At 37.5% G+C, this 72,089-nt stretch overlaps 2 protein-coding genes and 1 pseudogene across 5 annotated transcripts; 2 read left to right on the top strand and 1 right to left on the bottom strand.

Moving 5' to 3' along the window:
- Positions 1-50,585: 50,585 nt before the first annotated feature.
- On the bottom strand, positions 50,586-55,641 carry LOC145012545 (histidine kinase CKI1-like). Its single transcript, XM_078971345.1, has 10 exons — positions 55,494-55,641; positions 55,418-55,432; positions 55,122-55,183; positions 54,958-55,068; positions 53,958-54,104; positions 53,016-53,867; positions 52,567-52,942; positions 51,950-52,500; positions 50,881-51,873; positions 50,586-50,798 (listed from the first exon to the last, which is right to left on the bottom strand). Exons 1-10 carry the CDS (start codon positions 55,639-55,641, stop codon positions 50,586-50,588), a joined length of 3,468 nt encoding a protein of 1,155 aa, XP_078827471.1.
- A 4,873-nt stretch (positions 55,642-60,514) lies between these two features.
- LOC145045379 (uncharacterized) lies at positions 60,515-64,036 on the top strand (annotated as a pseudogene). Its single transcript, XR_013681812.1, has 3 exons — positions 60,515-60,885; positions 61,018-61,078; positions 61,330-64,036. The product of XR_013681812.1 is annotated as an uncharacterized LOC145045379 (transcript).
- Positions 64,037-65,913: 1,877 nt separating this feature from the next.
- LOC145045362 (uncharacterized) lies at positions 65,914-70,839 on the top strand. 3 transcript variants are annotated; one of them, XM_078993708.1, is made up of 7 exons: positions 65,914-66,087; positions 66,188-66,294; positions 66,525-66,580; positions 66,661-66,780; positions 67,596-67,650; positions 67,781-67,864; positions 67,960-70,839. In XM_078993708.1, exon 7 carries the CDS (start codon positions 68,384-68,386, stop codon positions 70,667-70,669), a length of 2,286 nt encoding a protein of 761 aa, XP_078849834.1. In that variant the 5' UTR covers positions 65,914-66,087; positions 66,188-66,294; positions 66,525-66,580; positions 66,661-66,780; positions 67,596-67,650; positions 67,781-67,864; positions 67,960-68,383; the 3' UTR covers positions 70,670-70,839. The 3 variants fall into 3 exon arrangements, with proteins under 3 accessions (XP_078849834.1, XP_078849830.1, XP_078849842.1); XM_078993704.1 differs by having other exon boundaries at positions 66,182-66,294; XM_078993716.1 differs by lacking the exon at positions 66,188-66,294.
- The last annotated feature ends 1,250 nt before the right edge of the window (positions 70,840-72,089 follow it).

Genomic DNA, 72,089 nt, shown 5'->3' with positions numbered 1-72,089 from the left:
TACATGAACGCATTACATGAGTACCTTTACGTAGATACACTTAATTGTGTACATTAACATGAATACTTGTATCTCGAATTGCGAGGATGATTTATTAGTACCTTCTGTGTAAATCTTCCTGCATATCCCTAGTACCTCGGGATATCTAGACAGGACCCTATCCCTAGTACCTCGGGATACCAAGATGGGCCCCTATCCCTAGTACCTCGGGATATACGGATGGGACTAACCATTCCGGAACCCATCTGTTAGCAACAGTGGGTGATGAACATCTACGGATGCCTACGGTTATTACTTATACTAGGAGTACCTTTACGGGACTAACCCTTCCTCCGCCCTGCTGCTGCTACAGAGGACAAATGGGACAATCTTCGGATGCTCATTAGGTTATAAATGTCGTGTTAGCCCTAGTACCTCAGGTTAACAGTTACATACATCGTGTTAGCCCTAGTACCTCGGGATAATATTTACTTTAGTATACATTTCCTATTTACTTTATTTTGTGATATTTTCACATAAATGATGAGTAGACTAAGTACTTTAGTACTAGTCAATAGAAGGAAAAACTATCATTTTACTTACAAAACATTCAGGCCTTGGTAGAAGACTACATCTCAAACTGATATAAAATAAGGGATTTTTTAGGGTTTTTCATACTTACATCAACATTTTCATTTAACAATTTACATGGCCTTCATAACAGATTTTCACAAACAAGACAATGACACTTAAATACTTATGAATTCACCATCTTTAAAGCTGATACTCGCTTTCAAAATAACTTGTATTCTCAGGTCATCAGTAGACAGGTACGGAGGCCAGGTTTTGAGAAGACGGAGCTGACAAGTCTCGTCTTTTATTTTGATTGTATATTTTTGGTGCCTTACTACAATGAAAGAACACACATGTATTAAAACTTTACTTATAATGCAATGGATGATGTTGTTGCTTGTTTATTATATTACACTGTTGTGATACTGTACATGACGTCCTCCACCCCTGAACGTTTCCGCCATTCGTGGTTTTGGGGTGTGACAGATTGGTATCAGAGCATTGTTTATAGTGAATATAGTATATCAACCCATAAAAGATATACTAACTATAAATACACAGGGATTAAAACACTCTGTCTAAGAATTATACTTATAAATAATAAAATATTTAAGTAAGTATACGTGCCTGCATTCATACTAAAATCAGTGTCACAATGACAAGAACAAAAGTATTACGATTGTTGAATATCACAAGTAAGCCTGGGGATATATGGTCAGTCTTGGGAATGGCATAGCTTGATCAACTATGCTGGTCCGAGGAGTGATTAGCATATGCCCAAGAATGGTTGTGATGTGGCAACAAGTCTAAAAACTTACCAACACAACCATAAAGAAATACCATACTGGTATTTGATCTTACTGAAATTATCTTAGTTAGTTCGTCTGTGTTAGCTATTTCTTCGCGTAGATTAAAATGGTTGGATTTCACCATGGCGATCCGTACTTCCCAAACCAAGGCAATGATGGTTGGCTAGAGGCAGAACCAGAAGATGATCACCCAATCCCTTTGGATGATCACCATGCTGAGGGTTTTTCTGATAGTTCTGACTCGGAGCCAGAAGTTAACAACCTACCCCCAAATGCTCAAAACCCAAACCTTAACCCCCATCCTGTGTTTCAAGGACCCACACCCTTGTGGGCCATTAACTTGACTGAATGGAGTCAGGATCAAGGTCAGCCTATTCCCTACAATGGAGACCGAAGTTTCTACAACCTCACTGAAGGAGGTTCTGCTGATAGAGTCCTACCAATCATGGTGTGTAGGATTTCTCGGAACACGATCATGGCTCAGGCGACTATCAATCAAGTTTTGGAAGTTGACGCCAACTCTGGTGTTAACACTATCCACATTCGCCAACTAGAGTCTGCTCATGAAAGGACTCTGGTCCGCAATGCAAATCTGCAGAGGGAACTTGCTGAAACCCGAGCTGAAGTTAGAGAACTTCGAGCTCAGCAAGCAAGGTCGGACAGGCGTATAAGGGACATTGAACGTCTACTGTTGGGATTGAGGACTCATGCAAGCAGCTCTCTTCGCCGATAGAAGCTCGTCGACTCATCTTTTGGATATAACCTAGTTTATGTAGAACTCTGGTCTAATTTCCTATCTATATAAATCTTAGACCTGTTAGGTCTTGATCTAGTCTTAATTCTGTCAAAAAATTTCATCTTGGTTGATGTAAGGCCTACTTCTAGGCCATTTTTCCCGAACTTGTTACATCTGTAATTCCAGTATTATTGACAGATATCTAATCTTATGGAAATTATTATCCAACTACTATCATTTTCAGTTAGTCATTCTATTCGTTATGTTGTTGGACTATGGGGAGTTAGTCCATGAGACACATTCATAAATCATGTATTCTTATCCATGTCGTCATCTTTTAAACGTATAGTTAAAGATGCCGCCATGCAGAAGTACAAGGCGTAACCCAAACAACGAAACACCGATACCACCACCTCCACCACCACCACAACCTCAACCTCCTCTACCACCTAACCCCTTTGATGCCAACATGTTCCAGGCAGCTTTCATAGCAGCAGTTTCAGCTGCTGTGTTAGCAATCAACACTCCTGTCCCTAGTGGATCGGGAACAGGTGCACCTCCCTCGAACCACGGCGAAAGCCATGGACACCATTGGGAATGCACCTACAAGGACTTCACAAACGCCAAACCCCACAGCTTCAATGGTACTGGTGGGGTTATGGTGTTAAGGCAGTGGATTGAAAAGATGGAATCTGTCTTTGAAATTTGCGCTTGCCAATATAGCAACAAGGTCAAGTTTGCAGCTTGTACCTTCTCTGATATGGCACTAACATGGTGGAACGGCCATGTTAAGTACCTGACTTTGGTGGTAGCATATTCTATCAGCTGGAAACACTTGAAGGACATGCTGATGAGAGAGTACTGTCCCCGGGGAGAAATATAAAAACTCGAGTAGGAACCCTAGAGCCTGCAAATGGTTGGATCCGACATAGGAACCTACACGAATAGGTTCTGTGATCTGGCAATCCTGTGCCCTGATATGGTTGCTCTGGAGAGCAAAAAGATAGAGAGATATATCTGGGGGCTATCGCCCCAGATCCAGTCAAGTGTTATAGCTTCCAGGCCAATTACTTTTGATAGTGCCAAGGAACTGGCACAATCTCTCATAGATCACCGGAAACCTCAGAACCCAACAAACGCTACACATGTACCACAAAAGTCCAACCCCGACTACAACAAGAAGGGGTGGAATAAGAGGAAAAGAGGGGCTTCGTAAGGATCCTCCAATAAACAACAACTTGTGGCGATCAATGCTGCCACAGTGACTCCTGTTGTTCCTGCGAACCCCTTACCAGCAAAAACTTATGCTGGAACCCTTCCGAAGTGCAACAAATGCAGCTTCCACCACCACGGACCTTGCAAGGAGATGTTCTGCTCTAATTGCAACAGGAAAGGGCACACCACCCGTTACTACAAGGCTCCAACAGCTCAAGCCGCCCAGGTTCCTAATGCCGGTATGGGCCAAGCCTGCTACAGTTGTGGTGAAGTGGGCCATTACAAGAGGAACTGCCCTAAAGCGGGGATGGCTGGCGGAGTAGGAAGAGTTATGGCCCTAGGCCACGAGGAAGCAGTAGCTGATCCTACGATAGTTATTGGTACGTTCCTCCTCGATAACTCATATGCTTGCATACTTTTCGATAGTGGAGCCGAGAAACGTTTTGTAAGTCACAAATTTGCACACCTGCTTAAACAAAAACCATGTGCATTAGATAATTCATTCACGATAGAAATGGCTAATGGGAAAACAGAGAGTATAGACTGCATATACGTAGGTTGTACCTTAACTTTAGATGGCCATACTTTCAAGATAGATCTGATGCCAGTCATAATTAAATGTTTCGACGTTATCATCGGTATGGATTGGTTGAGTCTTCTTTGCGCCGACATTTTGTGCTTTGAAAAAGCAGTTCGTCTTAACCTTCCTAACAACGAAACCTTAATTATCTACAGCGACAAACCTAGTATGAGCCTTCGTATCATTTCGTGCATTCAAGCCCAGAAGTGCTTGCGAAAGGAATATCATGCATTCCTAGCACACGTCGTCGATACCAGTCAAGAACTGAAGGACATCCAGAAAATCCCAGAAGTACGCGACTTTCCCGACATATTCCCAGAACAACTTCTCGGTTTACCACCACAATGCCAAGTCGAGTTCAGAATCGACTTAGTGCCAGGGGCTACCCCTGTAGCCAAATCTCCTTATCGTCTGACACCGACTGAGATGCAAGAACTTTCCAGTCAACTTAACGAACTTCTCAAGAAGGGATTCATTCGACCAAGCTTCTCACCATGGGGAGCACCGGTCTTGTTCGTCAAGAAGAAAGATGGATCGTTTCGCATGTGCATCGACTATAGAGAACTCAACAAACTTACCATTAAAAATCGTTATCCCTTGCCCCGCATTGACTATTTGTTTGATCAACTTCAAGGATCCAACTACTTCTCGAAGATAGATCTGCAATCCGGATATCACCAATTACGAGTGTTAGAGGAGGATGTTCCAAAGACAGCCTTCCGAACTCGTTATGGGCACTACGAATTTGTAGTGATACCGTTCGGATTAACTAACGCGCCTGCAGTATTCATGGATCTGATGAATAGGGTGTGTCGTCCTTACTTGGATCAGTTCGTCATTGTCTTCATTGATGACATACTCATCTACTCTTCAAGTAAGGAGGAGCATAGTCAACATCTCCGTAAAATCTTAGAAACGTTGCGATCGGAGAAGCTCTACGCGAAGTTGTCAAAGTGTGAATTTTGGATTCGGCGAGTCAAATTTTTGGGCCACGTTGTTAGCGAAGAGGGAATACACGTGGACCCCTCCAAGATCAAAGCCATTGAGAACTGGTCAGCACCGAAGACACCTACCGAAATTCGTCAATTTCTAGGTCTCGCTGGCTACTATCGCAGGTTCATTCAAAACTTCTCCAGCATAGCGAAACCTCTTACAACCCTGACCCAGAAAGGCGTGGCCTTTGACTGGGAAGAGAAACAGGAAAGAGCATTCCAAACGCTCAAATGAGCCTTGTGCACCACCCCGATACTATCCCTCCCCGAAGGGATAGAAGACTTCATTGTCTATTGCGATGCATCCAATCAAGGACTCAGATGTGTTCTAATGCAGCGAGGTAAAGTCATCGCCTATGCCTCGAGACAGCTGAAGACACATGAGGTTAACTACACAACCCATGATCTTGAACTAGGAGCAGTTGTGTTTGCTCTGAAGATCTGGCGACATTAACTGTGCGGTACAAAAAGCATGATCTTTACAGACCACAAGAGTCTACAACACATTTTCGACCAGAAAGAGCTCAACATGAGACAACAACGGTGGGTCGAGCTACTTAGCGATTACGAATGTGAAATTCATTATCATCCAGGTAAAGCCAATGTAGTAGCCGACGCCCTGAGTCGGAAAGAATATACTGGTCGTAGAGTCAAATCTTTGACTCTAACTATCCATTCACACTTGTCCATGCAAATTAAGGAGGTTCAGCTCGACGCTTTGAAACCTGAAAATGTGGCAGCCGAATCCCTTAGAGGAATGGACAAGAACTTAGAAGTCAAGGGTGGCGGAGCCTTATACCTCATGGATCGGATCTGGACACAAAAACACGGTGGCTTCAGAGACTTGGTCACGACGGAAGCTCACAACACTCGTTATTCCGTCCACCCGGGTTCAGATAAGATGTATCTGGATCTTAAAAAGTTATACTGGTGGCCTAACATGAAAGCAGAGGTCAAGGTCGAATACCAGAAACCCTCCAGCCTCCTACAGCAACCGGAGATACCAGAATGGAAGTGGAAGCGGATCACTATGGACTTCATAACCAAGTTTCCCAAGACGACGGGTGGACTTGATTCCATATGGGTCATCGTCGATAGACTGACCAAGTCTGCACACTTCCTACCGATCAAAGAAACAGACAAGATGGAGAAACTTACCAGGACTTACATTAGGGAGATTGTAAGGTTGCACGGTGTTCCTTTATCTATCATCTCAGACAGAGATAGTAGATTCACTTCGAGGTTCTAGCAGTCATTACAAAGTTCCCTAGGAACTAGGCTGGACATGAGTACGGCCTACCATCCACAGACCAACGGGAAAAGTGAGAGAACTATCCAAACCTTATAAGATATGTTGCGTGCCTGTGTGATTGACTTTGGAAAAGCTTGGGATACTCATTTACCCCTTGTCAAATTTTCCTACAACAACAGTTATCATACGAGCATAAAGGGAGCTCCATTCGAGGCCCTCTATGGCCGAAAGTGCAGATCCCCTCTGTGCTGGGCTAAAGTGGGTGATACCCAGTTAGCTAAGGGACGAGTTCCCGAAAACACTCTCACAAATCCGGAGATCATTTAGGAAACGACAGAGAAGATCGTTCAAATTCGTGAACGATTGAAATCCTCTAGAGACCGATAGAAAAGCTACGCTGACAAGCGTAGGAAACCATTGGAGTTCCAGGTGGGCGACCGAGTCCTACTGAAGGTCTCACCCTGGAAAGGCTTGAAACGCTTTGGGAAGCATGGGAAGCTCAATCCAAGATACATAGGGTCTTTCGAGATTCTCGCGAGAATCGGCCCTATAGCTTACAAACTCAATCTACTGCACGAACTCAGTAACGTACATCCTACCTTCCACGTCTCGAACTTGAAAAAGTGTCTATCCCACGAGACTCTTGTTATTCCACTCAAGGAGATCGAGATCAACGAGAGCCTCAACTTCGTGTAGGAACCAGTAGAGATCATGGACCGAGAGGTCAAACAAGCAAAGCAAGGCCGTATCCCGATAGTGAAGGTGCGCTGGGATGCAAAGCGTGGACCGGAATTCACTTGGGAACGTGAGGATCAGATGAAACTGAAATACCCTCAACTTTTCGCTTAGTTATTTGTAACTTCTTATTTGTTTAAATTCTAATTTCAGGACGAAATTCCTTCTAACGGGGGGAGGATGTGACAACCCGAAATTTCCATTCTGTACAAACTATATCACTTCAATAGAAGTTATAGCAGTCACAATTAATTTTCAGACTTTTCGTGTAAGTTTGAGTAATTCAGGGTTTACACTTCAGGAAATATCAGGAGAGTGGGTGCACTAGGTTTTTGTGCAACACTGTTATTCCAACACTCTATTATATTAGAGATCATTTAGGAATAAAAATATTTTCTGCCAAAATATCTCAGGACTATAAATAGAATTCTGAACCAAATTCATTCATTATTCGCATTTCCAACTAGAGAAAAGTCATTTTCTCTCTCACGGATCTTCGGGTTTTTATACCAAAACGTGAGTAACTCTTTCTACTAGTGTTAGAAGGCTTATTATGTGCTTATAACATGATTTAGATGGCTAAATCATTAGATCTAGGAGTTTACTCCCAAAGGTGTTCTTGGGCGGTAAACTCCCGAAACCGAGCCTAGACCGACCCTTGTGTTATGCAACTGCCTTAGACTCATGTGTATGTGTGTTAGGGACAAGAAAACAACCAAGAATCACCCAAGTTTGGGAGTTCAGAACCCAAGAGTTCCTTAGGCCGTAAACTCCCTTTTCAAACTCAAAATGGTGTTTTAAGGTACACAAAGCTTTAAGACTATTATCAAGACTTGCCCCCATTTAATCTAAGGCCTTAAGCACATCAAAATCACTTATCAAAGTGAGTTTACGGCCAAGGTTTTGCTCTTGGGCCGTAAACATGAAAGAATGGCACCAAAGTGTGCCTAATGTCTTCATATGCTTGGAATAAAAGCCTAGAACTTATACCACCTATGCTTGAGGCTTGAAAACAAAAAGAACACCATTCCAATGGAGTTTGCGGCCCTAAACTCCAAAGGAAATGGCCTTAGGGCCATAAACTCCTAATTGGAGTACTTCAAGACCTTAAACCCTTCCAAGGACTTAACCACCAAGTTGGAATAATTCTAGGAATCATTTGGGACTTCAAACCACACAATACCCCCATGGTTGGGAGTTTACGGCCGTAAAATCAAGAGTTTACAATCGTAGACTTCATGTGTGGTGGTATATGGGGAGTAAACTCACATATAGGGTCCTTTGGAACCCTAAACATAAGTGCCTTGTCCCACAATAGCTTAGATGCAATCCTTAGGGCTTAAAACACTTATATAAAGTGTTTATTATGTCTAGGATGTCTTAACATTATCAATTAGTGATTTGAGACTAATTGAGTGCATATATGTGTGATTATATGTTCATTAGGATTGTAGTGTGTGTACAAGTCCTCGCTTGACACCTAGGAATCCTATACCGTTCAGTTCATCCCGATCACCAACTACAGGTGAGTTCATACCCCTAATCAATGTTTTAAATGATTTTAAATGCTTTAAAGGTGGGGAATACAAGTAGAAACAAACATGTTATTAAATCATTGTTATGTAATTTATAACTGTGTTTGTCATTTAATAGATTTCACATACTACAAAATGTGATGCATGAAATGGTTTTAAATCTTAAAAACACATTGTTATCAAATGTTTTACCTTTGAAATGTATATTAAAAATGACATCAAGTCATTGTTAATTATTGTTCAAAACCCATAAGATGTCTTATAAAACCATATTACATTCTTGAACTAAACTATGCATGTACACTTATATTCTTATATATGTATTGATGTTATAGTTTACAACTTTCATTTAGTTTCTCACACCCTTGAGTAGTAAGAGTGTATAAACCTACTTGAACAACCAATTACCTTCCAGTAAATTATCATAGGGATAATTTGGAGATATCAAACATAATTCCTATTACAAGGAATCACACAAGAGTCAGTTCATTCATGAGTCTATACCAGTACATTACCTGATACATGAGTACATTTACATTTGATTACATGATACATGAGTACGTTTACATATACTTACATGATACATGAACACGCTTACATGAACGCATTACATGAGTACCTTTACGTAGATACACTTAATTGTGTACAGTAACATGAATACTTGTATCTCGAATTGCGAGGATGATTTATTAGTACCTTCTGTGTAAATCTTCCTGCATATCCCTAGTACCTCGGGATATCTAGACAGGACCCTATCCCTAGTACGTCGGGATACCTAGATGGGCCCCTATCCCTAGTACCTCGGGATATACGGATGGGACTAACCATTCCGGAACCCATCTGTTAGCAACAGTGGGTGATGAACATCTACGGATGCCTACGGTTATTACTTATACTAGGAGTACCTTTACGGGACTAACCCTTCCTCCGCCCTACTGCTGCTACAGAGGACAAATGGGACAATCTTCGGATGCTCATTAGGTTATAAATTCCGTGTTAGCCCTAGTACCTCAGGTTAACAGTTTCATACGTCGTGTTAGCCCTAGTACCTCGGGATAATATTTACTTTAGTATACATTTCCTATTTACATTATTTTGCGATACTTTCACATAAACGATGAGTAGACTAAGTACTTTAGTACTAGTCAATAGAAGGAAAAACTATCATTTTACTTACAAAACATTCAGGCCTTGGTAGAAGACTACATCTCAAACTGATAGAAAATAAGGGATTTTCTAGGGTTTTTCATACTTACATCAACATTTTCATTTAACAATTTACATGGCCTTCATAACAGATTTTCACAAACAAGACAATGACACTTAAATACTTATGAATTCACCATCTTTAAAGCTGATACTCGCTTTCAAAATAACTTGTATTCTCAGGTCATCAGTAGACAGGTACGGAGGCTAGGTTTTGAGAAGACGGAGCTGACAAGTCTCGTCTTTTATTTTGATTGTATATTTTTGGTGCCTTACTACAATGAAAGAACACACATGTATTAAAACTTTACTTATAATGCAATGGATGATGTTGTTGCTTGTTTATTATATTACATTGTTGTGATACTGTACATGGCGTCCTCCACCCATGAACGTTTCCGCCGTTCGTGGTTTTGTGGTGTGACAAACACTCGTGTGACTCCTGTCTCAAATCGAGGAGGATTTTCAAAAGATAATTTAAAATGGTTTTCAAATTAAGTAAAAGGAGGATGCGGAGGTACGATCAGCCGGAGCCAGTAAGTAACCCCAAAATACCATACATGATATTTGTTTTTATTGAGCTTTGATAGAACAGCATGATAGTGCTAGGCTAGGGATCTTCAGGATTTCATGATGTGTTGTCTGATTTATGATGCCTGTTAGCCTAGGGTTTCCTTGTGAAAGATTTCCAGTGTTCCTCTAGGAGTGAGGATTGAGCGCTTGCTATGTATATTTGTCACTAGGGTGTTGTGGTAGTACTTCATACAAATATGGGTAGGTGTGGAAGGTAGTATGGGCCCGTACTACTGAAAGCACCGGACCCATACACGTATCAGGGAAACCATGACCTCTATGGTTGGGTTGAGAGTTGGTTCCCGGGATAGTGGGAAGTGTCTGAGATTTTGTGGCTTATTTTCAGTATGGAGATTTCGAGGCATGCTGGGAGTGGATTCGGGTCAGGATCGGGAGCAGGAGAGGGAGTTCCGGGCAGGTCAGTACCATCCGAGGTTATCGATCAGATGAGCACGTGCGAGTTGGATGCGAGGATTCGTGAGATCCTGCATGATGAGGTTGTTGCGTTGTTTCGGGCCGAGCTGCCGGAACTGTTTGGGTCGATCAAGACCGCCATGGTGGAGTATTTTGATGAGCGCTATGCGGCTCTCACTGAGACGGCTACCGCGGCAGCTAGAGTGGCTGTAGCAACGGCAGGGGGAGGAGCTGGTAGAGGTTTCCAGTATCGGGACTTTGATAATATGAAGCCTCCCACCTTTGATTGAGTTCAGGACCCAATCGTTGCTATGAGATGGTTATCGGACGTGGAGGGGTGTTTCTTCACGTGTTCATGCCCTGCTGATCAGAGGGTGAGGTGTGATCTGAACCTGTTAAGGCTCGGGGCAAAAGATTGCTGGAGATTGACCACGGGGTCATACTCGGATGCGCAAAGGGCTGCGGTTTCATGGGATCAGTTCAGAGAGATGTTCAGCACTCGTTATGTTCTGCAAGTCGAGAGGGAGAGGTTGGCTCAGGAGTTCCTTGAGCTAAAGCAGGATTCGGAGTCGGTGACGGAGATCACCAGGATGTTTACTGAGAGGGAGATGTTTTGCCCTGAGTTCGCTTCGGAGCAGGCTCAGATGTCCTGATATCTGAGTATGCTGAAGAGAGATATCAGACAGTTTGTGTCCGCACAGAGGTGCGTGACTTTGTTGGAGTTGCAGGAGGCCTCCAGGCGGCGTGAGTCAGAGATTGAGTTGCAATTGTGTGAGCAGAGGCAGGCTCCGATGCAGTCGCAGCCGGTGCCGAAACGGTCTAAGACCGTTGATTCTAGATTGGGAGATCAGAGCAGCCACACTTGTGGGAAGTGTGGAAGGGGTCACACCGGAGTTTGTCGATCCGGTGGGGCATGCCGCAAGTGCGGAAAGGAGGGGCACTATGCGAGGGATTGTCGTCAGGCAGTTCTGAGTCGAGATTTGAGGATCTGTTATCATTGTCATCAGGTTGGGCACTTGAGGATCAACTGTCCACAACTTACAGCAGGACCGGTGCAGGCTCCAGCACCGGCCGCGTTGAGGATCACGGGTGGAGGTCAGGGTGGAGCGGAGCCCCCAAGGGCTCAGGGTCGTGCAGCTGCGGGTATGTTCTTCTTGATGACATTTTATTTTATGAATATTGTAGAGTATTGTTTATCTGCTAGTCTCGTTGCGTGGTTTTTGGTATTTGTCACACCCCCAAACCAGAACGGCGGAAACGTTCAGGGGCGGAGGACGTCATATTCAGTATCATAACAGTTCATAGAAAGGAAAGTACACACCACCATATATATTAAAGTTTCCAAGATGTTTACATAATTGTATTCGTTACATGTTCAAAAGATAAATACATAAACATCATCCAAAAGAAGTAATTAACGCCAGCGCGTTAATCCCAAAAGTTGATTCCCAAACCTGCTTAGCGGTTCCCTGAGAATACAAGTTATTTCAAAGAAAAAGTGTCAACAATTAAGTTGGTGAGTTCATAAGTAGTTTAGAAAAATTGGATGCCATTCCAAAATGGGTGTATATTTTCCAGAAAACGCAGCATTTCAAATGTAAAGAGTTGTGATTTGTTGTGTTGAAAGTGAATGCATTAGATCCAGAAAATCCCATATTTTCCCTAATGGTTGAGATACGAGTTGTTGTGTTTTCTAAGAAAACCCTTATTTTCTTATAAAAGTATGAAATGCATATAAATGTTTATGTTATAAGTTGTAAATAATTGCACCAGGAAAATCCCTTATTTTCCTATTAGTTGTTTGGTTTGTATGCAGGAGAAACCCTTATTTTCCTAATATAATTGGCAGTCTCTAAGACCGAAAATCGCAAGAAACCGACGTTCTCAAAAGTTGTGTCATAGTTTTATATAGTAAAACTATACGAAGATCGCATTTATTAGATGAAGAATAGTTTTAATAGCTACTCGTTCATAAAAGCATAATACCATAATAATTGTATATTCGATGAGTTTTATAACCATACTAAACATAATATGCCTGTAACGACGTTCTTCAGGCGTCGCAGCGTTATGACAACTGTCACCCCAAAAGACGGACTGTAGCTAACAGTCAGGGCGCGGGATCATGACTTCCCGTATAGATCTATACACATTTGACACGTTCTCCGAACGGGAGACTCTGGTTATAGACAGGACTTGCAGCATTACTTTCTAATAAAGAAAAGTAACGTTTGAAGATATACACGTCTCATGGATTCTCAATTAAGCCCGTATTAAAGTGATAGTTTTCTATGCAAAGTTTATCCCTTTTTCACAATGTTTGACAAAGCAAAATTATAAGTTTTTAGAATGTATAAAACGACTTAACAACGAAAGTTACTTTGAAATCATTATATACTTTGTATAATGTCTGATGCACGCAAAGTATGACAAGAGTTTTCCATAATAGTAATGAGTTCCAAGTGATTTATTCAATAAAACAAGTGAAGTGAAACTTTATAAAATACACGATAATAACCGTATGTTTACTTGCATTCCCCCCTAAAAGAGTATAAAAGCATTTAAAATGTATTTAAAGTGTGTTTGAAAGGGGTATGAACTCACTTGAAAGTTTGAAGATAGCAAGATGGAAAACCGGGCAGAGTTTCGTCTTGGGAAATGAATTTTCCTCGGAAATCTCGGGATTCCTCTGGAGAAAAATCGACCTTCGGGACTTGCACAAAATGACCAGGGCTTCGGGGTAGTGCGAGCACGGAAAACGAGGTAAAACGCAAGAAAAAGGAGAGAGAATGGGCCATTTTCCCGGGAACCCTCGCATGCTATTTATAGGGGGGCCTGAGGGCCACGTACGCGGGGCGTACGCTCGTACGCAGCGCGTACGCTTACGTCATGCGTGACCGAAGCCTCGACTGCCTCGGCCTCGGATGGGACGGCTCAGGCAGTCGGGTCGGATGGGACGGGTCGGGTCGGGTGCCTCGTATAGGGCGACGTGGACGGTTTGAGGCCAAGTTCCTCGGGTACGCGGGGCGTACAGGAGTACGCAGCGCGTACCTCGGATGAGGACGCTGACTCCCCTTCGGATAATACCGAAGTTTTATAAAAAAATATATATAAATTAATTATCAAACTTCGAAAATTCATATCTCCTTCATACGAACTCCGTTTTTGACGTTCTTTATATCCCCGTGAAGGTGAGACTACGATCTACAACTTTCATTTAGATTTCGTTGGCAAATTCCGGAATTATTTTTATTATTTATTTATTAAAATGACGTGATTAAGGAATTTCTTTAAAAATTCATAACTTATTCATACGATGTCCGATTTGAGTGTTCTTTTTATGCATGTTTGTAGTTTAACGATATCTACGACTTTCATTTAGACACCTAAGGTCGGAAAGTGTTTTATTGAAACTTTGCGTTTTTACGCAACTTCGCATTGCTGGTTTTTGTCGAAAACTTAGAATGAGCATAACTTCTTCGTTATAACTCAGATTTTTGTGTTATTTATATGTTTGGAAACCTTAAGATGATAACTACCACATAGTGTACTCCAAATAGAGTTTTTGAATACTTCATTTTTCGATGATATTCTATTTCCTTTCTCAAAGAGGTTACAGGACTCGATTTTTACTGACTTGAAATAACGGGTTGTTACATCATCCCCCCGTTAGAGGGAATTTCGTCCCGAAATTTTAATACAAAAGAAGAGTCTTAGGGGCTGGGGAAGAGATGTGGATACTTCTGTTGCATTTGATCTTCTCGTTCCCACGTGAACTCAGGTCCCCTCTTAGCATTCCATCGGACCTTTACTATTGGAATGCGACTCTGTTTAGTTCGTTTAACTTCCCTATCCATGATCTCGACGGGTTCTTCCACAAAGTTAAGATTTTCATTTAGTTCGATCTCATCGAGTGGAATTACAAGTGTTTCGTCGGACAGACACTTCTTCAGGTTTGATACGTGGAATACTGGATGTACTTTGTTAAGCTCAATTGGAAGTCGGAGTTTGTAGGCTACTGGACCAATCCTTGAAATGATTTCGAAGGGTCCAATGTACCTAGGATTTAGCTTCCCACGCTTTCCAAAGCGTATCATTCCCTTCCAGGGTGAGACCTTCAGTAGTACCCGATCGCCAATCTGAAATTCCAAGGGTTTACGTCTTTTGTCGGCATAGCTCTTTTGCCTATCCCTCGAGGATTTCAGTCGTTCTTGTATTTGCACGATCTTTTCAGTAGTTTCCCTGATGATCTCTGGACCAGTGAGGGTGCTATCAGGGACTAGACCTTTTGCTAGTTGTGTGTCGCCCACTTCCGTCCAGTACAGAGGTGATCTGCACTTACGGTCGTAAAGGGCTTCAAATGGAGCAGTATTGATACTAGTATGATAACTATTGTTATAAGAGAACTCAACCAAAGGTAAGTGAACATCCCATGCTTTACCAAAGTCGATTACACATGCTCGCAACATGTCTTCCAAGGTTTGGATCGTTTTTTTGCTCTGTCCGTCAGTTTGGGGGTGATAGGCAGTACTCATGTCCAATCTTGTTCCCATGGATTTTTGCAATGATTGCCAGAATCTAGACGTGAATCTACTGTCTCTATCCGAGATGATAGACATTGGCACTCCATGAAGTCGTACGATCTCTCGGATGTAGATTCTCGATAGCTTTTCCATTTTATCAGTTTCCTTGATCAGTAGGAAATGAGCGGACTTGGTTAATCTATCGACGATTACCCAAATAGTATCTTGGCCACCCTGAGTTTTGGGCAGTTTCGTTATAAAGTCCATGGAAATCTGCTCCCATTTCCACTCAGGAATTTCAGGTTGTTGGAGTAGTCCTGAGGGTTTCTGGTGTTCTATTTTGATCTTGGCGCAAGTCAAACACCTGCTCACATATGTAGCGATCTCTGCTTTCATGTTTGGCCACCAGTAGAGTTGTTTGAGATCTTGATACATCTTGTCTGACCCGGGGTGTACGGAGTATGGAGTCTTGTGTGCCTCGCTCATAACTACCTCTCTAAGTCCACCAAACTTGGGCGTCCATATTCGGTTCATGAGGTAGCGTGCTCCGTCACTCTTGATTTCTAAATTCTTGTCCATTCCCCTAAGGGTCTCACCTGTCACGTTTTCGGGTTTCAGGGCCTCTATTTAATCTTCCTTGACTTGTGTCGACAGGTGCGAATGGATTGACATGGCTAATGACTTCACTCTTCGGCCAGAGTACTCCTTACGACTAAGGGCATCTGCCACGACGTTAGCCTTTCCTGGATGATAGTGAATCTCGCATTCGTAGTCGTTGAGCAATTCGACCCAACATCGCTGTCTCATGTTCAACTTCTTCTGGTCGAAGATGTGTTGTAGGCTCTTGTGGTCTGTAAAGATAGTGCATTTGGTACCATATAGGTAGTGTCTCTAGATTTTAAGAGCGAAGACCACCGCCCCAAGTTCTAAATCATGAGTGGTGTAATTGACCTCATGCGTTTTCAGTTGTCGTGAGGCATATGCAATAACCTTTCCCCTCTGCATTAGTACACAGCCCAGCCCTTGCTTCGAAGCGTCGCAATACACCACAAAATCTTCGGTCCCTTCTGGGAGAGAAAGGATGGGCGCGCTACAAAGGGCCTGTTTCAAAGTCTGAAATGCAGCATCTTGCTTTTCTCCCCAATTGTAGGTCACACCTTTCTGGGTTAAGGCGGTAAGAGGCTTTGCGATGCTGGAGAAATTCTGGATGAACCTTCGGTAATAACCAGCAAGACCTAGAAATTGGCGAATTTCTGTTGGTGTAGTTGGCGCAGACCAGTTCTTGATAGCCTTGATTTTTTATGGATCCACGTGGATTCCTTCCTTGCTGATCACGTGACCGAGGAAGTCCACCTTTCTAATCCAAAATTCACATTTTGAGAATTTTGCATATAGTCTCTCAGTCCGTAACGTCTCTAAAACTTGCCTCAGATGTTGACCATGCTCTTCTTTATTCTTTGAATAAATGAGTATGTCGTCTATGAATACTATCACGAATTTATCCAAGAATGGACGACATACCCGATTCATTAGATCCATGAACACGGCCGGGGCATTGGTTAGTCCGAACGGCATCACTACGAACTCGTAATGTCTGTATTGTGTTCGGAAGGCCGTCTTGGGAATATCACTCTCCAGGACTCGCAGCTGGTGATATCCCGACCTCAGATCGATCTTGGAGAAGTAGTTGGCTCCTTGGAGTTGGTTGAATAAGTCATCGATTCGGGGTAGGGGGTATCGGTTCTTGATGGTAAGTTTGTTGAGTTCTCGGTAGTCAATGCACATTCTGAATGATCCATCCTTCTTTTTCACGAATAGTACGGGTGCTCCCCATGGCGAGAAGCTCGGCCTGATGAATCCTTTTCCAAGTAGTTCATTCAGTTAGCTGGATAGCTCTTGCATCTCTGCCGGGGCTAATCGATAGGGTGCTTTGGCTACTGGGGTAGCTCCGGGAACTAGATCGATTCGGAACTCAACTTGTCTCGCGGGTGGTATTCTCGGAAGGTCCTCGGGAAAAACATCGGGAAAATCGCGCACGTCGGGCACACTCTTGATGTCTTAGACTTCGCGTTTCACATCTACAACATGTGCCAAGAATGCGTGACACTCCTTGCGTAGGCATTTCCGAGCTTGGATACTTGAGATGATACGAAGAGTGGTACTTGGTTTGTCGCCCAAGACAATGAAAGTTTCGTCGGTTGGCAGATTAAGGTGAACGGCCTTATCGTAACATAGAATGACCGCATGATGAGAACTCAGCCAATCCATGCCAATGATGACATCGAAACTCTTAATCGAGACTGGCATGAGGTTGATTGAAAAGGGATTATCGTTTAAAGTTAGGGTGCAGTTTAAGTATATCTCCTTAGTGCCTTCGGTTTTCCCGTTGGCCATTTCTACTATGAATGGTTCACTTAATGATTGTGGTATTGATTTTAGCAGGCCTTTAAATTCGTGACTCACAAAACTCCTTTCCGCTCCACTATCAAACAAAATGCATGCATACGAGTTATCGAGAAGAAACGTACCCGTAACAACAGTAGGGTCCGCAATGGCTTCATCTTGTCCCATTGCGAAAACTCGCCCCCTTCCGCCGGTATTCCGGTTGTTTGCCTTTGGGCAGTCCCTGCGGTAGTGCCCCGTGTCTCCGCACTCAAAGCAGGCGCGGCTTACCCCGGTATTAGTAATGGGGACGGATGGTTGGGTTGGCCCTTTGCAATAGCGGGATGTATGTCCCTTCTTATTACACTTGGTGCATTGAAGATCAGGGCAAGGACCGTGGTGGTGGAAGCTGCATCGGTTGCATTTAGGAAGTTTCCCATTATATGAGCTTGTGGGGGCAGGGTTCACAGGTACAGTCATAGCGTGGGTCACTATTACTTGTTGTTTCTTGGGGTTTTCCTGGAGAGTTTGTCCCCTCCTTTTGTTCCAAGGCCTACTCTGGCCCTGAGCCTCCCTAGGTGGATTTGTGGTTGTTGAAATGATACTGGGTTTTACTCCGTGGTCGATGAGTCGCTGAGCCAGGCGTTTAGCGCTGTTGTAGGTAACAGGGCCGGAAGCTAGGACATGCCCTTGAATCTGGGGTGACAACCCCCAAATGTACCTTTCAACCTTCTTTGATTCTGGGTTGACCATGGTAGGGCACAGTGCAGCGAGGTCGTTGAACCTAGCTGTGTAGGTGACTAGGTCAGACCCAGTCATTTTCAGATTCCATAGCTCCTGCTCAAGCTTTTGCACTTCGCCCCTTGGGCAATATTCTTCCAGTAGTAGAACCTTTAGATCGTCCCAACTCATGGCATTGGCGACAGTGAGCGTCACTGAATTCACATGGCTTTTCCACCAAGTGAGGGCTCGATCTACGAAAGTGCAAGCAGCGAACTTGACTTTGCTTGCTTCTAGGCATGAGCAGATCTCGAAGACCGTTTCGGTCTTCTCGAACCATTGCATTAGTGCAATGACTCCCCCAGTTCCATTAAAATTTTTTGGCTTAGCGTTAGAGAACTCCTTGTAAGTACATTCTCTTCCTTGGCCATGACCAGTGCCATGATTTGGATGATTTGTGCTGCTTCCGGCCCCTCCATTTCCGTGGGAGTTTATTTGTGAGAGGGCTGCAGTTACAGCTGCTGTGATAGCAGCCTGAACCATGGCTGGATCATAAGCTGGTGGTGGAGGTGGTGGTGGTACCGTGCCCGGCCTGTGTTGGAATAGTGTCTAAGGCTATAACTATATTCGGTGGTGCATGGTCCTTTTGGGTTGCCTTCACCATAGCAACTTGAAGGATGATTTGTTAAGAAGAGAGTAAATATTATAAGGAATAATATTTAGCTATTTGATTAATATAAGTCATAAATTAATTGGTATTAATTTGGTGACTTAAAGAGATTAATTAAATAAGAAGGTATAGACTGTCAATTGTTTGATAGTTAGACTTTGGACTATAAATCCATTAGGATACACCTTGGATGGATTCTAAGAGCTTTAGGATAGCTCAAAATCGTCCATAGGGTTATCTATGGAATGGATTTGGATAGCCTTAAGAGAAGATTATCCAATTAGGGTTTAGGGTGAAACCCTTAAGGAGTCTGATAGTATAAATAAACCCTATGGATGTGGGAATTCGACACACAACCTTAAGCAAGGAACCTCTGGTCGAAATTCCTCCCCTTTCCTCTCTCCTAAATCATCTTGCTTGCTATTGGTGTTTGTAAGCCATTAGAGGAGTGATAATTGTGACTCTAGAAGCTCCAAGACAAACAAGATCAACAAGGGATTCAAAGGTATGATTCTAGATCTGTTTTAATATTGTTGTTTAACCTAATTAGCCATTAGAAGTCTTGGATTCAAAATCATGTTTATTAGAAAGCCTAGATCCAAGCAATAGGGTTTTGCATGCACACATAGGAAAGTTCTTATGGCTAAAACCCAACAGTGATATCAGAGCCTAGATTGGTTTTCCTTAAATTGTTGCTTGAATAACTGAAACAAACCTGCAAAATTCGATTTTTTGGGTTTTGAGTCACTGACTCGTCGAGTAGGCCTGACTCGGCGAGTCCCCTTGTGCACTCGGCGAGTCCAGGCGTCAGGAAGGGCCAGATTCGGGATTTTTTCATAATTATCTTATGGAAACTTACCTTAATCATATTAGATCAATCTAAATCAGATTTTTTGATAAATATGACTATTATCTTGATCTAATTAAAGATATTTATCATCTAATAAAATATTTAATTTCCTTATATGATAATAATTAATTATTTTGGTAATTATCTTCAAAGAAATCAAGATAAATCAAATAAGGATAATTAGAATATTAATTGTTAATTGGAATTATTTGTTATTTGATCCTTCATGTTTTAAATGTTTAAAACCTACCCTAAAGTTTTGAAATTTATATTTGTGATTAAAAGTTTTAATTTAGACAACTTAAATTTCAAACCCTAGATTTTGAAAAGTTTAAATGCAACCCTATACTTATATGATATTACTAGAATAATATATATATATATATATATATATATATATATATATATATATATATATATATATATATATATATATGTATAACTAAATGCTAGTCTTACCGCTAGTAGGCCTCATTCACGAAGCCGATCTATAAGGTGGGTTTAAGGTTGCGGCCTATAAAATGGCGCTTAATGGGTGTACACTCACACCCACCGCTTGCTTGATTGGTGGAGGGTCGTTAGCCGAACGGGTAGGATAGGGCAAACCTCATCCTCTCATTAAAAGTATAATAAGAAATACGAAGTAACTATACTTTCTTTTAAAATTTCCCAATCTTAGTTACTTTAGGAAAAAGTGAATTGATGCAATCCCATGAAATTACACTTTGCACCTTGCTAAGATGTTAGTGCAGCGTGTGTGGTTCACCGGCACAATAATTGGTTCTAAGCGAAGGTGGCAAAGGGTGATTCATTGTTCATCATAGTTTGATGGAGCGTGTGTGGTTTACCGGCACATCGAATAGGTGATCGTTACAATGAAGGCACCATGTGAATTTGCATGGTAATTCACACCCGCTTTGTGATCCTCGGCATCCCAGTCACAAACAAGAGGGGCATATCGAGATTTAAACATGCCATTGAATAGTTCAATGAATCTCATCCGAACCTAGGAATTCTCGAAAACACTTAGGACTAATAGTTTAAGTTTTGTAATGGAGAATTAGTGAATCGTCATTCACTTACCTTCAATTTATTTGCATGTTAGATTACGGCATCCCTTTTCTAGTATGTAAATGTTATTGTTGGATCCTAGCCCTAATTTTTCTTATTGGGTGATAATTAGGGATTCTTGTTCTAATCTATCTTTGTCCTTTCTATAGATGTCAAACGCAAACAACATTGCTGCTAGTTCTTTCACGTTGATGAGCCTTTGCCAAAAGGTCACCTTCGATAGAACGAACTTTGGCGAATGGATAAGATACATTCGCACCATTGCTCGCTATGAGGATAAAGAGTATGTCCTCGACGAGAAGCTCGAGAAAATCAACCCCGAAGTTGCTACTCCCGCCGAAATCACCGCCTTTGAAACCCATGAGCGAGATGCGACGAAAGTACATTGCATCATGATCGCCACCATGAACTCCGAATTCCAAAAGTCCTACGAGGACATGTATCCATACGAGATGCATCAAGACTTGTTGGAGAGGTACCACCAAAACGCGAGACAAGAGCGTTACGAGATCTTCACTAACATGATTTCCGCTAAGATGGGTCATGGAGAATCTCTTACCGTGCACTTGCAAAAGATGCAAAGGTATGTCGACCGCCTTCGCAAGTTAAATGTTGACTTCGGCGAAGACTTGGCGATCGATATGGTGCTTCACTCTTTGCCTCCGATGTATAATCAATTTAGGATGACCTACCACATGAACAAAGAGGAGGTCACTCTAAGTAAACTCCAAGGTCTCTTGAGGGTTGCTGACAGCAATTTCAAGGACAAGTCTGTTGCACCAACTCCCAATCCATCCGCTGCTCCTGTCTTGGCTATTGGTCAAGGGAAGGGAAAGAAGAGGAAAGCTTCTTCAAATAACTATCGAAAGGTGAAAGCCCGAGATGGTTCCTCTTCTAGTGGGACCAAAGTTGATCCCTCTAAGCCCTGCTCTAACCCGAAGGAGGCAGAGTGCCACCACTGCCACAAGATAGGACATTGGAAGAGAAGCTGCCCGGATTACCTGCAAGCCATCAAGGAAGGAAAGATCAAGCCATCTTTCGCAGGTATATACACAATCAAATCTAACGATTCTAATCATGCTATTTCTTGGGTTCTTGACACCGGTTGTGGTTATCACATTTGTTCTAATGTGCAGGGACTAAGAAGAAGTAGGGATGTGGAGCAAGGAAGGATCAATCTAATCATGGGGAACAGAAGATCGTCGCCTGTGACCAAGATTGGAGTGTATTCTTTAGTGCTTAAGAATAGTCTAGTTTTAGATTTGAACAATTGTTGCTATTCGCCAGAAATGGCTAGAAACATCATTTCATTTCATGGTTTATATAGACAAGGATTTAGATTTTCTTTTAATAATGATAATGGTTCTATTTTGGCTTATCTAAATGGTGTCTTTTACTTTGAAGCTATACCATGTAATGGAATATATGAAACTGTTATGATTGTTGATAACTTAGGAAATGATGTTTTGAATATTGATTCTTCCACTAGTATGGATAAAGCATCCTTGTGGCATTGTCGTCTTGGACATGTCAACAAGAAACGCATAGCCCAACTCCAAAAGGATGGAGTGTTGGAGTCATTCGACCTTAGGGAAGATGACACATGCGAGTCTTGTTTACTTGGAAAGATGACTAAGTCACCCTTCACGAGTACTTGTGAAAGGGGTGAGGGACTATTGGACCTAATACATACCGATGTATGTGGACCCTTTAGATCAACCACGAAGGATGGGAACCGCTTCTATGTGACTTTTACCGATGATTATAGTAGATATGGGTATATCTATTTAATCAAGCAAAAGTCAGAAACCTTTGAAAAGTTCAAAGAGTTCAAGAATGAAGTGGAGAATCAATTGGGCAGGAAAATCAAGATGCTTCGATCCGATCGAGGAGGAGAGTACCTAAGTCTTGAATTCCACGATTATCTCAAGGAGTGTGGAATAGTTTCGCAATTGACGCCTCCTAGGACACCGCGGTTGAATGGTGTGGCAGAAAGGCGTAATCGAACCTTATTGGATATGGTTCGCTCTATGATGAGTCGTGCTTCACTACCTATCTTCTTTTGGGGGTATGCCTTAGAGACTACCGCCCATATCCTTAACCGAGTCCCTACTAAGAAGGTTGCCAAAACACCTCACGAGATGTGGACGGGGAAAGCTCCCTCGTTGGCACATATCAAGGTTTGGGGTTGCGAGGCTTTCGTAAGACGAGATACTCACGACAAGCTTGAACCTTGAAGTGAGCGAAGTATTTTCATCCGCTACCCGCAAACTTCCTTTGGATATCTCTTCTATAGACTGAAAGATAATGTTATCTTTGTTGCGAGGAGAGGAGTTTTCCGAGAGCGAGAACTCATGAGCCAAGGAGACAGTGGGAGGCAAATCGAACTTGAAGAGATTCAAGAATCGATAGATGAAGGAACCTCTACCGCTTGCATTCAACCCGAGGAGGAAACTCCGGTTGAACCGATTGACGAATCCTTACCTCTTAGACGTTCCGATAGAGTTAGAGTTCATCCCCAGTTTTATGGTTTTCATATCACTACCGAAGGGGACACGTATATTAGTGATGGTACACTAGTAAATCTTGATGAACCTAATAGCTATAAGGAAGCCATGGCAGGCCCGGAGTCTGCGAAATGGAAAGAGGCGATGGATAGCGAGATCCAATCCATGTACGATAACCAAGTTTGGAATTTGGTTGATTACGTGCCCGAACGCAAGACCGTAGGGTGCAAGTGGATCTTCAAGAAGAAGACCGACGTGGATGGGAACGTACACACATATAAAGCGCGATTGGTTGCGAAGGGCTTTACTCAAACTCCCGGAGTTGACTATGATGAGACCTTCTCACCAGTTGCGAAGATTAAATCTATTAGAGTGATGCTAGCAATTGCCGCATTTCATGATTATGAGATTTGGCAAATGGATGTCAAGACCGCTTTCCTTAACAGAAAGTTGGCTGAGGATGTTTACATGGCTCAGCCAGAGGGGTTTGTGGATCCGAAGCATCCGAATAGAGTGTGTAAGCTTGAGAAGTCCATTTATGGACTTAAGTAAGCGTCTCGCAGATGGAATCTTTGCTTCGATGAGAAAGTCAAAGAGTTTGGATTTGTACGAAGCGAAGACGAATCTTGTGTATATGTCAAAGCCAGTGGGAGTATAATAAGCTTCCTCGTTCTATATGTCGATGACATATTACTCATAGGAAACGACATCCCAACTCTGCAGGAGGTTAAGTCCTGGCTCGGGAAGTGCTTCGCTATGAAGGACCTCGGAGAGGCTTCTTACATTTTGGGAATAAGGATAGTAAGAGAAAGAAGTAAGAGACTAATTGGACTTAGTCAGAATACTTACTTGGAGAAGGTACTAAAACGTTTTAGTATGGAAAACTCAAAGAAGGGAGAACTACCGATACAAGGAAATGCCAAGTTGAGTAAGACTCAAAGTCCGAGTACCGAAGCTGAGATAGCAGAAATGAGCCGAGTACCATACGCTTCCGCAGTTGGCTCAATCATGTACGCTATGACTTGTACTCGCCCTGATGTAGCCTTCGCTTTGAGCATGGTTAGCAGATATCAAGGGAACCCTGGCAAAGCACATTGGATTGCGGTGAAGAACATCCTTAAGTACCTTCGGAGGACGAAAGAATGGTTCTTAGTCCTTGGAGGGAGTGATGACTTGAAGGTGCGAGGGTATAGTGACGCCAGCTTTCAGACCGACAGGGACAACTACCGTTCGCAGTCGGGGGTCTTTACCCTAAATGGAGGAGCAGTGACATGGAAAAGTTCCAAGCAAGAAACCGTAGCTGATTCAACGTGCGAATCAGAGTACATCGCAGCGAGCGAAGCGTCGAAGGAGGCGATATGGCTGAAGAACTTCATCGGTGATTTTGGAGTTGTGCCGGCCATAAAGGAGCCCATGGAGATTTTCTGTGATAACGAAGGTGCGGTTGCCTTGACCAAGGAACCAAGGGATCATGGTAGATCTCGACATATCGACAGAAAATATCACTTCATTAGACATCGTGTAGAAGGACAACTCGTAGTGAAGAGGATATCATCAGAAGATAACCCAACAGATCCGCTTACGAAGGGACTGAGTAGGGTTAAGCACTTGCAGCATGCTAGGAGTATTGGGCTGAAGGATGATATTAGCATAGATTAGACAGTATTAGAAACGTATAATAGATAAATGTAATTGACATTTGATGATTAAATAAAGGAGTTTTATGTATGAGTAAAGTTACTATCACATGTTAGTTGTTTAACTATTGTTTCACTTTGCATGTTTTGACTTCCAGAATAATTGAGTTTATTAGGAATAATCGAATTATTCAAATGGTCCACAATCGTTCATATGTTGGGAGTAGATATGAATGAAGATTGTCATGAATTGGTGTGTAGAGTGTCTAAATGGTGTTAGACATAGCAAGGGTTGCTGCAACGTTCATGAGTGCTTATGAACTGGTTTTGAGCATTGGAATAAACCCGCGCTTGCTGGAATCACCTTATGGAATACGATATAAAAGGTGATCGCAAGACGATAATATCATATGGTATTAAAACCTAGATATATGGTTTATTATTTGTTAATTGATTGTGCATTGATAATGCGAAAATGCATCAGTAACTTGATGTTATAAAACGCATTGTTGTGTATAGTTGGTTAATGAATAAGTAAATGCATATAAGTCGAAGTTTATCTGTAGATTTTATCCTAAGAGGATAGAAGAGATATCTTGGCCACTCGATGATTTGATTTGACTTATGTGCCGGGCCCGGTCAGAACTGAATTGATGTGTTCGATTAAGTTCTATGTCAAATAAATCGGAGATCGAGAAATCTAAATGCTAGACTAACCATTCCATAGGATTGTCAGCATGATATCTAACAGAGGACTGTAAGATCCCTTATCTAAAGGACAAGATTGATTAGATCAGTGTTGACAGCGTCTTTGAGAGCTACGATTGCAAACCGTATTGTACTTGTATAATTACTAGACTTATCCAAGTGGGAGACTGTTGGAATAGTGTCTAAGGCTATAACTATATTCGGTGGTGCATGGTCCTTTTGGGTTGCCTTCACCATAGCAACTTGAAGGATGATTTGTTAAGAAGAGAGTAAATATTATAAGGAATAATATTTAGCTATTTGATTAATATAAGTCATAAATTAATTGGTATTAATTTGGTGACTTAAAGAGATTAATTAAATAAGAAGGTATAGACTATCAATTGTTTGATAGTTAGACTTTGGACTATAAATCCATTAGGTTACACCTTGGATGGATTCTAAGAGCTTTAGGATAGCTCAAAATCGTCCATAGGGTTATCTATGGAATGGATTTGGATAGCCTTAAGAGAAGATTATCCAATTAGGGTTTAGGGTGAAACCCTTAAGGAGTCTGATAGTATAAATAGACCCTATGGATGTGGGAATTCGACACACAACCTTAAGCAAGGAACCTCTGGTCGAAATTCCTCCCCTCTCCTCTCTCCTAAATCATCTTGCTTGCTATTGGTGTTTGTAAGCCATTAGAGGAGTGACAATTGTGACTCTAGAAGCTCCAAGACAAACAAGATCATCAAGGGATTCAAAGGTATGATTCTAGATCTGTTTTAATATTGTTGTTTAACCTAATTAGCCATTAGAAGTCTTGGATTCAAAAGCATGTTTATTAGAAAGCCTAGATCCAAGCAATAGGGTTTTGCATGCGCACATAGGAAAGTTCTTATGGCTAAAACCCAACAGCCTGGGCCTTAGGTTTGGACGAGGAGGCATCGTGCTGCCAAAAGAAAAAAAATATGGAAAAATTTATAAGTTTTGGCAGTTTAGAGTTGAATGATATTGAGTTAACTTCTAATAGTTCTAAGAAGTTGGGTTTGACTGACACAATGTTTTGAGCTTGAAAGTAAAGTTTGAATAGTTGTACCAATGAATCGAACGATTTGTGCATGATTAACAACAACAAAAAAAAGGGGTATACCCTTATATATATTAAACATATAGTTGAGTTACAGCGGGGTCTAGACAAAATTTCTTGGCCTTTCTAAAGGCCTCCGATTACAGAACAATTTTAAAAAATATAATACTTTTATCCGAAGTCCTAATTTATAACAAAATTTGAGAGTTGGGCAAGTACTACTTGCGGTGCGCTTTGCGCTTGGAGCTCGGCTCCGTGTCGGACTGCTTCGACTCCATGAGGCGTCTATCAAACGCAGCTTGTTGTTCTCTTAATTCTGCGAAGGCCGCATTTGCTTGTGCTTGAAACGCTTCGGCGCGAATGTGGATGTCGTTCTGCAACAACTCTAGACGGTTGATATCGGCCGTGTGGATTTGTACTTCCACATTGACCTCTCGGATTCGGTTGGCTTGCACTCCGGATTGATAGCACTGGTTGGCAAGTTTTCCAACCATGACCGGAAGTGCGCGGTCGGCTGATCCCCCGCCTCTCACATCATAGAAGTCTCGGCACATGCCGTAAGGAGGGCGTAAGCTTTGTCGCTGGCTCCAATGATGGAGGTGACTTCCCCACACTGGAGTAGGTCCTTGGAAATTCCTCACGTGGATGGGAGATTGTGGGATTGGTGGATTTATAATTTCTGGCTCCGAATCCGTGCCAGAGTCATCCCCTCCCTCCAACTCTATAGGCTCTTCATCTTCTTCAGGATCTTCTTCAATCCACCCTCCATTACCTTGGTTGGGGTAGTAGGGGTCATTGGGGTGATGGAATCCCGCCATTTAGACTGTACAAGAATAGAGTTAAAAGTTTACTATAAGCTAGAGCACATGAAACTTACCCTTAAGTTTAATGGTTGACGGCACTCGAATACTCCCTCAATATTCTTTAGCGATTTGCTTTTGGTAAGTTTTAAATTTGTTGTCCATTACAGACACTCCTTGGCATACGTTAGTCGGCTCTTGGACAAATATAGTTGATCAGGCTATATTCTTCCCAGTTCTAATTACATGTCCCAAGGCGTACCTGTGCTGCACAACTTATTTATAATACTTCTAAAGTTATTTACTATGAAACTGTTATTAGTATAAAAATGAGTGCATGCTTACCTTAAAACTAATTAGGTTTACTTTCAAAAGTATGAATTTTTCTCAGAGTGTTTTTGCCCAGTTGAGTTTATAGTTGTATATCAAAAAGGAATGGTTTTGATATACTTAATTCCCTATAAACAAAGCTCTGATACCAATCTGTCACACCCCCAAACCAGAACGGCGGAAACGTTCGGGGGCGGAGGACGTCATATTCAGTATCATAACAGTTCATAGAAAGGAAAGTACACACCACCATATATATTAAAGTTTCCAAGATGTTTACATAATTGTATTCATTACATGTTCAAAAGATAAATACATAAACATCATCCAAAAGAAGTAATTAACGCCAGCGCGTTAATCCCAAAAGTTGATTCCCAAACCTGCTTAGCGGTTCCCTGAGAATACAAGTTATTTCAAAGAAAAAGTGTCAACAATTAAGTTGGTGAGTTCATAAGTAGTTTAGAAAAATTGGATGCCATTCCAAAATGGGTGTATATTTTCCAGAAAACGCAGCATTTCAAATGTAAAGAGTTGTGATTTGTTGTGTTGAAAGTGAATGCATTAGATCCAGAAAATCCCATATTTTCCCTAATGGTTGAGATACGAGTTGTTGTGTTTTCTAAGAAAACCCTTATTTTCTTATAAAAGTATGAAATGCATATAAATGTTTATGTTATAAGTTGTAAATAATTGCACCAGGAAAATCCCTTATTTTCCTATTAGTTGTTTGGTTTGTATGCAGGAGAAACCCTTATTTTCCTAATATAATTGGCAGTCTCTAAGACCGAAAATCGCAAGAAACCGACGTTCTCAAAAGTTGTGTCATAGTTTTATATAGTAAAACTATACGAAGATCGCATTTATTAGATGAAGAATAGTTTTAATAGCTACTCGTTCATAAAAGCATAATACCATAATAATTGTATATCCGATGAGTTTTATAACCATACTAAACATAATATGCCTGTAACGACGTTCTTCAGGCGTCGCAGCGTTATGACAACTGTCACCCCAAAAGACGGACTGTAGCTAACAGTCAGGGCGCGGGATCATGACTTCCCGTATAGATCTATACACATTTGACACGTTCTCCGAACGGGAGACTCTGGTTATAGACAGGACTTGCAGCATTACTTTCTAATAAAGAAAAGTAACGTTTGAAGATATACACGTCTCATGGATTCTCAATTAAGCCCGTATTAAAGTGATAGTTTTCTACGCAAAGTTTATCCCTTTTTCACAATGTTTGACAAAGCAAAATCATAAGTTTTTAGAATGTATAAAACGACTTAACAACGAAAGTTACTTTGAAATCATTATATACTTTGTATAATGTCTGATGCACGCAAAGTATGACAAGAGTTTTCCATAATAGTAATGAGTTCCAAGTGATTTATTCAATAAAACAAGTGAAGTGAAACTTTATAAAATACACGATAATAACCGTATGTTTACTTGCATTCCCCCCTAAAAGAGTATAAAAGCATTTAAAATGTATTTAAAGTGTGTTTGAAAGGGGTATGAACTCACTTGAAAGTTTGAAGATAGCAAGATGGAAAACCGGGCAGAGTTTCGTCTCGGGAAATGAATTTTCCTCGGAAATCTCGGGATTCCTCTGGAGAAAAATCGACCTTCGGGACTTGCACAAAATGACCAGGGCTTCGGGGTAGTGCGAGCACGGAAAACGAGGTAAAACGCAAGAAAAAGGAGAGAGAATGGGCCATTTTCCCGGGAACCCTCGCATGCTATTTATAGGGGGGCCTGAGGGCCACGTACGCGGGGCGTACGCTCGTACGCAGCGCGTACGCTTACGTCATGCGTGACCGAAGCCTCGACTGCCTCGGCCTCGGATGGGACGGCTCAGGCAGTCGGGTCGGATGGGACGGGTCGGGTCGGGTGCCTCGTATAGGGCGACGTGGACGGTTTGAGGCCAAGTTCCTCGGGTACGCGGGGCGTACAGGAGTACGCAGCGCGTACCTCGGATGAGGACGCTGACTCCCCTTCGGATAATACCGAAGTTTTATAAAAAAATATATATAAATTAATTATCAAACTTCGAAAATTCATATCTCCTTCATACGAACTCCGTTTTTGACGTTCTTTATATCCCCGCGAAGGTGAGACTACGATCTACAACTTTCGTTTAGATTTCGTTGGCAAATTCCGGAATTATTTTTATTATTTATTTATTAAAATGACGTGATTAAGGAATTTCTTTAAAAATTCATAACTTATTCATACGATGTCCGATTTGAGCGTTCTTTTTATGCATGTTTGTAGTTTAACGATATCTACGACTTTCATTTAGACACCTAAGGTCGGAAAGTGTTTTATTGAAACTTTGCGTTTTTACGCAACTTCGCATTGCTGGTTTTTGTCGGAAAACTTAGAATGAGCATAACTTCTTCGTTATAACTCGGATTTTTGTGTTACTTATATGTTTGGAAACCTTAAGACGATAACTACCACATAGTGTACTCCAAATAGAGTTTTTGAATACTTCATTTTTCGATGATATTCTATTTCCTTTCTCAAAGAGGTTACAGGACTCGATTTTTACTGACTTGAAATAACGGGTTGTTACAGTATTGTATTCTTCGATTTTGAGGGTTATGGCATGGTTATGGGCTTAGTGTTAGAAATTTCGTTGTTTATCATTCATGAGGGTTGTTCGTGGGAATCGGGGGTTGGTCTGAATATCGGGTAGCATGTGCAGTCTGAGGAGTGGTTAGCTGAAGATCGAGTTTCTTTCAAGTCCGGGATGTGTGATTTGTGAAGATTGCTCGTGTTAGTAGGAATCGGTTCGTGTGTAAGTGTTTGTATCGGGACGGTCTGTTGAGGAAGGTCGGCAATGGCGACCGGTGGTTGATAGTCAGTGCTCTAAGTGGGGAAGAATTGGGGAATTCTCTGGAAAAATCGATGAGTATGAAGGGTCATTTAGCTGCATGGGATTCAGTAGTGTCTCAGTCAGCCAAAAGCGTGAGCTGGTATGAGTAAGTGGTAGACGTGCGGGGCGGGATACAGACCATTATCGATTGATTGTGGAAGGCCTAGGATCGGACCGGGACTGAGTATATGGGATGGAGGTAGAGTTCGGAACCCCTAGAGGGCTAGAACAGTATGCATGGGAGGAGTTTCCCAAAGGAGTAACTCGGAATGTTGATTGCTAGTCGAGCAGTCCGGATAGACTGAAGGCTGGTAGGCGTACCAGCCAGGCCGAAGGCGCGGGGAAAGGTCCAGCCAAACTGAAGGCCCTGGAGGGCGGTCCAGGGCTGCTGAAGGTTATGAGAGTGGTCCAGTTTGGCTGAAGGCCTGGCAAGGCGGTCCAGTCATGCTGAAGACTCCGCATGTGTCGTTAGATCGGTGCAAGGAAATGGATTGAGTATGTCACGATATGTTAGCGTTGTAAGGTCTGGTCCCGGGTATTGATCTTGATTAGTGAAGTTGGTCCATGGACTCGAGAGTCTTTGCAAGCAGATTCAGAGCATGTGTGTTGCATGCATAGCGGTTATGCTAAAAAGGGGTGGTGTAGCAATGGGTGAGCACCGTGGCACTTGTCGTGGTGACAAGGCGGCCAAGTGGATTTCCTTGGTAAGGAAAGAGGGAGGAATGTAGTTCCGAAGGGGAGTGTGTATATTCACGAAAGTGAAATCAGTAGCGCATGGTTATGATCGGAGTGGTCCAATTATGGTCATTGAGCAGCGCGTTTGCGGCGGTGGTATGGGATGACATCATGTTGGGATGTCTGCTGAGGTCGCAGGAGGAATTCCACGGGTACAGAGCCCAGATTATCAGAAATGGATGCCGGAATGGAGTCTTGGACTCCTAATTTTATTATGGTCAAAGAATTGTGTAAGTAGTGGTGGTTCATCGTGGGGGATGTTAGAGGTGTCATCAGTGTAACGGGTTTTCTCTAACCCGAGGGTGCTAGAGTTAGTTCAGCAGGTGCGTGTGATTGCACGAAGAGAACTCGTGGGAGTTGCTCTGAGACTGAAAAGTGTGTCTTTCTATCAGCATGGAATGGATATGGTTGGATTCGGATCGGGAATCCGGTGGTTCATGGTTATTTCTAGCTCATATGGGCCGAGTGATTGTTGTGATTTGGAGCAGTATTGCATGATGGGTAGTACTCAGTCGATATCAGAGGGTAAAGCCAGTGACCGGCTTGAGACGGTGGTCAGTACACCGCAAGAAAGGAGAAAGTGAGTGCGAGTTTCGATGGTTTTGCCTTGAGGAACCTGGTCTGGGTAATGCCAGGTGGTGCGTTACGGGAGTAGCTCAAAAGTCGAGTTGCTGCAGGCTTCGAGGACGAAGCCTAAATTAAGTGGGGGAGAATTGTAACATCCCGGAATATCAAGAGTAAAGTTGAAGGGATAAAAGAGTAAATTGGGAAGGGGAACTCGGCGAGTCCATGGGTGGACTGGGCGAGTAGGGTCGCGACTTTGGTCGCGTGTTATGTGGCTGACTCGGCGAGTCAGCGGATGGACTCGGAGAGTAGGCGCTGAGAGGAGAAAACCCTAAATCCGGAGGATAAGCCCTATTTAAAGGACATTATACCCTCTCCCCAGCCTCTTTACCCTATGTAGAAGTCCAGAAAGCCATAAGGCACAAATTTGAGGGAGTTGAGTGCATTTAGAGCTTGGGGAAGTGATTGTTGAAGAAATCTTGAAGGAGAAGAGACTTGGATCAAAGGGCTTTGCAAGGATTCGGATTACCCTTCTCTTGGAGCTTCCTTTTGAGGTATTATTTCATTGTTTGAGCTGCTATTATCTAGATTCATCATTTTTGGAGGTGTTAGAGATCATATCTTTTGATGTATTGGAGTTTAGAGGTTAGATCTGAGGTTGCTACCTCAGATCTAGAATGGAGAAGGGTTAGAATGCATAAAGGTCCCTGTTTTTGAGTGATTGATGGAGCTATCTTGTCCCAAACCCACACCCTAGAGTGAAAATGCCTAGATCTCCTTGGATTCACGTAAAGATTGCCGCTTTATTTCCCCTAAATGTAAATCCTATACAGTACCTTATTGTTCTCCGTTGCTCTTTGCATATAGTTTTTTGGTTGTGGTTCGATCTAATATTCTTAGTTCTCTCTGCAGTTTTCCATCCCAACTTCGTTTTATGTTGATTTTTTGTCTAATTTCAAAGCCCTAACAACACTACCTACTCAAAATCAAGACCAAACACTCACAAAATAGTCATATCATGTCTTCAAATCGATGACACTTAGAAATCGATTATACTTTTGCTTGAAACTTCCCCTGTACATATGGTTAACTTCTTTTTCTTTAACGATCCAATATTTTTAAACACACTCACAAACACGATATTATCATCATCCCATTATTTATGTATATTATGGATATGAATGGTTTTTTCTTTAACGAATCAATTTCTATATCCATGTCTTTGTGTTACGTCCAATTGGTCACTTCTTCCTAAGTCTGCGATGTCATAAATTGCAAAATAAGATTCGTTAAAGCAACCAAGGTAATGTTACTATAAAGCTTTGTGATATGTGAGTTACTCTTATATATTTATACCTCTTTATTTCAACAAGCCAATATTGAATAGCTTAGTCGTTCTTTTTATTGATTATATTGAATTTTCTTAACAGACATCAAGAGAGGTAACTCATGCACATGAAGGTGTTTGGAAATTGGGACCAAATTGAATTAATGGGTGAAAACCCTAAACTTACCCCTTCCAATGTGTAATTCTTTCCCCGTTCATCTTAATAAATACCTAATGTTTGTTTGTTGGAAATTACAAAATTAGGATGTTTGTGGTTGAGTGGGAGTAAGTGTTGAATCAATTACTTATACTTGGTCTCATCTCAACATGAAAATGAGGATGTGACCAATAACTTATGTAGGAGATATTATATGGATAATTAACTGTTATTTTGATTTTTTACATCAGTTTTGACTTTCAAAGTGACATCATCAAAACATATTTATAGTTGAGAAAGGAGCCACTGATTAGTGCTTTGATTGAGTGAGAAAATTAGAAGACCAATTTTCATGGTTTATGGTTTTCAACATTATGGCTAGTGGCACTGGTCATTCTTACTATTTAACCAATCAGGTTTGCTAATAATATGATCTTGCTTCATTTTTATTCAAGTATGGTGAGATTAATATAGCTGATAAAAATATCAAATTCTTAGTTTTGCTAACAACGTGGACCTTTGTGGCCCGGTTACCTGTCAACCTTGTCCAGAATCTCATTCATTCTCCATAATTCCACCTATTATGTTGTTACCTCTAATTTCAATATCGGGTGCTTGGCTCAAAATAAGTTTAATTAGTATTTTTAATCTTTTTATGTTCAATTTTTTGAGAATAAGAAATGATGTTCATAATGTGAAATTGATAATGGCACTGGATGGAAAACAAAAACAAATGGAATTCTGTTATAGCTTAATCTATCTGTTGCAGTATAAATTCTTTATGGTAGTTAATATCCTCCATCAATCAATTTAATGGATTTTATGTGTAGGTTAATGTGGTTGACACAATCAAGTTGTATTTAGTTGAAAATTCTGGAGTTACCATAATCCATGAACTTTGTCGATCCCTAAAAGGTACTTCATTTACATAAATATCAATAAGATTGCAAAAAGTGACAAAAAAATACCCCTAAATTGGATTTGTTGGTCAAAACATTAAAAAAACAAAAAAAAAAAACAATTTTTCATTATATAAATACAAATAACAAATGAATTCGAATAAAAGGTTTCAAATGGTTTTAAATTAAAATTTATGTAATTGCAAATCTAAAATTTCGTTCTAGATTCTTAGGTATGAAAATGCAATTTGTAATTTGTCTGTTTAAAAATTAAAAATATTAAAAATATTTTATGAGTTGATAATTACTCGCCAAGCGAGACATTTGAAGGATCCAAATGAGAAAATCCTTTGTTAGTTTTTGCAAAAAAAATAAATACATAAATAAATAATAAAAATAAAAAATCAAATAAAACAGTAGTCGTATGGCTGGAGAGCATGTTCAAGACCTCTACTTGGAATTTTACTAGCTCGTAGTTACTTCAACCAAACTTTGAAGAAGTTGTATGGTTGGATAACATGTTCAAGTTGTAACTGTTTTTTCATCAAATTACCCCAATAGAATATCCTTTTACGGAGCCTGTACAAACTTCTATAAACACAGCCACTTCTGAGTTACTGTATGTTTGTTTTTTCATTTTCTCTTTTTTCTCATGCACACACACCCCGATAAAGAGAGGAGACAATAGAGAGAACCAAGAAAAGAAAATAATAAATTTTTGTTGCCTTGTTGTATGTAATTAGCCTATTTGTTACACATTGACTATTTATGTAATTGACAAGTCTTCCCGATTATAGCATTGTACTTTAAAAGTACGATGTTGTAATTTGGGTTCTTTTATCAAGTTGTGTATTTGTGTGTACGTTTCTTTGTGATTAGGTGGATGTTTGTGTGTAAAAGAAATAAACCAGCAAACAAGTAGAATCATATCATGTTTGAAAATGCATTTTTGATATACAGATTTTTAACCTGTTTAAATAATGATATTTTCCTCTTTAATTTGTAATCGATTAAAAACCTGTTTTTGAAGTGCATATCTTAAAAAATAAAATAAAAGTCATTTTTGATCAAGTGCATGTGTTCAAACTTTTTGATACGGATTTTTTTTGTTGTTCCAAAGTTATAATTTTTACTACTAACTTGAGGAAGGGATCAACTTAATTATGAAGGAATACATATAATTTTGTTATAGATGAATCAGGTGACTATCTCATTGGAGAAACATGGTCTATGTATCTATAATTGGAACCCTTACTTTTTTTTGTTTCAGGTATGTACTTGGTATTTTCTACATTTTTCTGTATGTAAACTTTATATAGAGTTTAAAACTTATGAAATAGTATTTTGTTTCGGTTGCAAGTACGTATTGCTACCAATATTTGATTTCCAAGATTTATGATTACCAATATTTGATTCCAGTAGTTTAACCCATATACATGATGCGGCCTTACTCTCTATTTCACCTTACAATCACTGGAAATTGTATTGATCGAAAAAGGTGAAGGCTTTTATTCGAGAATGTTGGTGAATGATTATGCACATATAGTTAATATATAACATTTATTTATGAATTAATATGCAAATATAGTTAATTATGAACATTTATAATTAATTTATCCATAAACAACGTCCTAAATATCACCAAAACATTTTTAATAATTATTTGGAATCACAAGTTATAAAATTAAATACAAATAATATAAATACATAAATAAATAATTGTTTAAAAAACATTGATGTAATGCCCCGATTCTCAGGTATTGATTTAAATAAAAATTTCTTTGGTTTTAAGTCCTACTCGACAAGTTAAGGTTGACCTACTCGTCGAGTAGCAACGAGGTGGGATGGCGTATTTAGTGACCTACTCGTTGAGTCCATAAAAGGGACTCGACGAGCAGGAGCTGGCAGATGAAACCCTAAATCCTGGGGTTTTGCACTTTATTTAAGGAAGCATAAGCCTCATTTGGCCTCTTTGCAGTCCTTGAGAGCTCATACAAACCCTAATTCGTGTAGTGCTTCATTCTTGTGTATTGTAAGCTTGGAAAAAAGATTTTTGGGAGGAAGAACTTGGAGAGCAAAAGGATCGGAGCAAGGAAGGAGTGGAAATCCGAGATCTACCTCAGTTAGCATCCATTGAAGGTATCAAGTCATCATCTTTATCTATTTTCCTTCTAGACTTCATATGGTGGAGATCTAGGGTTTTTATGGTTTGAATGAAGTGATATTGCGAGATATGAGCTAGATCTGAAGTTGTAACTTCAGATCTGGACCCTTCTCAAGTTCTAGAATCATAAAGTTTCTGTTTTGGTAGTGGATGAGGCCCTCCTTGTGTATGAAAACCCATTAAGAGCTTAGATTTAGCATTAAGAGCTTTTTTAGCCATGCATGCACGTAAAGTCTGCAACTTTACGTGAAAGGCACTGCCTGGAAGCTTGGATCTATAATTTGGAGCCATTGCATGGCTCAAATGAGTCTGTATGGCTTAAGGAGTGAAGGGACTCGACAAGTCGCAAAGTTGACTCGGCGAGTCACATGAAGACGGTCGTGAACTCGACGAGTTGGATGAACAACTCGACGAGTCCGATGAAGATTGCCATAGACTCGACGAGTTGTATGAACAACTCGGCGAGTCGGATGAGTTTTCCCCAAGTTATGAACACGTGTGTATCTATCGTGTTGCTAGAAGGAAACTCGACGAGTGGCCTTAGGGTTTTGATCGAAAATCGTAAGAACTCGGCGAGTGGGAAAGAACTTCAAGGAACTCGGCGAGTAACCGACAGTACTCGGCGAGTTAAGGTCAACATGGACTGTTGACCTTTACTGAGGACTTTGACCGGGGGTTAACTAGTTGGTTTATGGAGTACTTTGTGAGGATGAGGACTTACGCGTATATTCGTACTATGGTAATAGGTGGTGGAGTCTTTGGCAAGTGATCCGAGAGTTGAGATTTATCTACCGAGTGGACATCTTCGAGGTGAGTTATCATCAATATACTAAGGGGTCTAAGGCACCAAGGTCGGCCCATTGGGTATGTTATCCTAGTAGTGTTAAACGTTGAGTATGAGTTAGTGTTGCATGCTAGTGGTTATGCCAGTTAGGTAGACCTGTAGGACTACCTGTGATGTTATATGATTATTGCATGCTCAGTAATTATGTTATATGTTATTTGGGTTAGGTTGAGGTTGTACTGCTTCATGCGGTAGCCAACAAACCCTAGAGTATTCCAGATATGAGCTGAGGACCCGGTAGGCATTCCAAACTCATACTGAGGACTGCGGAGTATGCCATGGCTTGATGGCAATCCAGATACGAGCTGAGGGCCTAGTAGGCACTCCAGACTCGTACTGAGGGCTTGGTGGCAATCTAGATGTTAGCTGAGGGCTCGGTAGGCATTCCAGACTCACACTGTGGCCTAGGGGTATTCCAATTTGTAGAATTGTGGACCCGTTACGTGCTGTTCTGTTTCAGATTGTTATGATATGCTATTGTTGATATGGCTATGTGGACTGTATGTGTATCGGTATTTTCGGGGTAACTCACTAAGCTTTCGGGCTTACATTTTCAGTTTATTGTTTCCGGTACAGCAGGGGTCGCGTGAAGGTAAAGGCGTGATCGTACAGCTCCTCCTATTATGTTTATGTTTCTGGAAAAACTCTGATAATTAGTATTTTGAAAACAACGTTGTAATGTTTTGATGAACCTGACATGTCTTTTTAAAGTTTAAATGAGGTTGAAATTTTGGATGTTACAATTGATTCCTCATCATGATTTAGAACTATCACTTATTTGTTATTTGATTATTACTCAATTCGGAATTGATGTGTATTCGAATTCCTAGAGCTACCAATCATCTGTAACCTTTACTTTTAAATTATTAATTTTATTTTTAACTTTACAAAATCATAATTTTATAAGATATCTACATATACAAGTTATCGATCAGATATTCAAACTACTATACTTCCATAGTTTCAACCAATCATTAGATCATTATGAACTTACTGAAAAAAAAATTTGTATGTATAAATTATTATATTTTTTTTTATCAATTTTCAATTGTTACCTTATAAATTAATTAAAATTATTTTTATCTTTCTAATCCGTAGTGTCCACGGGTTATAACCTAATATATATATATATATATATATATATATATATATATATATATATATATATGTGTGTGTGTGTGTGTGTGTATGTATGTATGTATAAATATAACGAAATGATCAAATGAGAACACCTAAAAGGTTGAGAACGCGAGAACAAGTATATTCATTCGTGATTCAATGTATTCATTTATGGAAAAATGATAATTTTTACGCACAAACAACATGAATATGCTTTTTCTCTTCAATTGGAATTAAATGCGTAAAAATTTATCATTTCTCCACAAATGAATACATGGAATCGCAAATGAATATACTTTGTTCTCGCGTTCTCAATATTTTTAGTGTTCTCATTTGATCCTACTCTTATATATATATATATATATATATATATATATATATATATATATATATATATATATATATATATATATATATATATACTAATTTCTTCACATTGTTCCAAACAAAATAAAAATAAAAATATATTTATGTTTGTTGGATTAGTGTCTAAGTCCATAACTATTTTGGTATGTACTTGACCCGATGGTGCATGGTCCTTTTGGGTTGCCTTCACCAAAGCAAATTGATTGGAGAAATGAATAAAGAGAGAGAGGATAATATGATTTATTAATATGTTATAAGAATAATATATTAAAGGAGAAATCATATTTGTTTAATTAATATTGGTTAATAATTAATTAAGAATTAGTTTTGTGATCAAATGTAATTAATTAAACTAGAGGGGTTGATTTGTAATTATGTGATAGTTACAAAATAAGGTAAGGATTATCTTATTTATATGGTGGACGAATTTAAGGTTGGAAAGCCTTAGAATTCGAGTATGATAAGGATTCAAGGATTATCTTATTGGTTGCTTAATGGATAATCAACTAGATAAGGATAATGACTGAAACCCTATCTCTACACCTATATAAACACCCCTAGGGCCATGAATTCGTGTATCCCTTCCCAAGAGGTCCTAGATACGAATTCTAACCTCTCACCTCTCTCTTTATACCTTCTCCATTTGCTTATGGTGTTTGTAAGCCATTAGAGGAGTGACACTTGTGACTCTAAGCATTCCAAAATCAATCCAAGGTGGAGTTGTGATTGTTATTGCTATATAACAATCAAGGTATGTTCTTAAACCTAATTATATGTTAATGTCGATTTCCATATGTTAGAATTAGGGTTTATAGTCTTGGATTCAAAGCATGTACAATAGAGAAACCTAGATCCAAGCATTAGGGTTTGTATGAGCACATAGGATGTCTTATGGCCAAAACCCATCAATGTTTATGTTGGAAGGCATGCTTCCATATATATATATATATATATATATATATATATATATATATATATATATATATATATATATATATATATATATATATATATATATATATATATATATATATATATATATATATATATATATATATATATATATATATATATATATATATATATATATATATATATATCCAGAGCAATTACCAGAGGCGGCGGTTAGGTGCATTGAATTTGGAGTGGCGGCCACCATCCTTAAATTTTGCTATTGGGACAGATATCGGTTTGGGTTGTCAAGAATATCAAATATTGCCTTTGGCTGACTTGGATGTGGTGGCTGAGTGGCCGCCCGAGTTTCGAGATGCCATGCCGAAAATGATGTGATTGTTGATAGTACAGATTTCGAGTACAATGTTACTGATGAATGCTCCAGCGAAGATGGGCGTGATGGAAACAACTCAACTGATGATGCAAATACCAGTCCAGGTGGAGGTAGTGGAGGAGGAAATTACATGGATCATCATGATGACACCCGTCGAAGATCAAAAAGAAAGAAACCCAAAGATGTAATAACTACAACTCTTACTATTCTTTTCTTCCAACATTATATATACTAATTACTTTGAGAATGTTATTTTTTCAGTTGGAATGGACCGGAAGACGTGGTGTTAGAAAGAAGAACTTTAATGAGCAGCAGCATGAACCACTACAAGAAAATTTCAATTTAGCTACGAAAAAGTTCCATAGCAAAAAGCTGAAATTCCGTAGCTAAAACTGAATTACTACGGAATTTGCTACACAATTTATCAATTAGACTTCGTAGCTTTATTTCTTGTAACAAACTGTTTAGCTACGGAATTATAATTCCGTAACGATTTTGTTATGGCAATTTCTACGACATCTATTTCGTTGCATTTGAATTCCATAGCGAATTCCGTAACTATTTTTCCATAGAAAATTTCATAGCTTTTTGTTTCGTAGCAAATTTTGTAGCCGTTTGTTTCGTAACAAATTCTGTAACTACTTGTTTCGTAGCTAATTCCGTAGCCATCTGTTTCGTAGCGAATCCCGTAGGCATTTGTTCAAAAAACAATTTTATCCGCATCAATAGGCTCCAAAGCAAATACAGTATGATAAAAATATTCAACAAAATCCAATTTTCCAGTTATAATATTCATAAAAATATATAAAAACGTCGTAAATATAAATTTAATAGTTATATCATCGAAAATTCTTCTATAAGGTTGTCTACTCATCCAAAGTGTATATTAAATATAGTCACACAGTTTAGATTTGAGAGAAAGTAAAGCTCTTGATTGCATCTGTTGCAGCAATAACTACCTGTTAATCATTAAAGAAAAAAGAACATAAATAAGAATATTCAAACATCAATATATGTTGACATGGTTAACAAAATCAATAGATTCAGAATTTTTTTTTTCCATCAATGAGAATATCCAATATCATAAACGTTAATTATAGATTTAATCAACTATGGCAAGTAGAAGAACATTGCTTAATCTAAAGAATCAGGCATACCTTGTCTCGTGGGAGGATGGAGGCACCATGCTTTGTTCTAAATATATGTTTTTGGATTGCTTCCTCAATCCTGCATATTATCAATAATAAATAGTATTATTACTACTATAATTATCATTAAAGGAAGGATTGTAATAAGCATAACGTTGTAAGCTAGGCTCTCTCTTCACCTTGTATAAGAGGAAGCAAATTAGCATTGTCAACTGTAAAATGATTAAAACAAGAGCCCATTAACAAATGTCATCACCCGAAACAAATTATGCAACTTATAAAAGATTAAATTATAAATACAACTGAAAAGTGTACCACATGTTTTCTTTCTGTAAGGCTTTTTCTCAGGTGTTACGTGTTACTGCAGCTGAGCTCTCTCAATCAGGCAATTCTGCTTCATAATTATCATCAGCATCAGAGCTTACATCTTCTACAGACACCATCTGCTTTCGGCTTCTTTTACCCTTTTCCATAAAATTAAACTCTTCAACTTTGTGAAACTTCATATCTGTCTTTTAACAACTCCTCCCAATAACTTGATCTTTCTAGCTCTTGTATTTCCTCTTTCTCTTTTGAGGCCTCATCAATGTACTCAAAATTTGCCACCTAATCATATTGATATACACAATAAATATTAAAAAGTTCAAATATTTATTGTAGAGGTCAATAATGTCAATTTATAGTGTCGGAAATGAAAAAATTAAATGCTTTCAAAAAGACATCTTCTTCTGCTTCATCGATGGCAGCATTTTCTTCTTCAATGTAATCATGGTTAAGCAGTCTATCAAAGTGTCAACCGTTGCAAATGTTAAAAGAATATATAACAAACCATTTAGAGTTATTTCTTTTTTATTTAACGAGCTTAATCAGAACACCTATAAATATAGCTAAGCATATATCTTGCATTATTTACCTATCTATTGCAGCATCATCGAATTGGATTTGTCTTGATTTCATAGCCTCATCATTCTCATCAGCAAATTATTCCTTTGATCCATACGAGATAATGTCATCCAAGTCTTCCTAAATTGTAACAAATAATAACCAGATTACATAACCACTTCTTAATCAATGTAATATATTTTGTCTACATGCATATGAACATCAAATTACTATAAACATGTACCTGATTGATGTTTTGATTTTAAGCCTCCCAGCAACCAAATGCTCCAACACCATCTTCTTCTTGGTCATCCCCATCATCCTTTCTTGAATTGTTCCTCTTTTTATAAGTCTAAAACATTATAACCTGAAAATGGCAGTTATCAGAATTTACAGAAACACCCTTATGTTAACCAACCAAAACATAACATGATCTCCTGTGATAATTTATAACCTTATTTTTCTGTCCAAGATGATGAGTTCTGGCCATTGCTAGTTGGAGATCAGCATGTGGCTTGCAATCACTATTACAAAAATATATCAAGATAGAAACATGCAACTACAACAACAAATAACTACTAAAAGTTACAACTTTACTTGTCTTAAATAAACAGGCTAACCTAACATTGAATAAAAGTAGACCCCACCCACACCACATAATCTACACACGAGTTGCATCTTATTTTGATGATAATCAATGAAACTCAAGTATACCATATGTTACTCATACAAGTCTTAAAAGTCCAACTCAGTAGTTTATTGTACTGCACATTAACATTTATAAGTATACTACATTAGATAATAATATTATAAATCAAACCACCACAAACAATCAGCTCCTGAGTAAAACAGCAGACCTGTTATAATTCCATAGAAGAATTCCATCTTTTACAAGATCAAACAAAGCAACATTGAAAAAATAGTAGTTCTTGAATCATGATAATCAAATAAACATCAATAAGATCATACAATTTATGTAAGTGGAAAATTATTTTTTTAAACGCTTTACAGTTGTGATTGTCCTGAATCATTCTTGACCACTACTGTCCCAGATTTGCAATTTGCTTCGTTTTACATCAACCTTAATGGTCAAAACATCAGAGCTTTTCTGATATATTCATTTAGACCATAATGATACACATAAGTACATGTGATCTAATCCTCAATCTTACCCGCATTATGAACAAGAATAGGTCCCTTTCATTACAATTGAAGACAAATACTTCTATTAAAGTGTTCAATTTCTACAATAATTATTTCGTAACTCAACTCTACTCACAAAGTAGATTACTAATAACAAGAGTCACAATTCGCTCAAGCTCTAGCTGGTGGAGCAGCCATGTCAATTGATTTAAATTAATCAAATTGAGCATAAACCCTGGCAGAACTGGCAATTTCTAATCTTCTTTCACTGAGTAAAAAAATATGGGAACAATTAGAAACAAATTTCAGAATTGTTATAGTAAACAGAATATATATAAGTTTAGACATATTTACAAAAGTAAATTCCTATGTAAAGATTTACCATATCACAAAAGAACAAAGAAAGAGAGATCTTGAACTATATATAGGTTAAGATCCATCGAATTTGAGAACAGTAAGTTTGATAGATATTAAAGGAAGTTTTACATACCTTATATGCATAATCAGCAGAATCAGCCTTGTCTACCGCTAAAACACCCACACAACTTGAATTATGAGTAGAGCGTGCTTCTGTTGTTGTTGATGGTGATGATGATCGGTACTTGATTGGAATAGAGTTGAAACAGGATATTTGGGGCTGAAATCAACGTTGTATAAGAAGAATCGGACTTTGTTTTTGCTGTGCCACTACAAGGATCGAGCCCTATGCAGACGGCAATTCTGGACTCTTTACCGACGATATGTCGTCTTTAAAGCTTATACCGATGACATGTCATCTGTATAAAGTTGTCGGGATAGCTCCGTCGGTAAAAATCGAAAATGTCATCGGTACAGGTGTCGTCGGTACAGACAACCAATACCATAGTCGGTAAAGGATCATCGGGATTGATTTTCGAGAAAATAAGGAAAAGTTTTATTTGGACCCTATACCGACGACTTATCATTGGGACAAGTTATGGCAATACCGACGACCTGTCGTCTGGAAAAGTGTGGGCAATAGAGACGACTTGTCATTTGGAAAAAGTAGATTCAGATAACTTCCATCCGAGTATTACCGACGACATGTCGTCTAGAATGTCAAAACCGCTTTTACCGTTATAAAGCTATACCGACGACATGTCGTCGGTATAGCCTTTTTTTTTAATATTTTTCACAGCTTTTGTTATATATACCAAATCTGTTATTTAAAACAAATCCAAAAAAGATATTTGCAGAATAATATACCATTAAAATCCAAAAACACTTAATAAACGTACGATAACATTAAAATTCAAATTCTACTACATAACAAAATAACAAAAAAGTAAGTTTTTAACCAACATTATTGTCATTATCATTTTAGTTCTCCTCCTCATCATCATCATCATCATCATCCTCGAGTTCATTGAAAGTTTCGGGGTTATTTTGTGAAAACATAGTGGGATTAAACTGGAATTGTGGTTATGGGTGGAAGTTAGGAATGATGGACGCGAAACTGTTATTACACATTTGTTGCATTTGTAGCATTTGTTGTTGCATGAATTTGTTGGGATAATACAGCAACTTGGGAATTTTCTGAAGATTGGGATGTGGAAGCTTTAGAATGTTTGGTAGGTTGATTTGGAAATAAATTATTGATGATGCTTGGTTTCCTTTCAATTCCACGAATATGTCCATGTCTCTCACCGAGGGCATGAGCGAGATATTGTTCTTCATTTAACTTTTTGTTCTCCCGGAGCTCTGATTGCATCAACATCCTCTCTCATTGAATGTTTTCTTAAAATAAAGAAAACAATAAAAATACATAATTAAAGCAAATAACTAAATTTTGACACCAAAATAATAATAATAATAATAATAATAATAATAATAATAATAATAATAATAATAACATACCTTAGACTAACTATAATAATAATAACATATTTATCAAACAACTTATAAACTTTATTTATTACTTACCCAAACCACTTCTGCTTGTAGTGTACACCAACCCCGACTTTCTTTAAATCAAATTTGTCTCCAACCCTCGATATGTTGCGGGTCTTGTCCTTTTTTTCTCTATAATAAGCAAAAAACAATTTATATATATATATATATATATATATATATATATATATATATATATATATATATATATATATAACAAATAAGTTTAATTACCTCCTCAAGTCGTCTGTCTGCATATGTTCTACTTCCATGAGAACTCGTAAATTGAAGTTTGGACCTACTCTCTTTGCATTCTCTGCACTGCTTCCTATAACCCTCATCCAAAAAAAGAAGATCAATCATCTTATCCCAAGCTTCGTCGTCCATATCATCCGGTGGACATTGCCTTGCACCTTCCACATCATTATATCCACCAACCCTATCAAAATAATTTTTCACCTGATATTTGTACTCTTTATAAGCTCTTTGGCAGTCGCTCTGTACAACTGCTCGACTAGCTTCTCACAGATCTATACCCCGATACATATCAAGATCAAAAAATGTCTGCAATAAAAAAAATTTAATTAGTAAAAGAACATTTTAAAAGTATAAATATTTTCACATATAAAAAGGCATTTTGTGCTTACTTCAATCTCAGGATACATAGATTCATAATATTGGAAATGAACACGTCTCCAAGTCCTATAATGGAGTGGTACGTTATGTGCTACAAAGTTTGAGATAAACCTTGTCAACATGTTGCCATTTGTATTTATGAATCTATAGGTGCCTCCGATATGATTAATTTCCACAGGTAAAGGTTGACCATTGTGATTGAACTTTTTTCGCATATTTAAGCGTCTTCCTTTTCCACGCCGATGCGTCGAGTTTGCTACATTGACACATAGAAGTGAAAATTTAGAAATTTATAACTTTAAAAATATATCTAATGTATTTAAGAATTTCATGTAACTTATAAGATTGACAACCCACCGATACTTTGTTTGCACGCTCATGTGGAGGTCATTCCCCGCCATCTCCTCCATGCCCCCACGCAACATGTGTAGCTATCTGTTTAGCAAATATTAGAAAATATACTAAACATACGTTAAAAAAAACTAATAAACAATTGTAAGCAATCAAAATGTATAACCATTAGAAAATATACTAAACATACTTTAAAAAAACTAATAAACAATTTTAAGCAATCAAAATGTATAACAACCGTAACATACCATCAATTAGAATCATCACTAGAACAATATACATGTACAACATCATCATTAATAAATCCATCATTGTTTATGAAATCGTCATCATTAAGAGTACGTATCACTACCATCATCGTCATCACTAAAGAAGCTATCATCGTTTATAGTAGAAGCCACACTTGATTCACCATGGTCATCATTATCTAAAAAGCACATATCATCACCGTCTACAGAGTATGTATCATCTTCATCATCACCTAAATCGACAGCCAAGGAAAAATCATTTGATCGGGTGTCATTCACCACATCTATCTCATTAACACCGATACTTGGATGATCCCAACGTTTTCGATGATGAACATCTTCGACAACTCTCTAGTTATTGTTTCGAGTAGGATCTTGGAAATAAAACACTTGTTTAGCTTGAGTGGCTAAGATGTATTGCTGATCGTCATACCATGTTTTACCAATATACCATTCATGAATGGTATCAATAACAACCATATTAATTTAAAATTACTAAAAGTATGTTGCTATTAATAACCTAATTAAGCTATAGTCGTAATGACCAACATTAAATCACTAACAAAATTAAACACTTTGAAACCATATTTAGCACTTTACAATACAAACAATAGCATCTAAATACAAAAACTATAACTTATTAATTAAGAACTTTATGAATTCATCTTATATACACTCAAACTAGTAAACATAAATATCACATAATCATACATGTATACAATACATTCAATTTCAATTTTCAATTCATCTTAGACATACAATACAAATGTATACATCTAAATACAAAATCAAATATCATATAAAATCAAAATCAAACATACAATTCCAATTTTCATCCAATTTCATACAACCAAACATACAATTCCAATTTTCATCCAATTTCAAAATCAAACATACAATTCTAATTTTCATCCAATTTCAAACATACATTCAATTTCATACAATCATACCACAATGAGCATAAACAAACCATGCCTATATAACTTCATTTTCATTTTCATGCCAAAACACACTTTCATTCCTCAAAATGCATATATATATATATATATATATATATATATATATATATATATATATATATATATATATATATAAGCAATTAACCAAAAAAAATCTAAGAAAGTATATATGTCAAGGTGTATTAAAGGAACAAGAAAAAAAAGAACTACATTCACGTTTCCTTAAGCAGGGAAAAAAAATCAAAAAAACCAACCTTAAAATCGGTGGTGAAGATAGGTATATCACCAGAAATCGTTTTCTATGGCGGTGGTCACCGTTCTTGTCCGGTCGGCGGTAGTGTTTTAGGGCTCCAAAACTGGAAACAAATCCCACAATATCTGAGTAAACACTCAAGCTCTTACTAATTAAGAAGAAATCAAGGACCAAGACCTTACCTTTTAGCTGGCCGATGAAGTGGAATGTCGGAAACTCCCTGGGATTGTCGAAGCTTGAAAGGAAAATGGAAGGGGCAGCCAGGAAAATGGAAGGGGCAACCAACTGGAAAATGAAGACTAGAAGTGGTTTTGTTATAGTGAAACCCTATAGAGACGATATGTCGTCTCTATAGGTGAACAAAAATGGCGTCGTTCAGCTTCACGTAATTAAAAAATATAATAAAATAAAAAAGGGTTTTCTCGCGGATTGGTCCCACCTTTTCCAGACAAGTCGTCTGATAGTGTGACCAAAACGACACTGTATCCCATTTTTGCAAGACGGATAAAAAATAAATCAAAATTAATTTTTAAGCACCCTATGCTGACGACATGTCATCGGCATAGGCTGACGAAAACAACATCGTATTGCTTTTCTGTGATACACCGCCAATATTTTGGCCCTTCCCGTCGAGCCTATGCAGACGACTTGTCGTCTGTATAGCTTTTCTGGTCAAAGATATATGGTCAATGTTTGAAAACGCTGTCCAGACGACATGTCGTCTCTATATATCGACTTTTTCCGACGACATATGTCGTCTGGATAGGTGTCGTCTGCAAAGGGTTAGATCCTTGTAGTGTGCGTGTGCGTAGGGAGAGATCAGAAAATCCTCGGCGGCGCGTATTCATACACACATACATGTGATTCACGGAGTAAGGTGGTGCACGACACAAGAAAAGAGCATCAATTTATGGTAGAGATCTATTGATCGATTTGGGGCAAAGGAGAAAGACATCGATTTGGCGATGGGAATGAGGGAAAGTTTGGGTCAAATTTTTTTGAGAGTCAGGAAATTTATTTTCATCAAGTGTAATCAATGTGGAAATTATAAATAAAATATCATAATTAATTGTGTTGGTTTAGGTCTATTTTTTGGGATGTACATGCTTTTATTTTGGTAAAAAAAAAAGATTTTATTTAAAATATTAAATTGCTACGTTTAAAATTACGTTTTTAATAAATATTTTATATTTTGCTACGGAAACATATTTCATAGCTACAATATTACGAAATATTCCGTAGCCAAATACCAAAGGAATTTGATTGCGTAGCTATTTTTCAAATTTGAAAGTAAGTTGTATACAAAAATATCTACGGTTAAGTTTTCGTACCAAGTTTCATGGTAGATTAGCTACAAAATTTTATTATGTAGCAAATTTTCGTAGCAAAATAGCTATAAAATGCAATTCCATAGCCAACTAGATATGCATCTTGATTTTGTAGCAAATTATATAGCCAACTAGCTACAAATATGAATTCTATAACAACTTTCGTAGCGAACTAGCTACAACAAACAACTCTGTAGCATATTCCATAGTAAAATAGCTACAAATTTCGATTTCGTAGCTACTTTCGGTAACAATTTAGTATTTAGCTACGAAAGGCAATTTCGTAGCCATTTCCATAGCATGATAGTTACGACCACAAATTCTGGAGCCTATTCCGTAACAATTTTTGGTAGCTATTCAAGATTTTTTTTGTAGTGAAGGGAGAAGCAAACAAACAAAGAAAAACAAAAACAAGTCAAAGAAAAAAGAGCAAGTCACCACCCCATCAAGACCTCAACGTGCTGCCAGTAATGGTAAGAAGTTGTCATCACAGAGCAGTTAGGAGGATGAAGATGATGACGTGGACGTGTCAAAAGATGATTCGTCATAAAGCGAGACATTTATGGAGAAACTATTACCATTACCATTGATTAGCCAATCAGTTCCACCACCAGCACCGGCACCAGAATCGAGAAAGAAACTGGTGCTCAAGTTTTCACTTTCAAAGAAGCCAACAGAAGAAGAAGAAGAAGAAGAAAGCTCAAGACCTATCGTAATTAGTGAGCCTGAGCCTGATCCATCAACATCAACAAATGGGTTGGATTGACGCAGGCCTACTAGAATAAGAATTAAACCAATGATAAAGCTTGGTGGAGAGGAGAGGAGTATTTGGTTTGTTCCAACCCAAATACTACCAATAACAAATTTTTTGCTGATTTAGTTTAGCAAAAGTAAATCAATTCATAAATTAACCCTAATAAATATTACCAATAACAAATTTTTATATCTTCTTTTTTTCCATATCATGTAGAAGGCAAAAAGTAAGAATAGAAGAAGCTGCAAAACATGACTGATTGCCATTTAATTATTGTATTTTGTTTTAATTTAATAATTAATAATATATCGACTTTTATTGTAATATCTTAAATTGAATTTTTCTTGCAAATAATGCTACTTTGTATGGGCACATTCAGTCCAGAAACGGAGTTAAGCATAGGTGGAATAAAACTCAAACATATTTTTAGTAGATAGATGAGATGAAAACAAAATCCTTTCATTCCCTATATTTTTCTAAAATATATGGTTAGACAAATGTAGTAACCAGTGTTTGTCTCATATATACTACCAATACCTACCTACAAGAATCAAGAACTAACTGTAAATTGTATGGTATACTAGCCGATTACTTGTGAATCCCCTTTTTTTTTTTTTTTTTTTTTTTTTTTTTTTACTTTTTAGGGGATAAATCAATATGTCGAGTATTCTTTCTTTTCCGTGTTAAAACATAAACCCAAACTGAGATTGTATTTGGGTTGGGTTATTCCAAGTCCAACAATTAAATACTCAAAAATCATTTTCTTCTGTGGAGGTCTTGAATCACATTTAATATCTTCTGCTCGGTTATTGGTTTGGATATATTAATGTCAATTCCCGCTTCAATAAACTTGTTTAGTTCTTGGCCCTCTGCATGTGCTGTTAATCCAATGATTGGGATGTGCACACCATATTCTTTCTCCTTAACTCGTATCAGTCTTGTTGCTTCACAACCATCCATCTCCGGCATCTACAAGTTATATATATTCATTTGATATCATAAGCGACAGATCCAAATATTTATAGAAAAAAAAAAGTGGAAAATTGCCTACCTGACAATCCATAAAGATATATTCATACGGTAGAATATGTGAAGCTCTGAGATTTGTTTGATGACTTAGCCCTTTGGAGACCATGGTGAAAGCTTCTTTGCCGTTTCTACACATCTCAAAACTGACTCCAAGCTTCGAAAGGATCTTTTTGGCTATCATCTGCTGCAGAGAATCATCTTCTGCCACCAACACTTTTTTCCCTCTCAAAGGGCTGCTACTCTGAATTTCTTCTTGTTTTGTGATTTGATGATGGTTTGCATGTGGTGGTGGTGTGGCAGGGAAGTTGCCCCCAAATTCTGGAAGAAGATGTATCAACGAGTGTAGACGTGAGCCATGGAGCGGCATGGGTATGATGATGTCAGACGGGGGAAGCTTCTTCTCGTCGAGACCTTGGAGTTGCATGCACTTAGAACCTAACCAGACGATTCTAGAACATACATTCTTGGAGTCTTTTCTAAATTCAGCAACTGCTTTGCATAGCTCATTGAAGTCAACCCGTGTTGTATCGATCACAAGCAATATGAAATTTGGTACACGAAGACCTCTTTGATTATTATTATTATTCCTTTTTGGGATCGGCGACACATCAGCCCCATCCAGTGCGCTTAAAGGAACTCTAACTCCATTTGATGTTGGTGTTGGTGTGGGCCAGTTGAGGTACCCGAAACTTAAACTTAAATCAGATGATGATCTATTTTGTTCTTCTTCTTGTCGTCTAAACTCGCAGAGACTTTCTGATAGTTGTCCTATGTTTTTCACTGCTAAAACTTTAATTCCTCGTGCTGCTATAAATTTTTGTGCCATCTTTCGCCTTTCATCACCGCTAATGAAGAGAACAACTATAGAAGAAGAAGGTGGAGAGCTTTTAACAGTCTTGTCGTCTTCACTGAGATCAGATACACCAACCTTAAACAAAACATTGAACCTGAAGCATGTGCCCTTTTCGCCCACTTCCTTGTCAACTATGCGTATCTCTCCGCCCATCAATCGTACCTGCAATTAATTGTTCAATATCAGATCTTTTTATTTACTTGAGAATGAGAATGAGAATGTTAAATGTTAATGTTACCAGAGACTGGACGATTCCAAGGCCTAAGCCAGTGCCTTCAATTTCAGGACCTGTTTCTTTGACCTGAACATAGTTTTCAAAGATAGACGCTTTTTTCTCTTTGGGAATACCCTTTCCAGTATCGTTTACTTCAAATACGAATTCCATGGTATTAGGATCATCATGGTCATGGACTTCATCTATAAGCGCTTCGGTTCTGAAAAATAAGCAGCATCCTCCTCCTGTAGATTCTTCATCATGTGTATGCTGTAATACACGCTTCCTGGCCCAAGCGCGAACAGAAACATTACCCTCTGAGGTAAATTTGATAGCATTGCTGAGTAAGTTGGATAATATCTGTTTAAGCCTGCCTTCATCCCCTTTGACATGAGAATATTTGGTCAATGAAGCATCTTGGAGATCCAAAATCACATCCACTCCTTTTTTCAGACCAACGGGATAGAACAACTCAACCACACTCTCAACTACTTTTGTCAAGTCAAACTCTTTTTCTTCTAGCTCTATCTTCCCAGCTTCTATTTTACTTGTATCAAGAATAGAGTTGAGTATACCTGATAAATTTGTATGATTGCTTAATCCACATAACATACATTCTTATGAAACGGTTAAGAGCTTACCATAAAGATCGCCTGAACAAATTTGCACAAGTTTCAAGTTTTTAGCTAATTCTGATTGTTGATCGACTGCGTTGATGGACATCTCTAACAATCCAGCAATGCCTGCTAATGAAGCACGAATATCATGGCTGGCAGTAACAAATGCAATACTCTGATTCATGCTCTTTCTTTCTGCTTCTTGTGTTGCTCCCTTCTGTTTTATAAGAGCAACTCTTAGGCACATCTCTTTTCTTGATGCTCTCACTGTTAACACCATGAAACTAAAGATGGAGATAGAAACCGTAACAAATAGAAGCAACAAAACAATTACTAGTAATATATTCTTATGCATCCTGCTTTCTCCTCCACCATCATATGGTAATGCCAATACATATACCTGAACAATTTCATAATTCATGTCAAGAAAATACATGCATATAAAAAAATTGTTGAGGAGCATTTTTTTATACCGGTTCCATTCCGATGATGTCAAGGGAGGAAGAGTAGTACAAGATATATTTTGTTCCTAAAATCGTTAAAACATGTGATTCCCGACCATAATTCCCCTTCCATAACTGAAAAGATATTGTCTTATTCTCATTCGGTTCATGTAGAACAACATAATTACCATCTTTTGTAGCCAAGTACAAAACTCCACGAGAAGGTTTAATGCCATTCATTAACGATTTGATGTGAAAGCCAAGTGAGATGACTCCGTTTTTATCCACACCAGCTGTATTCAAGACAAGCAAATCATTTACATCATTCAATGACTTCCCTAATGAAGCTGTAGCACATCTATTTGTAGAATTCAAAGCTTGTTGTAACCACGTTTCATTAACCAAAACTTGAGATGGAAACACAACTGCATCTCCATACAACTTCCCTGTATCCGAATCAACAGGCTGAGTGTACCATGAATAACCGTTTCTAGAAAACGAAGTGTTGGAATAAATAGCAAATATATGTTGTTGGTTGTTTGAGTATAATGCAAAGAGCAAGCCATCTTGTCTGATATATGAAACTTGTGACACGTGTGGGATCGTTAACAATGCTTGAAACAGCAATGGAGACACTTGAGATTCTATGTGAGAGAATAAGATCATGTCTGTTTTACTTTTACCCAGAGAAACGGATGCAAGTTTAGCTAACTTGGTTGCTGATGATTTCATTGGAAACAATGTGGTTGCTGCATGTTGTATGACAGACCATGTTTCTTCATGAGATTTCTTGGTCATCAAATCGACTTCTTTTTCAATTGCTTTGACTTTTAATATCCAAATTGGGATAATTAAGGTAGGAAGCAGTAGGCTTATTATTACCTACAGATTCATTAGGACAATGGTGAGTTAACAATAACCAAGTTGAAATCTTCAAGGCTGTTTTTTGAGTTGTGAGAGAAAATTAATTACCAATAGGATGAAGAAAGATATTGGGTTTGATGTGATCATTTTGTTGAGCTTCATGCAAGTTTTTGGTGATTGAATTGACACTTTGATGACGTATTTAATTCCAAGATCTGCAAGAATATCCGAAAGATGAATTCTATAATGTTTTAACTGGGGGCCAAAACCAAATTTATGAAATAAAAGCAAATATATAAACAAGTTTAATTTTGTTCAAAGTTATGGCATATAAAGAAAGTTAATATGAAATATTCTACCATTGTTAGTTGTCTGATATTTGCTAATTGGGTTAGAAATTCTGACTGAAACTTGTTTGATTTTGCATTTGACTGACTTTATAAAATGACTATATTACCCTCAAACAACATTTTTTTTTATTATAACTCATTTATGATTTACCATTTAATTTATAATATTTACATAAAATATTTCTTTATCATCCAAATTTTTTTTGACAACATAGTTATAGGTTGAGTCATCACTGATGAATACTATAACCTTTACAATAAACATGAATGTTAGCAATACTATAGAGCACATCCAACAATCCAAGTATACACATACACACGATACACACATAGAAACAAACATGAATGTTATATTAATGTAGATCACATTCATCAATCCAAGTACATAGCATTCTGTCAGCATCAAATAGCAAACCTTGTTGGGTTCAAATAGCAAACCTTGTTGGGTTCAAATAGAGATTAACACAAAAGTGCAGAAAAGATAAAAGAAAGGGAAGCAAGTGAGAGGGTGGGTGTGTTCACAAACAAAGAACTTTATTGATATAACCCAACAACATTTTACATCAGATTTGCATATATATATATATATATATATATATATATATATATATATATATATATATATATATATATATATATATATATATATATATATATATATATATATATATATATATATACTTTCCCTTAAGCTAAACTTGATCCATTCCAACCTTTTCTTTAACAAATTGATGACACCAACTTATAGGGGTTTATACTTCACCACCAATTATGAAATAGCTATGGAGAGCATCATACACCATAAAATCATACATCTTACATAATACTGAAACCTTTTTCCTTTTGTCTCTGTAAAAAGGAGGTTCACACTTTTCAAACAAAAAAAAAAAATCATAGAAAGTTATGGTTTCACTTAAGGCACATCAACGTCTCTTTTGTCATCTCTATCTCTTTTGTATCTATTTTCATATTTTGTGTTGTACACTGTTTATATAAACATAGCATCCAAACAGCAGAATAATTATGAGAAATTACGGATGGGAGAATAAGATTGAATAAAACAAAGGAAAAAAAAAAAAGGTTCTTTAATGGATTTAAAACAATAATAATCACAAAGTCATACACATGTAATCTTGTCAACTCATTTCAGAAAAAAAAAAAAAAAAAAAATCGAATTTCATTGGCATGGTCTGATTTCATACATAGCACCTACAAAACCTTCTAAAGTCTCAACTGCTTTCAGAGAAAAAAAAAAAAAAAAAAAAAAAAAAAAAAAAAGAAGAAGAAAACGTACCTGCGCAGCTGTGGAGGTCGCCGCCGGCAGTTGCAGATGAGGTGTCAACGGTCGAAGGAAGTGCAGGTGCAGTGCTCAATTTATGTCGAAGGTAGCGCAGCTGAAGATGAATGGCGTTCTCGTTTCTTTCTATTAGGGCGAAGGGCATAAAACAGCGGAATTTTTTACCAAAAGGCAGCAATTACGAAAATGATTTATCATAATATACTTTTAAAATTATTTCCCGGCCCATTTAATTGTATTTTTATGTTTTTTTAATAAAATAAAGGAAATCATGTTAATTGTCTTTTGAAGTTCACATTACTTGCGAAACCATTTGGCAAAGCAACGCAAACCCCTACTGGACCTAGTGCGCACACACCCATGGAACCTACCACAACCACCTGTGCCATGCTTCAACGATTGAAGTCTGGTTTTTAGTTTTCTTCATCACAAGCATGCCAGTAACACCTAGTCTACCTTCTGTGTTGTGTAATGTCTTAGTCTCTTAGAACACCTGTGACACGATCACCGCCCCACATTGTCAACTTCAAAAGAATGCGGAACTTCTCCTCCCCAAACTAGGGGTGTGCAAAAAAACCGAAAAACCTAGCCGATCCAGCCAACCCAAAACCGAAAAAAACCGAATCCGGAAAAAACCAAAACAAAAAAAAACCGAGTACCTACGGGTCGGTTTCGGTTTGGATATTTAGATATCCGCGGATACCCGAACCGAACCGTCATATATATATATATATATATATATATATATATATATATATATATATATATATATATATATATATATATATATATATATATATATATATATATATATATATATATATATATATATATATATATATATATATATATGACATTCGGTTATATTAATATTAACTCCTTTTGACTGTATTTCAAATATATAGTATTTTGTTATGCGGAAAATCTAGAAGTGAAGTTGGTTTTATCATATCAAATTAATTATCCTTCGTAACCAAAGAATTAGTTTGATGCCACATGCAAAAAAAAAAAAAAAAAACAAGAATTAATAAATATCAAATATCAATATATCAAAGAATTGATGATTGGTTTTATAATATTAAAGAGTTGGTTTATTAGCAAGCATTATTTTTTTTCTTAATTTTGTGAGTTTTTTATTTTTAGAAAATAATTGTTTAAAATGGAGTTTGTAGTTTTGATTGATTATTATTTTTTATATTTAACGGATACCCGTGAACCGAACCGTGGTTACCCGCCTTTATACGGTTCGGTTCGGTTCGGGTTTTTTAGCAATTCGGTTCGGTTACGGTTAGTACTAGCAAGGTACCCATCCCGTTGTCACGGTTTATAATTATTTACTATCCGATCCGAACCGCCCCGTAAACACCCCTACCCCAAACCACACTACAGATGGCGGAGTTACCTAGTAGCCAGGGGTAGCACGGGCTACCCCTCAAAATCATCCGAGAAATATAAAAAAAATATTACAGAGGTGCTACTACTAGTGCTACTCCTAAGATTTTGACGAGGAAGATGAGGAATCAAACGGGCCATTGACAACACCAAATCCCTCCTCCATATCTAAATGGTAAGAACCTTTTCCTTTTGTCCTTACGTTTCTGAATCTTTGTGTGCTCCTGAATGTTCTTAGATGACAACTATCTTAAATTTAGGGTTTATGGTCTGCAAGTTACAGTTCCTTGAGGATCATAATTGTTTGAAGTTTACAAATGAGGTCTCTTTCTAGTAACAAATTTGATCAGACATTGAGATTTGAGACAAATATTCAAAAACAATTCTTCAACATATCATATGTCTGATAACAATAAAGCCTCTTCTAGTTGTTTCTTTTTTGTATTTTGTTGAAAAATTATCCTTTAAACTGTTACACTTCTTCGAGAGTGTTTACTACTTACAAGTTGATCATAAAAGGAACGAAATCAGTAATCTTGTATGTCTCTTTCTAATGTAATGGGTGATAGGAATTAGATAGTTAATTACTTAAAGGGGTAAAAGGGTAATTCCGAAGTAGAGTTTGTTAGAGGTTTGCTAATAAATAGACGATAGGATTACTTTGTTAGACCGGCAGAAATATCTTAGATTCTTATTAGTCTCTAGAGTCAGATTGGCTCATTGGCTATGCCTTTGAAAGAGGGATTCATCCCTGGGCAATCATCCTAAATGTTGTAGAACTCGCTACTCGGTACCTGCTCGGCTGACTAGGGATTAGCGAGTACTCGGGGAGTACTCGGACTCAGTAATTCATGTAGAAATATTTTTAGGAAAATTATATATGTTAAAATCATAATTTGATTGAAATATATAACAAAATTAGATAAATGTGAATACATAAAAACTGAAATACACACAAATGTCTCACTTCATAAATAATTACTGAAAATTTAAGATATATATGTAGTAATAATCACATGTGTGTGTTAAAGAATAAATCATTAAGCGTATTATACATATTAATCTTGAAATTCTTGATTTTTTGCTCTTTTTATGACAACTTTGACCCTTTGACCGAGTTTGACCGAGTTGGCCGAGTTTGACCGAGTAGGCCCGAGTAAGACGAGTAATACCGAGTAGGCCCGAGTTAGAGAGACGTTGATCGATTTTTTACTGATTTTGACCGAGTTTGACTTAATCCGAGTTTTTTTGCCGAGTTCACATTACTCGCCTCAGTGGAGGGCCGATTCCAAGTAATCGGCCGAGTAAGCCGAGTTTTGCAACACTGATCATCCTATTAGGAGATTGTATTCTCTATGTTGATTCATTCAACCATCAATTGCAATTCTTGTTTTCTCGATCAACCATCCATTGTTTGTTTACTTTGTTTCAATTCTTCATCAATGGGTCTAGCTTCAAATGAAGTCTTTGAATTTTACATTCGAAGTGTTTGTGAAAAGTCTTGGTTTGGAATTCAGAAGAACCTTACAAATTATAACTATATTCTTGATTGTTGTCAATTCTGCATAACTAAATTAGAATATTGAGACAAAATTGATTGTATTTTTTTATTTAACTTCAAGTCAAAACTGAATTGTGTATCTATACTGGTGATTCATCGAGTGTATGTTATGATCTAAAGGTACAGAAGCACTCTTAGTAAGTATTACTGATCTAACCCTGTCTTATGGAGCCCCATTGAGATCATGTACGTTATTTAATTTTATTTGATCATCATTTTAACTTTCTGGTCCCTAGATGCTAACCGGATCATAAATGCAAATAAAATGGTTGTGAAAATATAAAGATAACGTAAACGAATGGATTGAATACAAATTTTTTTGTGGATGATGCGCCGCTTAGAAGGTACCCGAGGAAAAGCGATGCTACATTTCCTTTAAGGCCAATGTATGTATACGGGTCTATATGCCATGCATCTTCATGGGCCACTGAAAATGGAATATATAAAGCTGATTATAGGTACCAACCTTTTTATGGTCGATACAACAATTTCAAGGTAGGCGGTTGTGCTGATAACTCACCGACGTCGTGTTGGCCACCGTTTGGCTCTCCGGCGAGGACGGTTGGGCTGAGCCGCCAGCAAGTGGTGGCGATGCTTTGGGTTCAAAGGAACTATAAGGCGTACAACTATTGTAGGGATCCTAAAAGAGACCACACTCAAACACCATAGTGCTATAATGGTGTGGTTAATTTGATAGAAAATTAATGGAGGCTTGAGATGTGTTCTAATGCTAACTAGTAGGAATTACATGCGCCTTTGGCGCTGAATTGGATCAGATTTACCTAAATGTTGATCAATTTTTGTTTTGTATTTCATTGATTTTACTTTAAAAATGGTAGTGTGTTAAGTAGAGAATGATTTTCTTTTATCTACAAGAGTTGTTTATTTTGTACTTAGTTTTAGAAATACATGATCGATGGTAAAATAAAGATAGGATCTTCGTCACAGTTCTTGATATGATTAATTGGTAATGGGATTCAAAAACTAAAAAAAAAAAAAAGAAAAAAAAAAGAAGAAGAAGTTAAGAAATCGTTAATAAACTAGTAGTAAACTGCAAAAACAGTCATGTTGGATTTTGACCTGTTGTAATGACCATTTTGCCCTTTGAGCTGTTTAATCTCCACTAGTATACGACAAAAAAGTAGTAGAGGTAGAGTAATTTGTTGTAATAATATTTACACTGAACATGCATTATTTGAGATTAGTCTATAGTAAACTTTATAAATATTAAAATTTGAATTATGTTATACTCCATACTTTTGTCTTTCAGGTTGTTCATGTTGTGGACACATCAACAAACAAAGAACCCAGTTCTTACATTTCGTTGTTTTCAACTACCCCTGGAAAGTTAACAAAAGAGATTGAACATATTGGTGTAGGGTTTGAATGTGGAAGAGTAAAAGTTATTAATTTTGTCACTTTCAGTGCCTCTTATAGTTGTTGCACCAAGGGTAATTCTGGATGGACCGAATAAGATATTCCAATATTAAATGTAAAAAACGATGATTCAAGAACAGATGAAAGGCTTACATAAGTTACAATCAATACTAAAGAGCTAACACATTGGTCTCTTGCAATCAATACGAAAAAATAGAGGATTTTCGATTAAAAGGTATCACTGTTTTCAACCTTTTTAATAAAATGACCTTTTGCCGTTGCCCCTTTTTGACATTGTTCTTTCAGATGGTGAAAATGGGGAAGAACTGATACAAAGTGGGACGAAAAGTAGTGCAGATGGATGGCATATTATTCAGTATTATGGAGTGAAGAATGCTTCTAGAAGATTTGGTTTGATAATTTATTGGGGTAAAAATGGAACCCAGGTGCAAAATGGTGACAATGACCTTTTGTTGAAATCAAGGACAGATGTTGATAGATTGACTCCAAAAGTCATTTCTTACCTCTACACAGAGCCGGCCCAATGCAGGTTCATCCAGTGCTATTGAACAGGGCCCAAAAAATTAGAGGGACCATTTTTTTTTGCATTTGTAATAGGTATGTTAATTAGGCCCAAACAAATTAGGTCATAACCATAGCCGACGAACGCAGGAAGCAACAAAAGCTGTGGACACAGGAAGCAACAAAAGCGGGAGCGGGAACTGAATTTTCGGGAAAAAAAAAACTCTTTGGTTTTTTCATTGATAACGCACGCATGGATAATAGGAATCATCATTACTGGAACGATAACTTCAATTTACATTCATTTATCTTTCAATTCTATTCTATCAATTTACATTCACTTCTTAGTTCTTCCTTCTTTATCTTCTTCTTCACTGATCAGTTTTTACAAAGATTACCAACAATTTTAGAAGCTTCAAAATCAGAATTCGGAATCATCAAATTTCGAAATCAGAAGGTTCAAAATCACAATTCTGAAATTCGAAATAAGAAGCTTCAAAAATCAAAATCTTATAGCTTAAGGTTTCGAAATCAAAGGTATAATACTAAACTGAAACTTTAGTTTTGTTTTTCATGGGTTTGTTTTTTCTAATTGAGTAATTTCATAATTTCAGATTTCTTATCAGTTCTTCTTTATTCATTTTCTTTAAGTCCAAATTACTGAATCAGGAGGAACAATCAACAATATCAGTTTTCAAAGCTTTGAACTTACAAGGAACAAGGAATTGAGGTAAATTCTAACTTCAAATTTCTATTTTTTCTGATTTTTTGTTTATGATAATTTCTAATTTGTAAGAACTAAGAAGTAATTATGATCTCACCATCTCAGATTGCAGATTTTCTGTTTTCCTTAGAAGCACATTCTTGTTTTTTTGATTTGAAGTGTCAAAAATAATAAGATATTTTTGGATTTATGCTATGATATCATTGCAGATTTTGTGATTTCTTAAAAGCATATTTTGATTTTTTTTTTCTTTGCAGTCCAGTTTTGATACTTCTCTTGGGGATTAGAAGTGTGGAAAATCTGAATCAAGAAGGAATCTATAAATTGGAAGTCATAAATAAGGTCGTTTCTTTCTTTTCTATAACTTATGATGCCTCCTAGAATAAAAAAATATGCATCTGGATATGAAAAACGTAAAAAGAAACAAAAAATTGAAGAAGATAATAAAACTCAAGCAGGATCTATGGATAAGTTTATAACAAAAAAAACACAAAACTTTATGGAAAATGAAACACAAAACGTTAATGAAGCTAATCTTGATAATAATGATAATGATAATGTTAATGTTGATGTTGATGTTGATGTTAATTTGAATGCTAGTGATAATGTTGATGTTAATGATAATCCTAATGTTGTTGATGATAATGTTGATTTTCATACTTTTGATATATTTGATCCAAGAAATTGGGATGCTCTTGATTCTAATATGATAAATATTTTAGTATTGAAAGGTCCTAAAAGAGATTTGTCTATTACAAAAGGTCCTAAAGATAAATATTTAAGAAGATTTTCTGCAACATATTATACTAAAACTTTACCAAATGGGGAAAAATGTAATAAAGATTGGCTTGTTTATTCTAAAGAAATTGATAAAAAAATTTGTTTTTGTTGTAAAATATTTCGAAAAGGGTGTGGGAAGGGTCAATTAGCAAATGAGGGTTTTAGAGATTGGATACATCTTAACACTAGAATTAAAGAGCATGAAACTAGTATGGAACATGTTAAAAATATAAATACTTGGTATGATTTGCGTTTAAGATTACAAAAAAATAAAACTATTGATAATGCGGCTCAAAAACAATTAGAAAAAGAAAAAGTTCATTGGAGACAAGTTTTGTTGAGAATGATTTCTATTGTGAAATTTCTTGCTACACATAATCTAGCTTTTCGTGGTACTAATGAGAAATTGTATGAAGATAACAATGGAAATTTTTTAGGATTATTTGAAATGTTGGCTGAGTTTGACATGGTTTCTTATGACCATATACATCGTATTACAAATGAAATTGGTATCCATAAACATTATCTTGGGCATAGGATACAAAATGAATTAATACTTTTGCTTTCTTCAGAAATAAAGTCTATGATTATTACAAAGATAAAAAATGCAAAATATTTTTCAATAATACTTGATTGTACTCCCGATATAAGTCACCAAGAGCAAATGACTATTATTTTAAGATATGTAGATGTCTCGTCAAATGTTGTTTGCATTGAAGAATCTTTTTTAGGGTTTTTAGATGTAAATGATACAACCGGCCAAGGACTCTTTGATGTTTTACAAAATGAATTGAATTTGCTTGATCTTGACATTAATAATGTACGTGGCCAAGGTTATGATAATGGATCAAATATGAAAGGAAAACATCAAGGAGTGCAAAAAAAGCTTTTAGATATAAATTCAAGGGCTTTTTATACTCCTTGTGGTTGTCATAGTTTGAACTTAACTTTGTGTGATATGGCTAATACTTGTGGTAAAGCTAAAAGTTTTTTTTGGAACAATACAACGTATCTATACAATTTTTGCAAATTCCACTAAGAGATGGCAAATTTTAAAAGATAATGTGAAAGGGTTAACTCCTAAATCGTTGTCATCCACTCGTTGGGAGAGTCGTGTTGATAGTGTTAAAGCTATAAGATTTCAAATTTTCGATATACAAAAAGCTTTACTTCAAGTAGCCAAAAATGATAATGATCCAAAAATAACAAGTGAAGCTAAATCCTTAGCAAAAAATGAACTTGGCAACTTTGAGTTTATATTGGCATTAGTAATTTGGTATGAAATGTTAAACACTGTTAATTTAATTAGCAAACAATTGCAATCAAAAGATATGCTTATTGATGTTGCTATGGAAAAAATAGAGGGGTTGATTTTGTATTTTAAGGAATATAGAGAAAATGGGTTTTTAAATGCCTTACAAACTGCAAAAGATATTGACTTAGAAATGGGCATTGATCCAATATTTCCTAAAAAACGTGAACCTAAAATAAAAAAAACATTTTGATGAGATTTCAAACGATACTTCTTATAGTTTTTCACAACCCGCCCAAGAGAAATTTAGGGTTAAATATTTTATTTATATTGTTGATCAAGCAATTACTTCTTTAACTACAAGGTTTGAACAATATCAACAATATGATAAAATATTTGGCTTTTTGTTTAATTCAGAAAAATTACTTTCATTAGATGATATAACCTTAAAATTTTGTTGTATGTCTCTTGAAACTTCACTCAAGAAAGATGAACAATCGGATATTGATGGGAATGACTTATATGTTGAATTAAAATTACTTTTACATCTCTTGCCTAAGGAAAAATTGACAGCAATTGATATCCTAAATTTTTTAAAACGCGTTGATTGTTTTCCTATTACATCTATTGCATATAGAATTATGTTGACTATTCCTGTTACTGTTGCATCTGCAGAACGGAGTTTTTCAAAATTGAAGATTTTGAAGTCCTACTTAAGATCTACAATGACTCAAGAACGACTTAATGGATTGGCTTTGATGGCGATTGAGCGTAACATGTTGGATAAAGTTACTTATGAAGATGTTATTGAAAAGTTTATTTAATCGAATATTAGGAGGATGGCTATATTCAAGTAGAAGCTATTTTTTTGTATTATTTTGAATGGAATTTTAATTTTATGTATTTGCAATAGAAAATTAAATTATATATATATTTTTTAGGGCCTATTTTTTGTTAAATCGCACAGGGTCACCAATATCTCGGGGCCAGCCCTGCATCTACATAAACAATCACAGCAGAAGTGATGGTTTTACCCTTCACTAATGGCCTTTGAATCAAACTTATTGGCCTTTGAAGGATGTACATCAAAATTTATGAATTCTGAGAATTAATATTAAGTGAAACATCAAATGGGTTTCTACTAATCTCTTACCAAATTCATCAATGGAGTAGCAATCAAGATTCTAATTGAAGCAGTTCCGGTTTTGTGAAAGACCCACCAACGACGAAATAGCATGTTCTCTTAACAACAAAGCTCTATTTCTACAAGTGTTAATAGTTAAGGGAAGAGCAGAATAGCAAATTGATGAAAAACAAAGGTCATGATAGGAAGAAATGGAAATAGGGTTTAAGTTGTTTACCTCAACCAATTCTAGAACTTCAATCAATCTATGTGGGAATCCGTTCTAGGTTTTGATGATGTTGTTGGATATAATCGAGGTAGGCCAATTTATAGTCGACAAAGGGTCATCTAAACAATGGTGAGAGAGTAAATCAAGGAACGGTGGACATCTGTAAGAAGCTTCAATTGATTTCCCTACCGTGGAGACATTGATGGAGCAGGCAGCCAAAAGCGACACTTGTCGGTCGGGATAACCTAGGATAGTGGTGATGAGGTGACATACGGGGTTAACTAAGCAAATACTTCTCTAAATCAACAGGAAATAAGTGGCGGCTCATCGGTAGAATCGGAATGGAATTCAACAACAATTTTCGTAAGTGAAGGTGAAGGACATGGATGCGTAATGGGTAAGAGGTGGGAAAAGGAAGGAGGTCAAGTTCCAAAAGATACATGTGGTGGTGAAGGAATATGATTGGAGGAGAATGTGGCAGGGACACAAGTGAAGCAAAGAATAACCACAGAAAAGGTAAAACACAACAAAAATGGAAGAACAAAAACCTGGAGGAGAAGGCGCAAAATAGAAAGAATATTGACGAAGGTTTACCTGGGAATTACACTAGCAATTTGGGTGAAAGAAGAGGGTGAGTAAGGAAGTTAATATCGAAGACATGTTTAGTGCTATCTTAACTGGTAATACTAAGTGGAGTGGCACTCGCCACTTTCCTCGCCAACCTCGCTAGAACACCGCCCCCTAGCCCTCGCTAGAGGGGTCGCCACTGGAGACGTGCTAAAACATTGGCGAGAAGAGAGATGGTGAGGAACGAATTTGATTGGTGGGATTAGGGTTTGACCGAATTCAAATTTATAGTTTCGTGTTTAAAAAGCCCTAGCATCCGGCGACTTCAACCCCAGCGTCCGGCGTCTCCAATCTGATCGTAGTTACCCTCAGAATTAATGTCATCGCATGACACATAGGAAGCACACTACTAGAAAACAAGTCTTTAATGACGTGCAAACAATGACACGCACTGATAGAGGACGCACATTGTTGGTGCCCTAAAAAATAATGTCAGTTTTGCAAAATTTGAAGGATAGAGGATACTCATTTATGCGTGCCCTAAAATTAATGTCCAATGAAAAAAATTAAAAACACGAAAGGCACATGAATTTAAGTGGGTGTCAGTATAGAGATGTCGCTTTATAAAATTTTAATAAGCGCGTCCTTCTTTAATGCAACTAAGGGGGGAAACCAAATCCCCAAAAAATTCAAGTACCCGCCTTCCCCAAAAAATCGAACCTCACAATATCTTTCATGGAGTCGGCGATTGGGAGTCTACAAATCCTCAAACTCGAAATGTCAGCGATTTTAAGGCTTTTCTTGTCCCTGATATCAAAGAAGAACTAGGGTTTTTACTTTTTATGATCTGGACCCTACAAGTTCGCACCCATGAACTAGGGCTTTTATTAGCCAATAGCATTCATTTTCACTGTTGTTGGTTCATTAGCTAATCACCAACCACTGCTCACAGCACTTGGCCGTCGTCAGTTTTCCGATTCCGCCGACGATTATGCCAAGAGAAACTACGCCAACAATGTGTCTCAATACAATACCGTCATTGGATCTCTCACTTCTCAAAGAAGGTATGTCTCTCGCCGCTCTTTTTCCATTTCTTACTTAATCAATAGCAGCACACCCTTTTTCACTCCTCTCTTTCTCTCTCTACAAACAACCAAGAAGCAGAAGCACAAGAAAGATGGGCGAAGGGAAAGGCTAGGGTTTTCTGCTCGATTCCACTGTTCACATTGATTTTGTCATCTAAATTTCAACTGTTTATGTTGATTTCATCTGTAAGCTATGGTTTTCTGCTTGATTCCTCTGTTCACATTGATTTTTTCATGTTTGGCACATGATTTAAGGTTGAAGGAGCCATGGAACACTCGTACATCTACTATTCTTGTTATAATGGCACAGACCAGATATATTCAATTTCTCAACTAGAATATGTGTGTTTGTGTGTGTAGTGAAGTTAGTTACATGAATTTTGTTCATTTTCTGATGTTGTTCCTAATTTTTGAAGGCTTCTGGAGCATATATCTTCCGTCCTAATGCCACATTTCCAATAAAATCTCAAGGGTAGGTCAACCATACTCTTTTGGGGAAGTTATCCACTAATGTTGTCTGTTGCAAGTGACTAATGCTTTCTTTTGTTACAGAAAGCTTTCACTATCGTAAGGGGCCCTCTAATGGATGAAGTGCACCAATAGTTAATCTCCTGGATATATCAGGTCACCCGTGTATACAAGGAGAAGGAACATGTTGAAGTTGAGTTTATCGTAAGAATTTTGTTCCCTTTTGATTTAATGTAGTTGTAGTAGTTTCCTGTTGACACTTGACCAAAATGTGTGCAAAATTGCCCCTTCTAGTTGTAAGATCTGTCCTGAAGACAAATCAGATGTTGCCCTAACAAATTCTAATCCTATAAATAACCTTGAAAGTATTAGGTCCTTCAATTCTTTTTCCCTTCTTTCTTTCCATTCTATCCGTGGAAGAAGTTGAACACTTGTATCACCCTGAAGAATGTCAAATATAAATGACATTATTTATCTTTTTTTAACTAAAAGTACAGTAAACATTAATGTGTTAGTTGTTTGTATTTTGTTAGTATCATTCATATAATGTTCAATTTTTATAAAAAGTACATAGTAATTTGGTTGTATAATGTATATGACTACGATTGATATTATTTGATAGCATTAGTTTTCATGTTAAATCTTTGGTCTATAAACTTACAGATTCATAAATCTATCAACATTTAATTTAGGGTGTAGTTTTTCTTTAAAATGATTACTTGTTTGTTAAACTTTTGCTGTTAATTGTTGTTTTTCTTTGTTAATTAGTTGTGTTATGATGTAAACTAACATTCTACTTTTATTGATGTTTGTGTTGATCAATGAAAGGGATATTATGATATTGATACATAATAACATTTTTTTATCTTAATTTTTGACACTATTTCACTACATTTTAGAACTTTTCTTAAACATGTACTTTGAAAAACTAGCCAATTATAGCAATACGTCCAAAAACAAAGCACTTTTCATTGCTACTTTTGATATAATAAACAAAAATTAATATTTTTATTTTGTAGAATTCATATGGCACCATTCAGTGATGAGTATCTGCATGTTGAGACTGCAAACATGGTATGGACTTTTTCTTCCAAATCTCATTTCTTCATCCTATTTGTTTTTTTTTGGTTGATATTTTGATTATCATTTGTTAAATGTAGTTTTTATGTTTCTTATTTCTATAAAATATACACTTGTTATCCAGGCCCTCTTTTGGCAACAACATAACTATTATAGGGTTGATTTAACAGCTTTACATGGCACTGCATTCCAAGGATATTTTTCACAGGTTTCTCTTTATTCCATTTCACACATTCAAATAATTTAACTTTTAATAATGTAATTCTTAATATGACAACATTGTGTTTGATGATATGTTTTCAGCCAGTGGTTGATGCTTTTGATCCAAGATTATTAGTGGCTCCTGCTGTTTCCCATGTCATTAATTTTACTACTGTCAAGGTCATAGTTACTAGGATCGCTTGCCCCCTTACGTTTTTCGTTCCAGATCGTACGGTCCAAAAACGGGACCAATTGCGATCCAATCGTTTCCTAGATCGCGACCCAAACGCAAATTCGACCGACCCTAATCGCTTGAATTGTCGATTGGATTACACTAAGGATCGCGATTTCAACCTACTGAATCCGTCGCACCACCAATTACAGGAACGCCGACCTATCATTTTCAGGAACGTTCGGGAAAAATTGAAAATTAAAAAAAAAAAAAAAAAAAAAAAAAAAAAAAAAAAAAAAACATCGGGCAGCTGAAACGTTGGTTCCAGAATTGGGGAACCCAAAAAAAAGAACGATGATCATGAGGTATGGGGAATCAAAATCAATTAGGCAATTCTATTACTCTATTTCATATTCACGGTATTCTTCTACACCTTCAAACACCGAAACCAATTTCTTTGTTGGAAAAATGGTATTTGGTAAAGATAATCGCGTGCCAGAAAGTGTTGATGTTACCTTGACTGATTCTGATAATAAAGATGGGGAAGATGGAGTTCTAGGCATTGCAGAAAGTGTTGAAGCTCCTCAAAATGTTGAGGCTTCCAAGGTTGATAAGCCCCTGTTGCAGGAAGTGGACATAGTTGGTGTATTAGGGAGTAAAAACGCAGGGGGGTCAAAGAAATGGGTGTGCAAGCACTGCCATCAAATGTTTACCAGCTCTTATACTAGAATTCATGTACACTTTTTTGGTGCTGCAATCGGGAAAGCACCAGAAATCAAAAGGTGTCCTACTATACTCAAGGATCGGGTTAAATATCAAAGCTTGTTAAACAGAGTAAATGTTGCTGAATCAAAAGGTATTTCTAAATCTTTGAAGAACTCTGTAATTAATAAAAAACAGAGATCTACTTCTAAATCTAAAAAACCACTTGAAGATTCTTTTGGTATGATGGAAAGAAACACAGTTGATATGAAGATTATGAGAGCATTATGTGCTAATGGCATTCCTTTCAATGTTCTACGTAATCCTCAATTTCAAGAGATGATAACAGCCATAAACAGGGCACCTGTCGGTTATAAGGCTCCTTCATATGATAAAGCGCGAACCGTTTTGCTTGACGAGTGTGTGATAGATGTGGAAAAGGGGCTGACTTCAGTGAAGGATACATGGTATACACAGGGGGTTTCTATTGTGTCGGATGGCTGGTCGAATGTTAAACATCGACCATTAATCAATGTTATTGCTACCAACAGCCGTGGAGCCATGTTTATGTATGCAGAGGACTTTTCTGGTGTAGAGAAGACAGGAGAAGCAATTGCAAACTTCTTGCTTGAAGCCATAGAAACCGTAGGACCAAGGAATGTTCTACAAGTTGTTACCGACAATGTGGCAAACTGTAAGGCTGCTGGAAAGGAGGTGGAGAAGGTACATAAACAAATTTTCTGGTCTCCTTGTTGTGTCCATACTTTGAATTTAATTTTTAAAGATCTTGCAATTGATTGTTTTTGGCTAATGGACATATATAGGAAAGGGAAAATAGTTGTTAAGTATTTTCTTAATCACACCCATGCATTGGCTATTTTTAGAGAAAATTCACAATTGGAATTGTTAAAAGTAGCCAAAACAAGATTTGCATCTCATTATATTTTGCTGAAAAGGTTATGGGATTGTAGAGAGTCTCTTGCTACTACAATTGTCCTAAATTCATGGAGAGAATGGCTGAAAAATACTGATGCAAACACTAGGCAAAGTGGATTATTAGTTGCTGATACAATTAAAAGTGAAAACTTTTGGGATGATGTGGAAAGTGTCCTTGCTGTTACAAAACCAATATACTTGATGGTTAAATTTTGTGATGGTGAGGGATCAAAGATGGGAGAAATTTATGAGAAAATGGATAACATGCTAGGAGAGATTAAGGATGTCATGATGAATCATCGTTATGCTGAGTATTACCCTCGAGTGGAGAAGATTATACTAGCAAGGTGGGAGAAGATGACAATCCCTTTGCATTGTTTAGGATTTGCATTATCTCCACGATTTTATGATAAAAATTATCTTGAGGAGATGGCACCTGGTGGAGTTCATAGGAAAGCTCCAAATCTTGATAAGGAGGTTATGTTTGGTGTAATGGAATCTTTTAAGAGGATCGCGGAAAGTGGAGAAGAGGAGCGTCTTCTACGTGAGCAATTCGCTACTTTTCACATGAAAAAAGGCCTTTATGCATTGGCGGCAGCTCACATGGATGCGGTGACCATGGATGCTATTGATTGGTGGTCAAGTTACGGGTCAGAAACGCCCGAACTTGCTGTTATAGTAAAGAAAGTTTTATCACAACCTATTAGTAGTTCATCAGCCGAGAGAAACTGGAGTACGTACTCTTACATACATAATGTCAAGAGAAACCGATTGAACTCCAAAAGGGTTGATAAGTTGGTGTTTATACGTTCAATTATTCGTCTCCAATCAAGATTCTCCGAAAGTTACACATCCGGGCCACACAAGAAGTGGGATGTAAATCCCGAAAGCACTAACTTGGAAGAGTCAAGTCCAAGACTTGAAGAAATGAAATGGGAAAATCTAAAAAATGTTGAGAGAGTAGCTGATGATGGGAATGAAAAAAGGCAAAGGAAAGAGTAAACTTAAGGATCTTTTGGTATTGAAGTTACTTTGTTTTGATTCAACTGTATTGAACTTTTGAATTTATTAGCTTTATTTGGTATTGATCTTTTGGTATTGAAGTTATTATGTTACTTTTGTATTGAACATTTGAAGTATTAAATATGAATTGAAGTATTGATCTTTTGGTATTTAGTATACTTTTTATATTTATATTATTATATGTTTTAGTAATATATGATACATCGTACTACATTACGTGGTACACTGTTCCACGTACCAAAATAGCGTTCCGGAGAAGACTACCCCCCCCCCCCCTTGTACCGAATTTTATAGATTACCGATCCTCGGTCCCGTTTTCGCTCCACGTACCGGAACGATTCCGTTTCCGTGTAACTATGGTCAAGGTATTCTTTTTTTTTTATTACATTTCCATTATGGGTAAAGGTTTATAATATTATTAAATGAATGTGAATTCTGGATATTTTTTTTTCTTCTTATTTCATATACAGGAAGAGGATTTGTATGAAATTGACATTCCACTAAAATTCACTGCTTCTGTAGGCACAAGGATACATGGTTTAACATGTTGGTTTGATGTTCTCTTCAATGGAATGTAATAAATTATTTACATATATTTTTTTCTAGTTATTTAGAGAAATAATAATAATAATAATAATTTTGTATGTTGACTTATATTACAACATAGTGCAAAGGTGGTTGATGACTGCCCCTGGTGCACCCACAACTTCGTTGTGTTCTGTCTCAACCAATTTATGTTAAACTTTGCTTCTAGTATACGTGTTCCGCCCCTGTGAGGCGTAGTGTCGCAGATTTGAGTATGGATGTTAACAATGAGCCTCACAATACTTTTGAGAAAGTTCGAGATATTGGAAGGGCTATTGCTTATGACTTGTTTCTAAAGGTAACCTGTTGCTCTTAACACATTCTAATAAATATATATTAGGCTGTTTTTAGGGGTTGTTTCTTTTCTAATGCTATTATGCTTATTGGCTGCCTGTTATGATGAATAGGGTGAAACCGAACTTGGTGTAGCTACACTGCAAAAACTAGGAGAGGGGTGTGGAAAGTTGCCTAAGGCAGTTGGTTTTTGGCAATGTTAGGAGATCTGTTCGAAACCAAATAACTAAAGTGATAAGAATTCAGGGGTATTTTGGACCATACAAGTCAAAGATATTGGAAGGGTTATCATTTGTTGAGGTATATATGTTTTTGCACTCCTATTATTAACAATTGCTATTGATTATGATCGTGCAACTTATTGTTTTGTGATAGAGGGTCTACTCTTGCAGTAGTTTCCACGCAACATTTCTTTCCCGTCAAAAGGACTAAATTGTCAATTCACCAGAAGACATCAAGTTGCCTGTGTTGCATATACTATCTAAGTTGGGTACAGATTGTGAACTTCCTTCTGCCTTAC

Source organism: Lactuca saligna, chromosome 1 (assembly GCF_052625555.1).
Source record: "Lactuca saligna cultivar CGN05327 chromosome 1, ASM5262555v1, whole genome shotgun sequence".
In the NCBI taxonomy this organism is placed as follows: Eukaryota; Viridiplantae; Streptophyta; class Magnoliopsida; order Asterales; family Asteraceae; genus Lactuca; species Lactuca saligna.
The sequence above is the reverse complement of the archived record's forward strand: the minus strand, read 5'-3'. Positions and strand labels throughout refer to the sequence as shown.

Excerpts from the sequence above, each read along its gene's own strand:
- LOC145012545 (XM_078971345.1), bottom strand. The coding sequence starts at position 55,641 with ATGCCCTTCGCCCTAATAGAAAGAAACGAGAACGCCATTCATCTTCAG. Across the intron at positions 53,868-53,957 it reads TATCTTTCTTCATCCTATTG|GTAATAATAAGCCTACTGCT; the intron begins GTAATTAATTTT and ends ATGAATCTGTAG. Across the intron at positions 52,501-52,566 it reads TTGTTCAGGCGATCTTTATG|GTATACTCAACTCTATTCTT; the intron begins GTAAGCTCTTAA and ends CAAATTTATCAG.
- LOC145045362 (XM_078993716.1), top strand. The coding sequence starts at position 68,384 with ATGATCATGAGGTATGGGGAATCAAAATCAATTAGGCAATTCTATTAC.